General features: G+C 49.9%; 1 protein-coding gene across 3 annotated transcripts; it reads right to left on the reverse strand.

Annotated features, from left to right (window-relative positions):
• Window positions 1-12301: 12301 nt before the first annotated feature.
• CDKN1A (cyclin dependent kinase inhibitor 1A) lies at window positions 12302-21209 on the reverse strand. 3 transcript variants are annotated; one of them, XM_040644680.1, is made up of 4 exons: window positions 21051-21209; window positions 15556-16011; window positions 14192-14288; window positions 12302-13856 (listed from the first exon to the last, which is right to left on the reverse strand). In XM_040644680.1, coding segments are annotated over exons 2-4 (543 nt in total). In that variant the 5' UTR covers window positions 16001-16011; window positions 21051-21209; the 3' UTR covers window positions 12302-13855. The 3 variants fall into 3 exon arrangements, with proteins under 3 accessions (XP_040500614.1, XP_040500615.1, XP_040500616.1); XM_040644681.1 differs by having other exon boundaries at window positions 15556-16005; window positions 21051-21170; XM_040644682.1 differs by lacking the exon at window positions 14192-14288 and having other exon boundaries at window positions 21051-21208.
• Between the last annotated feature and the right edge of the window lie 30204 nt (window positions 21210-51413).

The raw sequence follows: 51413 nt of genomic DNA on the forward strand, positions 1-51413 counted from the left end.
AAATAAATAAATAAATAAATAAAAATTTTAGGAAAATATTTTTTTTTAAAGATTTTATTTATTTATTTGACAGAGAGAGACAGCCAGCAAGAGAGGGAACACAGCAGGGGGAGTAGGAGAGGAAGAAGCAGGCTCCCAGCGGAGGAGCCTGATGTGGGGCTCGATCCCAGGACTCTGGGATCACGCCCTGAGCCGAAGGCAGACGCTTAACGACTGAGCCACCCAGGCGCCCCTAGGAAAATATTTTTAAATTAGATAAGGTGGGGCACCTGGGTGGCTCAGTCAGGTGAGCTTCTGCCTTTGGCTCAGGTCTTAATCCCAGGATCCTGGGTTTGAGCCCCACGTAGGACTCTCTGCTCGGCGGGCAGCCTGCTTCTCCTTCTCCTTCTGCCGCTGTCCCTGCTTGTGTGCGTTCTCTCTCTCTGTCAGATAAATAAATAAAATATTTTTTAAAAAATTAAATAAGGAAATAAAGTCTTAAAAAACAATAAAATAAAATAATTCCAGATGGATCAGAAGTTTAAGCATTAAGGGGCGCCTGGGTGGCTCAGTCGTTAAGCGTCTGCCTTAGGCTCAGGGCGTGATCCCGGCGTTCTGGGGTCTAGCCCCACATCAGGCTCCCTGCATCAGGCTGGGAGCCTGCTTCTTCCTCTCCCACTCCCCCTGCTTGAATTCCCTCTCTTGCTGGCTATCTCTCTCTCTGTCAAATAAATAAATAAAATCTTTTAAAAAAAAGTTTAAGCATTAAAAACCTTTAAAAATAAAAAATAAATGAAAAGTAAATGACTGAATGGCAAAAAAAAAAAAAAAGTGCCACCATTGACAAGTCAAAAGGCAAATAAACTGTGAAAAAAATTCACATGTCCCAGGAAACAAGCTCATTTCCTCCATAGATCATGAGTTCCTATAGATGAGTATGTTTCGGATTTGTTTCACGGTAATGGTGAGGGGATGAAACAGGTGCAGCACACATGAAATAAGGCCCTGGCCCTGTTCTTATTACTGTTGAAGTTGGTAAGGTTACTGTTGGCTCATTCTAGTCTCTCTACTCATGTGTATGTTTGAATAAATGCTGTAAGAAGTCATGCGATAGGGGTGACTGGGTGGCTCGGGGAGATAAACTTGATTTTCCGCTCATTTGATTGAGACCTGCATCGGGCTGCCCGCTCAGCAAGGAGTCTGCTTTTCTCTTTCTCTTTCTCCCTCTGCCCCTCCCCCTTCCCTGCTCACATACATGTTCTCTCTCTCTCTTTCTCTCTCTCTCTCTAAAAAGAAATCAATCAATCTTAAAAAAAAAAAAAGAAAGAAATCACGGGATAGGAGTGGCTGGGTGGCTCAGCTGGTGGAGTTGCCACTCAGTTTCGGCATAGGTCGTGATCTCAGAGTGGTGAGATTGAGCCCTGGGTCCGGCTTCACACTCAGTGAGGAGTCTGCTGGAGATGCTCTCTCGTTCCCTCTCCCTCTGCTCCTCCCCCACTCTCTCCTTCTCTCTCTCTCTCTCTCTCTCTCTCAAAGTAAGTAAATCAGTCACACACACACACACGCACACACGCACAAAGAAATCATGGGATAATTTTTAAAATAATCTTGGAGCAGGTAAGCCATTCCAGGCTTATCACAAAGCATTAAAAGCCATAAAAGATGGACCCATTTGACTATATAGAAGTTTTTGAATAATGAGTAAACAACTGTGCCTGGGGGGTGTGGTTGGGTAAGCCTTCAACTCTTGGTTTCCGCTCAGGTTGTGATCTCATGGTCGTGGGATCGAGCCTCACGTCCGGCTCTGTGCTCGGTGCAGAGTCTGCTTGGGATTCTCTCCTTCTACTCTGCCCCTCCCACTGTTCTCTCCCCCCCCCTCTAATAAGTAAGTACATCTTTAAAAATAAAAAATAAATGAAAAATGAATAAATGAATGGCAAAAAAAAAAGTGTCACCATTGACAAGTCAAAAGGCAAATAAACTGTGAAAAAAATTCACATGTCCCAGGAAACAAGCTCATTTCCTCCATAGATCATGAGTTCTTATAGCTCAATGAAGAAGCGACAACGCGTTAGAGAAATTGGCACAATATAAATAGGCAGTTCACGGAAAAAAATATCAATGGCTTTTCAACATGTGAAAAATATCTTCACTTATAATAAAAGAAATAAAAAAGAAAACTACAGTGTGATATTTTAAGTTCTCCAACTGTCAAAACGAAGAATTATTGATAGCATGCAACATTGTAAAAGATGTGGGCAAACATTTTCACATGTTGTGTGTAAGAACGTAAACTGGTACAGCTTTCCTGAAAAGCAATGTGGTGATAGCTGTCAAAGTCGAAAAGGAAAGAGCTGTTTACTCAGCAATTTCACTTTTAGTCATTCGTCCTACAGGTGAAGCCCAAAACGACGATATAACAGGATATCATTACAGCATTGTCTGCGGCGGCGAAGGACTGGAAACAACCGAAATTTCCATCAGTGGGGACCTGGTTAGAGAAGCTCACGTAAGTCCATACAGGACCTACCATGAGGCTGTGAAGAAAATGAGAAGAAAGACACAGGTGGACTGGTGTGAAGCCTTCCAAATATACTGTTGAATAAAAAAAAGGCGAGGTGCAGGGGCTCCTGGCTGGCTCCGTCGGTTAAGTGTCAAGACTCTTGGTTTTGGGGCAGGTCACGATCTCATGGGTCATGGGATTTGGTCGTATTGGGCTCCGGGCTTGGCGGGGAGTCTGCCTGAGATTCTTTCCCTCTGCCCCTCCCCCCACTCGTTCTCTCTCTCAAATAAATAAATAAAATCTTAAAAAAAAAAAAGGCAAGGTGCAGAACAGCGAGTCCAGTATGCTTTGCATAAGGAAAAAAAAATGTGTGGATGAAATTTATGCTCTATAAATACACGTGCTTTCATATATGGCCGTAAATGCACCAAATACTTCTGACAGAATATACAAGAAACTGGTAGCAGCTGGGCTGGGGAGAAGTGGGACGGAGAAGAAGTTATGTTCCACTGTTTATTTTGTACCACCTTTATACGTTATCCGCTCAAAAGTAAATTTAAGAATAATTTGTACGTATCCGGAGAGAGAACGATGTGGGAAATCGTTCACATGTAGGCACTATTGGTGAAGGGTATATGGGAATTATTTTACTATTTTTGCAACTTTTCCGCGTGTCTGAAATTATTTCAAAACAAACAGTTTTGAAGTTTAATAAATTTAATTTCTGAATTAACATATATTCTCCCGACGAACCATCCTTTTTACCTCATTTTCACAGCTGAGGAAATTGATATTCAGAGAGTTTCTGTAGCTTTATCGAACTAAATAAGGCATTGATTTTTTTTATTCAAAAATATTTATTAAGCACCTGATATGTGCCAGACACTGTGCTAGGCACTGAGGATACAAAGCTGAGGGAAAAAAAATATGTCATATGATGTCTGGTAGCAGTACGTGCTATGAAGCAAAGTAAAGCAAAGTGAAAGGATAAATTGGTGGGAAGCATACTTTAGATGGGGTGCCTGGGGGAGGCCTGTCTGAGGAGCAGATATTGGAAGAGAACTTATGAGGAAGAAGATCTAAAAGAAGAGTGTTCAGGAAGAGGAAATAGTGAGTGTAAAGGCCCTGAGGCAGGAACATGCTTTGTGTTCCTGAGGAACAGTGAGGAGACCTGTGTAGCTGGAGCAGGTAATGGGGGGAAGAGGGAAGAGCAGAGAAGGTGAGGTCAGAGGTAACAGACAGGAGGACCTATAGGCCACGTGAAGACCTGGGTTCTTAGTGTGAGGTGGAAGCCACGTGGAGGGTGACATGATCCTTCATCGTGGAGAATAGACTGTACTAGGCGAGGGCAGAAGCAGGGAGACCAGTGAGGAGGCTGTTAGGAGAATTCAGACAAGAAGAGATGGTTCGGACCAGGAGGGCAGCGGTGGAGGTGATGGCGAGAGGACTCTGGGTATATTTTGAAAGTAAGGCCAACAGTGTTTGCTGTTGGATGGGGCAACTGCAACAAATCCCAGACCTTTTTCTCTGCAGTGAGGGGCTCTCTCCACTTCCCTGGGAAACAGAGTGAGGTTGGAGGCCCCAGGATCTCAAAGCATCCTCAGTTCATTTGTCCCCCATCCCCACGACCTGCCTCCCAACCCTTGATGTAAAAGGGGCACGGAGAAAGCAGGGGGCGTCCCTGCCTGGGGTGGAGCCCGAGTGGTCAGAGCTCAGCCTGGCCGCCCTCCGCAGCAGCCCGAGGCGAGAAGCTGCCCGGGAGCCAGCTGGCCGGAGGCCGCAGCCAAGTGCCGAGGAAAACGTTAGATCCAGGCCTTTTTGGAAACAGTGGAGCTAATTTTAAAATACAGTGTGGCTGGCCTTAAAAACACTGAGCTCAGAAACTACATTTTACAAGAACTGAGTGAATGACGAGGATCCGAGGCAGTGAGACTGCGTCATGAATGGGAAAGTTTCACGCTCACGGTTTTGCAATTCCCAAAAGATTCTTGAATTCACTTCACAGGTCAGGAAACCCTGAAGCGAAATACTCTCTGTCCTGAGGTGCGGTGTTGAGACCTGGGGCTCCCCTGCCTCCAGCTGCTGGCTCCAGACTAGCTCTAGAAGGAATGTGGCCAGCTGGCAGTTCCGCGCAGGGAACCGGGGCCAGGAGCTTGGTGCAAGGTTGCGTTTCTATAGCGCATTTCTGTATGATTGAGAAAACCTGAGTTACTTCAGAGACGGAGGAGGGGAGACAGGTGCCCACACGCCTCGGCAGAGAAGTCACCATGGTCGCAGCCCTGCCCCAGCTACTTCCCCTTTCTGGCTTAGGGAGCAGGCGATGTGACCTGGGTCATCAGCGTGAATACCCTGGCTCCCCACCGATTCCTAGAGCTGTGGCCTCGGGCGAGTGACTTGAGGGCTTATTGCCTCAGTGTCTCACCTGGAAAACACAGGCGACAGCAGTGCCCCCCCTCGCAGTTTTGTTGTCAGGATTAAACGCTGCAAACTGCGGAAAGCATTTGGAAACCGCGTTAGGCAGATATCATCCGTGGTGGCCGTTGTTATTTTTGTGGCTGTTGAAAGAAGGAGACCGAGTTAGAGAATCTCCAACTTGCCCAGCCTGCCAGTTAGCGGATGGCCCTCTTCATAAGCCAGACTGATGGTCAAGCGATGAGGGGCGGCGACCTGGGAGCGGGCACGGGCTGGGGCGGGGTGGAGGGTGGGAGCCAGGGTGGCGTTTGAGAGACGAATGCTGGGATCAGGCAGGAAATTCGAGCCACAGGGAATAAATAACTCATTCGTTCAACAGATAGTTACTGACCACCTGCTCTGCGTCGGGCACTTCCAGGTGCTGGGGTACAGCCCCAAACAAAACAGGCAAAGGCCTCCCCTCGTGGAGCTCACATTTCTGGGGGCTGGTGGGAGAGGGTAAAGCTGCAGTGATTTTTGCCAATGGGCTCCTCTGGGCATGAAGCTGGCGGAAGGGAAGTTCCAGAAGCCGCTGCAGGTGCGCCCCCCGTACTCCCCCCGCCCCCTCCCCCCACCCCCCCGGGCCCACATCTGTGTTCACCTGAAGCTTTGGTTCTGGCCGGTAATACAGCTGCTCACATCCTTCCAGTTTTCTCCGGCATCACGGGAGCCTGCCGCACCCGTGAGGGCCACCCAGGCTTGTCCCCAGAGGAAGCTACCTAGGCAAGGACCCCGAGGGACAAGTCTCCAGCACAGTCCACATGGCTCCTCCGACCTCCCTGGCGGGTCCAGTCCCCACTGCACACAGCAGAACCGGCTCACCAGCACCTTCAGGGCTTTTTCCTTCCCTTGCTCTCTCATTCTTTTCTCTCCTCCTCGTGCTTCCAGGGACCTCCTCCCAGATCACCCACCTGCACACGCATCCTTGTCTCCGGTTCCTTTGGAGGGCAGAAAGCAACTCTAAGATGGTTGGTACCAGAAATGACAGAAAACAGGATGGGCTTCTGACGACGGATCCCTCGCCAGGGCGATGACAAGGGGACCGTCCGGCTGGCAGTGCGCGGGGCGGTGACAAGCCGTGAGGGGCTGTGGCCGCGTGAGGACGGACACTGATCTGTGTGAGGTGGATTGGGGTGGGAACGGGTGGAACTCCAGGGCAACACTCGCTTCGGCGGTAGGTCTAACGCCGGAAAGCCGGGAGGCGGTGGTCACGGCGAGGAGTGTGCGCTTGGCTTTGGTGACTGCCCTAGAGGTCTTGAAGGAAGGGAGTGACCGCCTCAACTTAGAGCGCGTTGCGTGAGATGGGAGAACCCCAGCAGAACATTCTTTTTTTTTTTAAGATTTTATTTATTTATTTGAGAGGGGGAGCGAGCGAGCGAGAGCGCGCACGAGCAGGGTGGAAGGGCAGAGGGAGAGAGAGAAGCAGACTCACCGCTGAGCAGGGAGCCTGACGTGGGGCTCGATCCCAGGCTCCCAGGATCATGACCTGAGCTGAAGTCAGTCAACCGACAGAGCCACCCAGGCGCCCCGCATAAGGGCATTCTAAATGGCCCTCATCTCTGTGGCCCCCCCGCAGGCCATGTGGATAATCAGCTCCAGGATTTCATCATAGAAGTGATGGAGCTACAGGACGACCCCAGCCAGCAGGCAAAGCGGAGAGGGGCGTGCCCTGAGGCCTGGAATAGAGATATGTGGACGGATGCCCTCAGGAACCTGCACCCCACAGCCCCCCGAGCCCTCCAGGCCTGCAGAAGCACCCCCTCCCTTGCTAGCGGGGATGCTCTCCCTCCCTGCAGCCCACACAAAGGACTCCCCTGGGGTGATGTTTATCTCCCCCAAGATCCCTTCGACCTCCCCTCACGGCTTCTAGACCAGAGGCAGCAAATGTTTTCTTCAAGGACAGGAGGGTAAATATTTTAGGTCTGTGGGCCCCATGGCCTCTGTCGCAACCACTCAGTTCAGCTTTGGCACGCCTTAAAATAATAGCGCAAAACCGGCCACAGACAACAGGTTAGCAAACGGGCATGTCTGCTTTCCCATAAAACTTTATACAAAACAGGCAGTGGGTTCACAGAGCTGTGGTTTGCTCCCCCTTCTCTGGATGAATAATTAGAGACAGGTCTCAGCATTGCTCAACCAGGAAAGCACAGGCTCTATCACTGGAGGAAATCACTTGCTAAGAAAAGCTACAGTCTGGCTAATAGGTAAGTATCTTAGGGCCAGGGAAACACACAGGGGAGATCTCCAGGCTATGGGCCGGGGCTGGGAGAGATGAGGAATACGGGCTGGATAAAGAGAGCTTGTATGGAGGCCAATCTGGCTCAACTCAGGATTCAACATTCTGGCAAGGCCCCCTGGAGCTGGTCCTAACACACTGTGGAGTTGGCTGGCCCTTAAAGCTCAGGCAGAGTGACGGCCTGCTGTCAGTGAGGCTGCGATGCTGGAACGCCCTGGAAGAGAGTACGGAGGGGGTAGAAGGTGGGCAAGATAGAATGGATTTACTGCTTGAAGACGCCCCAGCTGACTGTCATCCCCCCAGGAGGGCCCAGAAGACCCTCCCTTCTCAAAGCAACAAAGGACACACCAGTGAGAGGAGCTCCGTGCTGGCTGGGAGATGCTGTCTTGGAATGCCAGGGCCATTGTCAAAGGACACGCTAAGATTCAGGAGGGGCAGAGGCCACATAGAGCCACGTAATCATCAGAGGCAGTGTAGACACAGGGCCTGAGGGGTAACCAGAGCCCTGTGGCAGGGGCGTTCCCGGGGTGAGAGAGGAGCATTTAATGGGACCTTGCTTTACTGAACACAACAGACTGGGGCGGGGGGGGGGGGGAGCATGAGCAGAAGCTGCTGTCGGCTACCACAATAGAAAATCACAACGTCTCTCCCAGTTGCCAGGTTTGAGCTGGTTCTCAGACCCAGACGCACTGATTAAAGAAAAAGATCCAGAAGGTCACTGTAAGTGTACTAAATACGTATTTCCTCAGTTCTTCCCTCCAGAGTGCCCTCTGGCTGTTTACCAGAATAGCTGTCCAGCATGGAAAAGCTCTTTTGAGGTCTATTTGATACAGAGTCTGAGCTTAGACCAGTACCGGGGGACCCAAAACGCCGTCATAGCCTCCTTTTAGAGGAGGGGGACATGCGAGGCTGGGTGATAACAGAGTCCTGGCCAGGCGCATCTCAGAGTCCAGTGGGCCTGGCCACCGACTCTGTGGTTCTCTCTTGGCCCCTGATTGCAAATTGGGGCGGCTATATTTAGCAGTTGGCAGAACCCTCGCTGATTGGTTCTTTTATCTGTGAGTAAGAGCCATTACGGAAAGAAGGACGGAGTGGAAGTCTCTAAAATTATCCTACTAGTCAGGACCGTAAATCAGAAGCAATCCCACATAGCGGGTAGAACTGCAGAGATTAGGGTCACTCTCAAAGACCTAGAAGTATGCAAAGTGGTCCCCGTCAGGTCACCATTCAGTCCACCCCAAACTGCGAATGAAGCAGGGCTATGGACGGCTATCCACGCCATCGCCCTAACTGCAGATATTATCTCAGACACGGTGTCTTTGCTAGAATAGTCTACACGGCCTCTGACTGTAAGAAGCTAATAATATGGCCAGTGCATTCTTTCCAATCCATTTCAGGAAAGGGGATAAAAAAAAATGGGTCGTGTTCACATGTCCTACAAAAATTCAGAGACCTGGTATGTTACGTTTTAAGTGGTCAAATGAACTGGGACATTCCCTCTAGGGGGAAGGACAAGTCCTTGTACTGTGGACATGCTCTCCCTAAAAAGAGGCATGGCACTGGTGAGCCTGTTTGGACTTGGGAGGCTATAGATTACTGCTCCGGCCAATTGACTGGATGCCATGGGGAGCTGCCATGTTTGAGTGGAGTCCAGAACAAACGAGGGTTCTGTAACAGGTCCGTGCGATAGGACAAGCACGTGGGACATACGAGCCAGTGTATCCCCTGGTACTAGAAACATCCATGGGAGACAAGTAGCCAGTGTGAAGTCTCGGAAAAGCCCCAGTGGGAGATACCTAACTCAGACCACTAGGGTTCGAGAACAAAGCCATGCCACATACAGCAGAGAATCATCCAACATTCGAAAAGTAGTTCTTGACCAACTTGCAGAATCAGAGGCAAATAAATGATTGTAGCTTTAAGCCACTAAGTCTTGGGGTGGCTAATTTATGAATAGATAATCAGAACATGCATGTAAAGTATTTCATTCTTTTTTTTAATTTTTTCAAATTTTTATTTAAATTCTAGTTGGTTAACATATAGTGTGATACTGGTTTCAGGAGTAGAATTTAGTGATTCATGACTTACATATAACACCCAGTTCGCATCACAACAAGTGCCCTCTTTAATGCCCATCACCCATTTAGCCCATACCCCCCACCTCCCCTCCAGCAACCCAGAGTTTATTCTCTTTTTTAAAAAGATTTATTTATTTATTTTAGAGAGAGAGAGAGCACCCATGGGGGGGGGCAGAGAGAGAGGGAGAGAATCTCCAGCAGACTCCCTACTGAGCTCAGAGCCTGACGCTGGGCTTGATCTCACAACCCTGAGATCATGACCTAAACCAAAATCAAGAGTCGGGCCCTGAACTGATGGTGCCACCCAGGCGCCCCTCAGTTTGTTCTCTCAATTAGAGCCTCTGATGGTTTGCCTCCCTCTCTGTTTTCATCTTTTTTTTTTTAAAGATTTTATTTATTCATTCGACAGAGAGAGAGACAGCCAGCGAGAGAGGGAACACAAGCAGGGGGAGTGGGAGAGGAAGAGGCAGGCTCCCAGCGGAAGAGCCTGACGTGGGGCTCGATCCCAGAATGCTGGGATCACGCCCTGAGCCGAAAACAGACGCCCAACGACTGAGCCACCCAGGCGCCCCTCTCTCTGTTTTCATCTTATTTTATTTTTCCTTCCCCTCCCCCAAGTTCATGTTTTGTTTCTTAAATTCCACATATGAGTGAAATCATATGGTATTTGTCTTTCTCTGACTTACTTCATTTAGCATAATACCCTTTAGTTCCATCCACATCATTGCAAATGGCAAGATTTCATTCTTTTTGGTGGCTGAGGAATATTCTATTGCATATAGATATATATACCACATCTTTTTATCCATGCATCAGTTGATGGACATTTGGGCTCCTTCCATAATTTGGCTATTGTTGATAATGTTCCTATAAACACTGGGGTACATGTGTGCCCTTGAATCACTATTTTTGTATGCTTTGGATAAATACCTAGTCATGCAATTGCTGGGTCATAGGGTAGCTCTATTTTTAACTTTTTGAGGAAACTCCTGTTTTCCAGAGTGGCTGCACCAGTTTGCATTCCCGCCAGCAGTGTGAGAGGGCTCCCCTTTCTCCGCATCCTTGCCAGCACCTGTTGTTTCTTGTGTTAATTTTAGCCATTCTGATGGTGTGAGGTGGCATTTCATCCTGGTTTTGATTTGCATTTCCCTGATGCTGAGTGATGTTGAGCGTCTTTTCGTGTGTCTGTTGGCCATCGGGGTGTCTTCTTTGGAAAAATGTTTATTCGTGTCTTCTGCTCCTTTCTTAACTAGATTATTTGGTTTTGGGGTGTTGAGTTTGACAAGTTCTTTATAGATCTTGGATACCAGGCCTTTTCGGATATGTCATTTGCAAATATAGTCTCCCATTCTATAGGCTGACTTTTAGTTTTGTTGATTGTTTCCTTTGCTGTGCAGAAGATTTTTATCTTGATGACGTCCCAAAAGTTCATTTTTTTAAATTTATTTTTTATTATAATCATATTTTTTATTATGTTAGTCACCATACAGTACATCCCTGGTTTTTGATGTAAAGTTCGATGATTCATTACTTGCGTATAACACCCAGTGCACCATGCAATACATGCCCTCCTTACTACCCATCACTGGTCTATCCCATTCCCCCGCCCCCCTCCCCTCTGAGGCCATCAGTTTGTTTCTCAGAGTCCATAGTCTCTCATGCTTCATTCCCCCTTCTGCTTACCCCCCCTTTCTTTATCCCTTTCTTCCCCTACCGATCTTCCTAGTTCTTATGTTCCATAGATGAGAGAAACCATATGATAATTGTCTTTCTCTGCTTGACTTATTTCACTTAGCATTATCTCTCAGCTATCGAAAAGAACGATTTCTCAACATTTGCTGCAACGTGGACGGCACTAGAGGAGATAATGCCAAAAGTTCATTTTTGCCTTTGTTTCCCTTGTCTCCAGAGATGTGTCTAGCAAGAAGTTGCTGCAGCCGAAGTCCCGGAGGTTGCTGCCCGTGTTCTCCTCCAGGATTTTGATGGATTCCTGTCTCACATCTGGCCTTTCATCCTTTTGGAGTTTATTTTTATGTATGGTGTAAGGAAGTGGCCCAGTTTCATTCGTCTGCATGTAGCTGTCCAGTTTTCCCAACACCATTTGTTGAAGAGACTGTGTTTTTTTTTCCCATTGGATATTCTGTCCTGCTTTGTCGAAGATTAGAGTGGTGGGTCACTTTGTTCTTTTTAATGTTGTGTAGTACTCCACTACAGAAAGCCACCATGACTTACATCTCTATTCTTTTTTAAATACTTTATTTATTTATTTGACAGAGAGGGAGCACGAGCAGGGGGAGCGGCAGCAGAGGGAGAAGCAGACTCCCCACTGAGTAGGGAGCCCTACTCGGGGCTCGATCCCAGGACCCTGGGATCCTGAGCTAGGCTGAAGGCAGAGGCTCAAACGACTGAGACAGCCAGGCGCCCCTACATATCTATTCTCGTATGGACGTTCGGGTTGTTTCCAGTTTGGGTCCATCAAGAATAACACTGCTGTGAACATGTCCTCTGGTGGAAATATGTACTGATTTCTCTTGAGAACACACTTAGTTAGGAATGGAATTCCTGTGTCGTGGGGTAGACGCGAGGGGGGCCATCTTTAGAAGGTATTGTCAAATGGTTTTCTAAAGTAGTTGAGCTATTTTATACTTCCGCCTGCAAGGTCTAAGAGTTCTGGTTGTTCCCTATCCTTGCCCACACTTGGCGATGTCAGTCTTTTTCATTTTAGTCATTCTGGTAGGTGTACTGTGTTATCTCATTGTGGTTTTAATGTGCATTTCCCCAATGAGTAATGATTTGCATTTCCCCGGTGACTAACAATATATTCTTTACTTAAAAAGGCCACACGATGAACCAAACTGTTGACCGTGGTGCTCTTTGCAGAGGTGTGATGTTTATTGTTTTTTGTTTTGTTGTCGTCTTTTGCCTCATGGTCTTTCTGTTTGTTAAGCTCTCTACCCTGTCTAACTTTAAATGCTTAATTGTTAGAATTGTAACAACGGCCAAAAAAACTTCCACCTACTCGTTCTTACAAATGATGAGGCATACTGATCACAATACAAGTCACTCAGAAATATTTATTGAGCACCTGCTGTATACCCAGCACTGTGGGAGGGGCTGTGAGGACACAGAGCAGTATAGGACTTGTTCCTGCCCTCCTGAGGCTTACAGTCTAGGTGGAGGCGGGAGAAAACAGTCCAGGCCAGGATGTTACAGGAGCTTAAGGTGTTTGCGGTCAGACCCACTAGGTGCTTCGGTACCTCCAGGGACTCAACGTTCAGTGCCAGGAAAGACAATAGCTCACAAGACAGGCCCACATTAGCCCACTTCGCATGCCCACCCCCACCGTCTTAAACATCTGACCACCCCCACCCCCACAGGTCCACCTCCACCGTCTTAAACATCTGACTCCTTGTTCAGTTGCTGTTCAAAGTGCAATGAAATGGGGGAAGGGGGGGCAGTGGGGAAAGTTCTTGGATGAGTTCCAGGGGCTGGGGTCACCCTCTCCCTCCTAGAAAAATCTGCTCCCCCCACAATACACCCCTGACTGAGAGATCCCCACTCAAGAAGGCCTGGCTGACCACCCAGGTCCTCTGCCCCAGGAGGTAAGAGGAGGAGGTGGTCGCCACTTGAGCTGCCTGAGGTAGAACTGGGGACCCTTACTTCTAGCACACCCCTTCCCCTCCCAGTCCACCGAGCTGGGGGGACAGGCACCCCAGAGCTGCCACCAAGGGCTGGGAGGGTACTAGAGGGAAAGGGTATGGGGGAGGGGAGGGGAGCAGAGAGGGACCTGAAAGCCCAGATGGAAAAGAGGGGTACCTGGGACTTGGAGAAAAGTGCAGGGGAGGCCAAACATTGAGACTGGCTCCCCTGTGGGTGGCAGAGGGGGTGAGGGGAGGTGGGGTGGTTTGCTACAGGACCCTACCTTCCCCCATGCCTTCACAGGACAGAGTGGGGCAACAAGGACCAGGAGGGTGCCCTGTCCCCAGCCATGTTCCAGGCTGTGCCCATTTCAAGGTCACCCTGCCCTACCTTACAGGTGAGGGGACTCCAAAGTTTTGATGATGCCCCCACCCTGCTGAGCCCCCTTCAAAGTGCTGTTTACTTCTCAAATTATAAAGAATCCGGGTTTGGGAATGCAGGGAAGGGGTGGAATTTCATAACACCTATGAGGCGGTGAGCAGAGGGAGCCAGGCTCCTCCAGAGAGCACCGCCCTGCAGGTGAGGGTCAGGCCAGCCCCACCTCATCTCTGGGACAGCGGAAATGGGGAGCACAGGATGAAGACATCTTAAATAATAGTTTGCATAATAAAAATATCTAGCACTCTAATAAGCCTATCATTCTGCTGTCTACTCGTTTTTTAAATAATTCTAAATGCCAGAGGCTGGGGAGGAGTGGGGGGAGGATGGTAGCAAGCAGGGTATATACATGAGGAGGAGTTTAAATTAAAACACAAATAATAATTAAGACTTACAAACTGAAGGACTAAAGGCAAAAGGTGTAGAAGGGGAGGGGGGGAGGGACCCTCATTTCTAAGAGCTTGAGGCTTCCAGGGGGCGCATCAGGGCTTCCTTTTGGAGAAGATCAGCCGGCGTTTGGAGTGATAGAAATCTGGAAAGAGAAAACAGAAGTCAGCCCAGCGGGAGGCGGAGGGCCCAGCAGAGCTAGCCATCTAAAGCACACTGCAGAGGGGCAGGGACCCCTCCCTAGGGCCAAGGGGACACATTGCCAGGTACAGGGGAAGACTCTGGCAACTTCCACTCTGCCTCCCAGCACAGCATTATAGCGAGCACCCCACCACGCTTCACAGACGCGACCGGACGATAGCCAGACCTACATCCGGGGGCCTGCTCCAAGCCAAGCCGCCCACTACAGTAGCCAGCAGCCCTATGCCGTGAAATGAACTAGAATCAAATAAAATGAGAAATTCGGTTTCTCAGTCACACCAGTCACATGTCAAACGCTCAGCGGCTACTCGTGGCCAGTGGGTCTGGACATCTGCATCACTGCGCGATTCCATTAAACAGCCCTGCTCCAGGAATGCTGTTAGATAGTCCACAACAAGAGTTCTGTACAATGACTCAGCCACATAAATGTGAGCTATTATTATTATTATCAGTATTCTTAGTTCCGACCCGGCTGCAAATTTACCATGGGATTCTTTTTTTTTTTTTTAAGTAGGCCCCATGCCCAGCATGGAGCCCAACACGGGCCTTGAACTCATGACCCTGAGATCAAGACCTGAGCCAAGACCAAGAGTCGCACGCTTAACCCACTGAGCCACCCAGGCGCCCCTGCCATGGGATTCTTGACTGCACCTCTCCGAGCCTGTTTCCTCACGTATAAAATGAGGCTGACACTGGTGCAGTGCTCTAAGGACTGAATGAAATGCCCTGTCTAAAGGCTTTGGTCTGGAGCCTGGCATAATACGGTCAGCATCGTTCATTCATTTTTTATCAAGCACCCACTACGGGCCAGACGCTGTCCTAGGTGCCTGAGATTCAGCAACGAACAAGACAGAGGCAGATCCCATTCCTGTGGAGATAATAACCCCACGGAGACCGACGGTCTCAAGATAAGGCAGCAGCTGCCGGAAGTAAAAACAAACAAACGAACAAAACGCCGAAGAGAAAACAACGAGGCAGGGAAGGCGGACGGGAGTGTGTGTGTGACCGGGAGCGGGGGGTTAGGTTTGGAGAGGGCAGCCGGGACATTGCTCTCATTCGTTTTCTCTGCACTGTAAATTCACCGTGGGACCTTAGGCAAACCACTCCACCTCTCAGAGCCGTATCTCCGCTCCTATAAGAGAGCGGCAAGAATGTCATACGGTACAGGACTGCTCTAAGCACTAGATGAAATCCACGTAGACACCACCTTAGGGGCGCCTGGGGGCTCAGTGGGCGAAGCGTCTGCCTTCGGCTCAGGTCATGATCTCGGGGCTCTGGGACTGAGCCCTGCTTCCAGATCCCTGCTCAGTGGGGAGTCTGCTTCTCCCTCTGCCCCTCCCCCCACTCGTGCTCTCTCTCTGTCTCATAAATAAATAAATCTAAAAAAAAAAAAGAAAGAGAAAGAAACCATTTTAGTAATTCACCGTAGCAAGGGGCCTGGCATATAATAAATGTTCCCAATAAATGCTAGCTAGCTGGCCTTGGCTGCAGACCTGCTGTGTGACCTCAGGCGAGTTGCCTCCTCTCTCTGGGCCCGTTTCCCCTTCGGCCTAATGAGCGAGCGAGCAGGACCAGACAGGCCAGGGCTTGCACCGGGAATTCTGAGAGTCCCCTGCAGTGTCCTTCCCCGCACCCATCCTCACCTGTCATGCTGGTCTGCCGCCGTCTCCGGCCCTGAGAGGTGCCAGGAGCCCCCGGGGACGCCTCGGGCCGCTCAGGGGCGTGAGGCATGAGGGTGCAGGACAGCGACAGGTCCAGGTGGTCCTCCTGAGCGGTCCCCTGCAGCAGGGCAGGCGAGGGGCTGGGCCGCTTGCCCCCTCCCAGGTCATCCCGGCCCCCCCAGGGCCCCGCAGGCAGGTAGAGCTTGGGCAGGCCCAGGCCCCACACGCGCTCCCAGGCAAAGTCGCCCTCCAGCGGTGTCTCGGTGACGAAGTCGAAGTTCCATCGCTCCCTGGCCTCCTGCACGCAGCCCGCCATCAGCGCGTCGCAGTCTCGGCGCAGCTGCTCGCTGTCCACGGGGCCGAAGAGGCGGCGGCAAGCCTTGCTGCCACGCGGGACCTGCTGGGCGTCCCCGGACGGCTCCGCCATGGCACCTGCGGCTGAGACACAAGGCCCGGTCAGTCGGGAAGTTGCGCCCTACCTCACCAGGCTGTGCTTTGCTGTGCGAACTCAGGTGACGTCTTCCCACTAGAACACGAGGTCCCTCTGGCTCCTTCCCACAGGCCGCCTCCAGCCCCCGAGTCAACAGCCACCGGGTGGGGACAGAACTCAGCCATCCTGGCATCCCAAGGTCACTGGGGGAGTGGGCAGCTGAAGGCCAAGTTATGTCAACAAAGACAAGTTTACTGCAATAGCAGAGATCAGAGTTCTGTTTGCCACCAGGTATTATCAGCTAAATTTGATTCGTTTTCCCCCGAGGTGTCCCTCATGGGCGTGAATGCCCCAAGTACGTGTGAATTGCCAGAGTCCAGTAGTTTCCCAACCCCAGCGCAGGCCAAAAGGTCAGGTCCCAAGTGAAAGGACAGGCTGACAGGTCCTCTGGCCTCCTGGATCCTTCTACCCAGATGCCCATGTGGGATAACTCTGTTCTGAAATCCAGAAGTACCCCGGACTTGGGGATAAAAAAAACCACCCAGGATCTAGGCCTAGCTCCGCTGCTTACAACATAAACTTTAAAAAGTCACTTAAAAAAATTTTTTTTAAAAAGATTTTATTTATTTATTTGACAGAGAGAGACAGCCAGCGAGAAAGGGAACACAAGCAGAGGGAGTGGGAGAGGAAGAAGCAGGCTGCCAGCAGAGGAGCCTGATGCGGGTCTCGATCCCAGAACACCAGGATCACGCCCTGAGCCGAAGGCAGACGCTTAACGACTGAGCCACCCAGGTGCCCCTAAAATTTTTTTTTAATTAAAAAAAATTAAAAGTCACTTAATGTCTCTGGGCCCCAGTTTCCTCATCTATAAAATGGGGCTCATGGTCAAGCAGTTGGTCAGGGAGCCCCTTCAGGCAAGGCAATAGAACAGAGGTGAGAGGCTGTATCTTGTGGTTAAGAGCCAGGGCTCTTCCAGGGTTGGAATCCAGGCTCTGCTGGGCGACTGTGGACAAGTAGATTAACTTCTCTGGGCTCTATTTTCCTCATCTGTAAAATGGAAACAGTAACAGCGCATGTCTCAGGGGACAGGCATGAGGATTCACCGAGTTACTGTAGGTAACATGCTTAGAGAGGCACCTGGCATATAGAAGTGCTTGGAAAACAGAAGTGTTATTATGTCTGTGTTCAGTTCTTCCTGAGCCTTCTCCACGTCGCTCCCCCCACCCCCGGCCACCACCTCCTCAGACAGCAGCTGACAGGTGCTGTGTGCTGAGGGCCTTTCCCAAGGATGTCATCAGGCAGGAGGCCTGGGGGTGAGGAGGGGCTGGGCAGGGCAGGGTGATGATTTCTCCCAGGCTGAGCCACATCCTGCCAGGCACATCAGGTGATCTGCAGTCTAGACAGCCTGGAAGCCCCTGCCCCATGTTAGCTGCATCCAAGGAACCCGTTTTGCAGGCAGAGAAAATTAGAGGTGGCCGGTCTACCCAGTTCTCCTCCCACTTCAGAAGAGGGAAAACCGAGGGTGCGTCTGCTCATGACGAGGGACGAGGCGCTGGCACCCACCTGCCCTGCTCTGGCCTGCCGCCAGGGCTGAGCGGCTGTGCAACCTTGGCAGGACTGGGTCTTCCTGAGGACAAGTCCTGCTTTGCAGGCTCGGAGGGTGAAAGCTCTGCTGAGTGACCTCCTGGGGCAGGAAGCCCCTGACCTTTGCCACAGCTACTCCTCCCCCCCGCCACCTCTCCCAGCTTAGGGGAGAGGGGGAGGCACTAAGCGACCTCAGACCAAGTTTAAAGGGCAAGAGTTTGGAGAGATATGAGGCTTGCCCCCAAATCGGAAAACTAAAAAGGCCAAGGGCCATTGCCCCATAGAGGGGTTACGCAGTGCCGGGGGCAGAACCCTCAAATAACCTTCACCCACTCGCTTCGGGGCAAGGGTTTGTATTTATTTATATATTTTTATGTGCCAGGGGCTGTTCTAAGAAGTTTGCAGATACTAATTTTGCTAAAGAGTGGGTATATTTGCTCTTTCTTTTACAGAAGTAACTAAGCCTCAGAGAAGATAAGTAACTTGCCCAAGGTCACACAGCTCACAAGTGGCACAGCCAGGATTTGACCCCAGGCCTGTCTGCCCTGAGTTCTGTGCTCTGGTGTTCATCTCCACTCCCTCTCTAGTTTTGTATTTCTTTTTTTTCTTTTTTTTAAGATTTTATTTATTTGACAGAGAGAGACATAACAAGAGAGGGAACACAAGCAGGGGGAGTGGGAGAGGCAGAAGCAAGCTTCCCGCTGAGCAGGGGCTCGATTCCAGGACCCTGGGATCATGACCTGAACCGAAGGCAGACGCTTAACGACTGAGCCACCCAGGCGTCCCTCTAGTTTTGTATTTCTAACCAGAGGCCCAGCAGAATCACTTAGGGAGCTTTTTAAAAATACAGATTGAGGGGCGCCTGGGTAGTGCAGTCGTTAGGCATCTGCCTTCGGCTCAGGGCGTGATCCCGGCGTTCCGGGATCGAGTCCCACATCGGGCTCCTCCGCTGGGAGCCTGCTTCTTCCTCTCCCACTCCCCCTGCTTGTGTTCCCTCTCTCGCTGGCTGTCTCTCTGTCACATAAATAAATAAAATCTTAAAAAAAAAACAATAAAAATACAGATTGATAGGTCCCTCTCTCCCCAGATGAACTTAATTCAAATTAAAGGGGATTTAAGCAGGTGTTTGGCAGTTCCCCAGATGGGCACTCTTAGGGTGCCATTCACGGGGTGGGGGTGGCGGGAGGAATACACAGGATGGCCAAAACGGAAGTTATGGGTCTCAGTGCCTCATTGGCACAAGGAGGAGGAGCCTGCCTAGGATTTTATCAGGAAGCTGGATATTCCCTGGCTTCTAGGAGCTGAAGATGGGACCAGAATTCAGGCAGGGATCCTCTCTCCTACCACCCCTGCCCTATGGCTTTCATAGGCTCCCCATCAAAATCTGATCTCACTCCCATTACCATAATAACTCCCAGTTCAGGAAAACTCAAAAACACAAACCCTTGTTTTACAAGCAAATAACTGAGAATAGCTTCCTTTGTTGGCCTTCGTGCCTTAGACTTCAACCAATTTGAATTCCGAAGTAAACAGTAAGCACTCAGTACACACTGTTGAACCAGCGGGGGTACTCTTTTTAAGGGGAGTCCGCAGATGTGGCTCAGCCCAGGAGAAGCGAGGCGGGAAGGAAAGGCGGGCGAAGCCGCATTCCGCGGGAAGGCGTGTTTGCTATTCGCGCCGGAGCCAGAAGGGGGCGCTGGTCTCCAGGAAATCGCGCGCAGGGTCGGAGGTGCGTGGGCAGAGCCTTGGACAGCAGCAGGGAGTTGTGATGAGTCAGTTTCCTGCAAAGTGCTCCCCGCCCGCCAAAACTTCGCTTCCACTCAGGCTGCAGCGTCACCCTCGAGTGGGGGGGAGGAGGAGGGGGAACGGGGGCCGCAAACACGTCACGCTGAGCCAGCCAGGCTTCCGAAAGCCCCGCCACTGTTGGGAAACCGCGCGCTCCTCTGTGACTGAGACACACACACACACACACACACACACACTCCGCACGCACAGGCGCGCAGAGGTTTGGTCCCTCCACCTTATCTCCACGCCCAAAGCACGGGATGAGTCAGATCCCTGGAAAATAAAAATAGACGAAAGCAAGGAAAACAAAACCGCTCGAAAGTTCTACTCGAAACGCGACGTGGAGGGAGGGAAGGGGGGGGGAGCTGCCTGCCTGGGTACCCTAAAGTGCCAAACCCAGTTCCCAGATTCTTTTTCGCACGAGGAGGGCGCCAGTGTCCCCCGAAGGCCCCCGACAGGGCGGATGCATTGTGGCCCGCAATGGGCGGCGGCGCCCGAAGGACAACTCGTCCTCCTGCTCCGCTCAGACCTGTCGCCCTCGGAGAGGGCAGTTTGGTGGGGGCGCCGAGAGCCCCCGGATGCGGCTGTCAGAGTTCCTGAGCAGCGTCGCGCCCCCCGAAGTCCCACCATCCAATGTGACCTCTCCGCGTCCCCCCGCCCCGGGCGTGGGCTGCACGCCCCGCTGCCGAGCAGTGCAGGGCTCCGCTCCCGCTGCGGAGCCGGGCGCCCCGACCCAAGGGCAGGCTGGGCGGGGGTTCTGCGGGCGCGATGGAGGAGAGGTGTGTCCGACTCCTGCTCTTCTCAAACTGACTGGCTGGCGAGAGCCCACCCCGCGCGGGGCCACCGCTCTCGGTCCCCGAGGGCGCGCTCCGAGGCGGGGACCGGACACCCAGTCCTGGACCTCCTGATTCCCGGCTTCCCTGAGAACACTGTGTACCAGCCGAATAGTCACTGTGCTGATGGGGGGGACCGAGACCGCCGTGGGCCGCGAAGCCGACTTCTGGGGGGCCACGGTCCCCCCAGCCCAGGCGGGGCTCTGACCTCACCCGGCCCGTTTCCCGGGGTCTCCTTGTCACCGTGAGTCACCTCCTCGATTGCCCTTAAAGGACGTGTCCCAACACGTTCCAAGGACCAGGGACACAGCCCGCGCTGACCTCAGCGCCCAGCCGGTGGCGGACACGGAGGCGTCGGGGACCCAGACCTCAGGGGTCTGGGCGGAGACGGCACCGACTGGATCGGAGAGCTGGCCGGGAGGGGATCGCGAGTGAACCTGCTCGGCTCGGCGTTCCCCGCCCCTCCCGGGGTTCGGCGCTCCGGAGCTTCACCCGCTCGCCGCCACGGCGAGCCGCGCCGGGGTCCGGGGCGCACGGGTCCACGCCGCCCCTCGCCGCAGCTTCGTTTGAAGGCACTGGGAGCGCGGCAGGAGATCCTCGCACTCCTGCCCTCTCTCTCCGCCCGAAATCTCCGACACAGCCCGACTCCGTCACAGGCGCACCGTACGGGGACACCCGTGGGAGCAAAACCCAGACCCACGCACGGACCCACGCACGTCGTTCACCTGTGAAGACGCCACACACACACACACGGACACGGACATGCACGGACACAGGCGGACACGCTCCGCTCTTCTCCGAGCTGCCCGCCCAGGGTTCGCTCTTGCCTGCCACGATTCCCTCACCTCCTCCGAGGGTCTCGGTGGCTCCGTGAATCAGCGTCTGGCTCCCGGCCTCCAAGCCACGGTCTCGGGCAGCAGCTCACACCTCCGCGGGCCCCGCTCCGCCCGCCCCTTATATAGGATTGACGTCGGCGGGCTCCGCCTACTGAGGGCCTGGGACCGCCCCTTCTGCCGCAGCAGGTCGCCCGCCGCAACCCTCCCGGCTCTGCTACCCTCCTCGCTCCGCTACCCTCCTGGCTCGGAAACCTCCGAACTCAGATGCCAGCGTCGCGTGCTGCAGGAGAGCGCTTCCGTCCTCCCCACACCCCGCGCCTGGGCCTCTGTGCTTGACACTTTTCCCCACTAACTGAGCCACAAATCTGCGTTGTTTGAATTGGGGTGTGAGTTGCACTCCCCACGAAGGGATGGCATTCTTAGGATGAGCTCCTTTTCTAGCCCCAAAACAGCACGAGGGGTGACATTAATAGATAAAACTCCATAAATGATAAAAAAAAAAAAAAAGGATGCACTTCGCTTTGCAATTCCCAGAAACGCCCACTATACCACCGCTTCCTCCCCATCCCTCACTGGACCACCTCTCCCTAAGCACTACCCGAAGCACTCAGACACCCCAACAAAGCATCTTGGAGACCAGAACGGGATTCGATCCCCTTTATTCCACAGACGAGGACATGAAGGTCCTCAGAACGAACGGGATGCAAAGTTGTCAAATGCCTCAAGGAAGGACGAATTGGGAATACTTCTCAAAAAGGCCAACCAGGTCTCCAGGGGAAACCAGGAAATGGGGGAAATTAGACATTGTACTAACCTCCCTACCCCCTCCTCCTCCCAGCCCACATCCGCCTCCTTCTCACCTCAACAGTAAAGATCTCTATGATGGCAACACATTTTTAAAAAGATTTTATTTATTTATTTGAGAAAGAGAGAGTGAGCAAGAGAAAAGAGAGAGAACAGGAGCAGGGGTGGGGGAAGAGGAGAGGGGGAAGGGGAGAGGGGGAAGGGGAGGGGGGAAGAGACGAGGGAGAAGCAGGCTCCCCACTGAGCAGGGAGTCCGATTTGGGGCTCAATCCCAGGACCCCTGGATCATAACCTGAATAGACGACAGATGGTTAACCCGCTGAGCCACCCAGACACCCTTGATTGCAACAGATTTGTTGACTAGGAAGGGGAGAAGGATTTGGTAAGCAAATTATCTCCTGGATTTCCTTCAAACAATTCACTTACACTGCTGGGGAAACTGAGGCTCAGAGAAGTTCAGTGACCTGACTCAGGTCACACAGCAAATAAATAGCTATGATTGGAGCATAGGCCTATTGCCTCCCCCCAGCACTCTGCACATTGCCCTCTCTATTTAAGTGGCTCTAGAAAGAGGGAAACACCCAGCACCCCTCATTTTCAGGCAGCGTACTGAGGTGACACTGATGAAAGACAATTCTGGAAATGTCCACTGGTGTTTCTCACTGGTCCAGAAGCAAGTGAGGTGACCATTTCCTCCCAGCACTAGCCCCTCTTGCACCCCATTTTTGCCTCCTTCTTTCATCTAAAACATTTGTAGTTTCTGCTTTTAAAAAATGGCAGAGAACAGGGGTGGGTGCCTGGCTGGCTCAGTCAGTAGAACATGTGACTCTTGATCTCGGGGTCTGAGTTCAAGGGCCATGTAGGCATAGAGCATACTTTTTTTTTTTTTAAGATTTTATTTATTTATTTGCCAGAGAGAGAGAGAGAGCGAGCAAGGGAACCACACAAGCAGGGGGAGCGGCAGGCAGAGGGAGAAGCAGATTTACTGCTGAGCAAGGAGCTCGATGCAGGACTCGATCTGAGGACCCTGGGATCATGACCTGAGCCTAAGGCAGACGCTTAACTGACTGAGCCACCCGGGCATCCCATAGTGCTTACTTTAAAAAATAAATAGAATATAGAATAGAATAGAATAGAATAGAATAGAATAGAATAGAATAGAATAGAACAAATTTTTAAATCTTAAAAAAAAAAAACTGCAGAGAACAGAAAGTTACTTTAAACAGAAATCCCACTAAAAAATAGAACCCAGGCTTGGAGCAGCTGCAACTCCTGACATCTAGGACTGTTCAGTGCCTGGAAATCTCTGCCCAGACATGCCCCGTCTTCTTCCTCTAACACAGCTGACCTCAGGGAGGACAGGTCTTCTCCACTGCTGGCATAGGAGCCCAGGTAGGGGTGGGAGGGCACAGCACCAGACTCCTTTGTCTCCCAATGTTGGACTCAGGCCAGGACTACAGCGGACCTCGGGAGGGCCTCACAAAGGCCGAGACCCCAGGACCAGTCCCCTCCTCCCTAGCCCTTTTCTCCACACTGCACCCGCCCCCGCCCCCAACATACACACACCCGAAGGCTGGGTTGTCAAATGTCCAGCAGAGGACAAGCATATCCTCCAACTGCCTTGAATCCCCTTGGCTTTCAGGCATTTCAAATAGTCTTGACATTGTCTGTCTGTTTACTTTGGGGAAAAAAAATTTTAATGAAGGCTCGTATTGAATTATTTAAAGTTTCACAATGAAATAATTCTTGTTGTTGTTGGGAAGTGAGTTTTGTGGGTTTTTTTTTTTTTTATACCTTTTAGCTCACCACCACCACCACCACCACAACAGAACTCAACAAATATTTATTAAGTACCTACTAAGTGTCTGATACCATTCAGGGCTTTAAAAAAAAGTTTCCAACCACACACTTGAGTGTGTAGCCAGGTACGCCCTTAAAGGAGGACTTCTGCCATGAAGAGGGCAAAAGATGAAGTGCTTAGGAGTCACGCGCAAGATCTGGTGCAAAAAACGCCCGTGTGCGTGCACACACACACACACACACACACACATCCAGGTCCCAGGCCAATCCCAAGGGATCTGCTGCAAACCACATATTTCTGTTCAGAGAAATTCAGACCAAAGTCTCCTTGGGGTCTCTGGGGGTCTCCTGCATCCTGCCACCACCCCTCTGCCCCAAAGCAGGCAGCCGGAAGGACAGAACAGCCACCAGCCCCTTCTATGCCAGTGCTCGACATGTTGGGACATGTTCCTGAGGGCTGGAGGGCTAGTCGGGGCTACAGCCTGCTGCCCGGGCATGCTCCCCAGGAAGGAGGTGGCTTAGGGATGGAGGGAGGCTCCGCGTGGGGAGCAAGAGGTTTCAGGTCAGACCCTACAAGGAGGGAGGTAATGACAGAAGGGAAAGCTGGAAAGCCCAAGTCTAAAGGAGGATGTAAGGGTGGCTGCAGGAGCTGCCCAGGAAGGGAGAGGAAGTACTAGGAACAATGTCACCATTTCTCAGAACATGTGTGGGGAGTCCCGAACAGGGGTACTAGGCTTTCAGAGGAATTCACCTCCACACAGTCTCCTAAGAAGTGAGACCCCAGAAAAAAGACAGAACAGAAATATTTATTACACTACTAAGTAGAAGTCCTTCTTCTTTATTTTATTTTATTTTATTTTTTTAGGAAGAATGAGTTTGAGAGCCCCACCCCTGACTTGCTGGGGGCTTTGCCCAGCCAGTCAGCCAGTACAAAAGATCAGGACTACTAAGCAGTGAGACAGAGAAACCCATGACAGAATGTGTACCACACAAACACTTCCAGTTGCCCTAAGCTGACAATTTCACCTTACCTAAGTCTGAAATTTCACCATTAGAAATTCATTCCTTTGGCATGAGTTCCTTCTGTTCTTTATTAAATAAGCTTATATAGGCAATGTGCTTAGCTTAGTGCCTAGCACATAGAAATCACTCTGTGATTATTAGTTATTATTACTGATTGCTATACAAACACCCCCAAGAAAGGCATCCCTTGAAGTTGAGTAATCATTTACACTTTAGTGAGTATCTTAGGCAGGTTTCCTAGAAAACACTCTGAAGAGGAGATACTCTTGAAGGAGATTTCTTGGGGGAGTACATCCCCACTCAATACCTATGAGGTTATAAAAGAAACAGGATCCGACAGAGAGATGAGTTGGGCTATGATGGAGGCCCGAGAGAGGCCCCAGCTGATCCCACAGGGAGCTCTGGAGTTGGGATGTCCTGCAAAGCCCCTTGAATTGGAGTGAGGGGGCTGGGCCTTTACACTCCTGCTTTGACCAGTCATTCGGATGTGGCTGCCCCTGGAGTAGGGAGGTGGGGATGCAAGTCCTTGGTCGAGAGCTCCCTCATCTGAGGCTGATTCCTGAAGAAGGACTCAGCTGTAAGCATCAGCAGCCAATGCTCCCAACAGCCGGTAAGGAGAATGAGTGCCTGGGTCCTGCAGAGGGTTCTGGGCGGCACAGCACAGGGTGAATGACTTGATCAGATCATTTAGGCACTAGAAGGTGGCAAGGAAATGCTGCGAACACAGGCCACCTGAGGAACGAAGGGCTCACAGTGCCTCGCATGTACTGTTCCCTGTTCCTAGAATGAGTATTCCTGACCAGCCTACCCCATGTCCACTCCTTTCTCTACCTGTTGAACTCCTACGGATCCTGCAAGACCCAACCCACATGGCCCCTCGGAGGGAGGCCTTCTCAGGGCTCCCTCTGGCTCCCAGAGCTCCTGGTGAGCGATCTACTCCACTGCGCCTTGCTGGCTTGCTGGGTCTGTGTGCCAGCTGCACTCCCTGAGCTGGGAACCTGGAGGAGTTGAGCCCATATTTTATTCATCTTTGTACCTTTGAGGCCTAGCAGCCTCAGCCAGAGCTCACTGAATATTTATGAAAGGGCCATTTTTGGCCTGCACTCCGAGATTAGGCTTCAGTGTCACTGCTTCTGAGTCCTTTCTTTTATTTATTTATTCATCTAGTCACTCATTCATTCATTTATATACATATATAAAATTCACACACACACACACACACACACACACACACACGCAATTAACACTCATTGCTCAACCCAAGAACTAGAACATTGCAAATCACTGACACCTTCCAGTGAGTCCCTCCCCTGTCCTGTAGTATCTTGAATTTTATGTGGAACTTTCCTTTGTTTTCAATAGTTTTATCACATGTGGCCAAGACAGTAATGCTCTGTTCTATGTGCTCCCGGCCCCTCCTCGCACGTGAGACAGGGTCATGTGACTAGCTCTGGCCAATGAAATGTGAGTATCAGTGACACGTGTCTCTTCAGGGCTGAGGCCGGGTGAAACTCTCCAGCTTTCTGCCCTCCCTGGCTGCGGCAAAGGTGAGGTCTCATGTCCTAGATGACGCCACCTCAACATGGTGGAGCCTCCGCCAGCCGGGGTGCCTGAGTGACTGTGTGGAACCGAGTGCCCCCCAACTTGTGTGGGATAGATATGGGAGAAAGAAGGAACCCTTTATTGTGTAAAGTCGCTGAGATGTGGGGGTTATTTGTCACTGCAGCATAACCTACCTAAGATGTATCCATGTGGGGGCGCCTGGGGGGCTCTCTTGGTTGTGCGTCTGCCTTTGGCTCAGGTCATGATCGTGGGGTCCTGGGATCCAGCCCAGCATCCAGGCTCCCTGCTCAGCGAGGAGACTGTTTCTCCCTCTCCCTCTGCACCTCCCCCCTGCTCATGCTCTCTCTCATTCTCTCAAATAAATAAATAAAATCTTAAAAAAAAAAAGATTTATCCATGTGGCTGTGGGTGGGTAGGAATACCTCTGTGTATTCACACTCTTTTGTAGTTGCTTCCCCTTCAACCTGTCTGGTTTGTGCTCTTTTGGCCAATAGAATGGGACAGAAATAACCCTGTACCTCTTCCAGGCCCGAGCCTTAAGAAGATCTAGCAACGTCTGCTTTTGCGTTCTTGGGGCCTTGAGATACATGTGAGACGTTTGATTACTCTGAGACCACCATGCTGTGTGAAGTCACGTGGAGAGGCCACGCGCAAGATCACCGAGCCCCCCCCCCCACACACACCCCAAATGGCCCCAGCGGATCTCCTAGCTGACAGCCAGCATTAATGTGCCAGCTCTGTGAGTTGGGACCATCCTGAAAGTTGATCTTGGGCCTCCCTAGTCAAAGCCACATGGAGTAGAGACAAGCCCTTCCCAGTGTGCCCCTGCCTAAATTATGGAATTGTGAGCAAATGAAGATTGTGCTTGTGACTATGTTTGAATATGCTTAGTTGTACAGCAATGCCTAATGAAAACAGGGTTCCATCATTTTCACATGTTATTTAACCTGTTATTTAACATCCAGTGGTCCCCATCTCCTGTCAGGGGGCACTTGGGTTATTTCCAACGTGCTGTTATTATGCACAGGGCTGCTCTAACTATTCTTTTTTTTTTTTTTTAAGCGGGCTCCATGCCCAGCGTGGAGCCCAACGCAGGGCTTGAACTCACAACCCTGAGATCGAGGCCTGAGCTGAGCTCAAGAGTCGGAGGCTTAACCGACAGAGCCACGCAGGCTCCCCTGCCGTGACTACTCTTAACCATTCTTCTGGGGTTACCTGTGCAAGAATTTCTCTTGGATATACACCTAGGAGTAGAACTGCCCACCATCTCCTGTCAGGGGAAGTGATTGAGAAACACCACCCCCAGTGTCCGGGCCTGTCTCTTTCAGGATTATTGGAACAAGTCTAAAACACGGAACAAATGTTGGGGATTATCATTGCTTGCATGTTTGTGGAGGAACAAACAGGAATCCAAAGTAATGAAACACTAATGGTGGCATTTCACATACTGGACCCCTGAGAGTAGGCTTCGCTGGCGAGGGGAACCGCCCAGTGACACTGAGTTCTGTCCTCTGAGCTGGACTTCAGAGCCCCAAGTCACCTGTCTCCCAGGCCCTTTAGCTTAGAATCGCCTTCTGGAAGATCCGCCGAAGAGGAGGAATGATGTCATCTTCCATTGTTTTCTTCCCGAACAACTGATCTTTAAGCACCTCCCAAGGGGCACGCCTTCATAAGTCAAAGTTCCAAGGGTCTCGGGTTTGGATCTTTTGATTACACAGCAGTGTGGAGTCTTAAAAAATGATTTCAGGATTTCAGATGTATTACCTCACTCCTCACCATCCCCACCCCCCTCGCTCCCCATCCGTGACTCATAGTACAGATGGGAAAAATGGGGCCCCCCCGAGGTACTGGCTTGGGCTGAGGTGACACGGGCAGAGAGTCAGGGCAGACCCCAGGCTCTGGCTGTGGCCCCACTCTCCCATCAGCTGCTTGTCCTTGTCTTTGCTTCCCTAGAATGCCTCTGAGTGTCATCCATGGTCATAACGCCACCAGAGCCATTGCAGAATGCCAACAGCTGCAACCCCCAGGCCCCAAATGCTGGAGGCCCCAGTCTCAGAGCTAAGGAGGAGACAACGTCTCCCTTTCCCCACGCTCCGTGGTTTCTAACAACCCTGCACTTGCTGTAAGAAATAATCGTCCATGTCTCTTTCTGGGTACATGGAAACCTCTCGGGGCTGGACTTAGGAAGAGAAGCGGGGTGTGTATTAGGATGACACTGGCCACCGTAACAGATAAGCTCGCAAATTGATTTTCTTTTTCTTTTTTTGTAAAGATCTTATTTATTTTGAGAGAGAGAACGCACACGTGTGAACGAGAGAGGGGCAAGGGCAGTGGGAGAGGGAGCCGCAGACTTCCCGCTGAGCAGGGAGTCCAGACAGCTGGATCCCAGGACCTTGGGATCATGACCTGAGCCAAAGGCAGATGCTTAACAGACTGAGCCACCCAGGTGCCCCTCAAATTGATTTGCAAGACCACCCAAACACGCTTCTTTCTCCCACACATAGGAACACAACTAAGGCGTTCTGGCTTGCAAGTAGCCGGCCTCCATGTGGTGATTCGGGGACTCGGGGGCTCTTTCCAGCCCGTGGCTCCACCATCCCCTAGGACATCAGGATCTCTGCTTCCAGCTGGAGGAAGGAGAAAAGCCAGGAAGGAGGCAGCTGCATTTCTTCACATCTGGCTCAGAAGTGACGTGCATCATTTCACTGGTGAGAACTTGTCACGAATCCCCACCTAGATGCAAGGGTCGATGTTGTCACAGATTTGTGATGACCTGCTGGCCTTCTCTGCCACAGCAGGGGACAGAGGCACATCAGAGCCCCTCGCTCTGTCTCCCGTCTTCCTAGAAGAGGGTCTTCTCCGGCTGAGTTTCTGGATCTCACCACAAGAAGAACAGTGCCACCTGAGAGCTGCATGAACTTGCACCTCAATACCTTCATCTGTAAAATGGGTGCTTTCATATCCATGATCTTACAACCTCCCCGACAGTATGAAAAAACATGAGGTAGGCCTGACGTACCTCAGCTCCCAAAGGAGGAAACCAGGACACAAAGAGACAGTGTGACTTGTCTAACCCACACAGCAGGACCCAGCTTCCCCTCTCTGGTACACAGGTTTGGTTTGTTTTGTTTTGTTTTTACTAGTCAACATCAAAGTCTGCTGAGAAGGCTGAACTGCAGGAAAACCCCTTACTCAGCAAATCCATCTGAAAACTGCCCGAGGGCCTAGGAGGATTACTAAGAAAGGGCCTTTTATTGCCTGAAATGCAGGTACAGAGACCCTGAGAGGTTCTTGATGGGGTTTGTGGGATCCCGCCTGCTCCTGACCTAGTGGGAGATGGGGGGGGGCTTGCTGTGGGGAGACCTGGGGGAGGAGCAAATCCTCCTTCATCACCGTGTAGATGCCTGACCCCCCCATTAGACCTTGCTACCCCCAGCTCAGTGCACCTCAACCTCTAGAGTGGGAAGGAAGGGAACCCCGTTCTGAAAAATGTTCAGATCCCACAAGCACATGGGCTTTCTCTGGAAGAAGACACTAGAAACAAGGACTGTGTCACCCACTCCAGGGGCTGTGTGGACAGTGCCCCCTGGAGTTGTGCTGTGTACAGCCTGCTTGGCCCCCTGGGCGGGGCAAGGTAGGTTTATTCCTCCTAATACATTTTTGTAATAGTATCATTTTTAATAATAACCAATATGATGAAAAAAAGTCAATTTCCGGCCCTATCTGAACCTCCTGAATTAAAATTGGACGAGGGGCAGCTAGCGACACAAGTTCACAGGTATTCTGAAACATCTCCCGGGTGACCGAATCATCCGCAACCCCCACCCTCACAGCTTTGGGAACCCGGATGTAGTCTAGCCAGGTTCAGGAACCCCTTCCTCAGCTCTAGAAGCTCCCAGCGGACCTTTCCACCCCGGTGAGAACTGAGACAAGTAGGGGTGGGGGGCAGGAGGGGTGCTCGAGGCCGGGTTGAACAAAAGGCCGCTTTCCCTCCGGGCGGTCAGCACTCCCGCCCCCTGCAGCCCTGACCCGCCCCCCCCCGGTGGCCCCCCCTGCCCCCCCCATTCCCTTCCCGCTTCCCTCGAGCGTCGCGTCATTATCTCCGGAGGCCCAGCTCCGCCTTGGCCTTGCCCGGGCTAGCCTTTTGTGACATCATCCCCCGGCCTTGCCGGTGCGCGGGGAGCGGGCCGCCCACTCTCCGCTGGATACAACCGGCTAATTATATCACCCAGAGACCGGGGCGGGAGCGTGTGGGCATTTTTCAGGTGACTCAGCCTGTTTCTACTTGCTTTGCATGATTGCTCTTGATTTTTCCAAATAATAATAACAACTACCAACCAGGAAAAAAATCGCCCGGGGCTGCGCAGCAGGCTCCCGGGGCCAGATCCCTGGGCCACCTGCTGCTCCCGGAGAGACCTACTCAGCACTCTCAGTTTCCAAAACGCAGAGCGAGCCTCTCGACTCCCAAACGCCGGCTCCGTCGACGACCAAGCGGCTCTGAGGACAGGATACGCTGGAATCAGCAGAATCAGAAAGACAAATACTGTGTTGACAGCACCCACAACGGTAGCACAGAGATTCCGTTTTTCGAAATCTTTAAAATTCTATTTGTAGTGTAGTCAAAAGTGCAGAGAGTTTTGCTTTTCCATAATTTCCTGTATTTATTTTTTTAGGAGACAATGCCTTCACAGGGTTCACAGTCAAAAGATGCGAAATGATACGCAGGGAAAATCTCTCTCTCTCTGCCCTGCAGCCACCCATTTCCTTCCCAGGCGCTCTGGCTGGCGGCGGTGTCTCCGGCCAGAGCTAGACCATCGACATCCAGGTCCACAGTCCTTCCTTCAAAACCCGTGGGGACAGATCGGTTTCAGAATCCAGAACTTTTCAGATTTCAGACAGATCGTAAGGCGCGTGTACATGTCCTCAGTAACCCCTCCCCCGCCTCTATAGGTTCTGTATGGGATGACTCACCCGCTCCGCTCCAGGAACCCTGTCATTCCCGGGGAAACAGTACGGTAATAGGAATAAGTAACAACTGCAAATGTCTTCACATCCTTTTAGCTCTGGTTTTGCTGCCACACAAATTTGCCACAAACCAAGGAAAAGACTTGGTTTTCAGAGATTTTTTTTTTGGATTGGGGGATTGTGGACGAGGGACTGTGGACCTGTAAGCAAGTATGTATATATTCCTATCACCCACTCAAATGGAAGCACAGTGCGGGGCACCTTGCTTTTTTTCCACTCAGTTTATCTTACCTCGGTACAGAGAAAGACCCCAATTCCCTGGACCACTGCATGGTACTCCGTCATGTGGATGAACATTTTTGGTTGTCTCCGGTCTTTTGTTATTACAAATGCATGTAGTTTTATTTTTTTTTTAGAGGAATATTTTCAATTTGTTTTTAAAGATGTTATTTATTGGGGCGCCTGGGTAGCACAGTCGTTAAGCGTCTGCCTTTGGCTCAGGGCGTGATCCCAGCATTCTGGGATCGAGCCCCGCATCAGGCTCCTCCGCTGGGAGCCTGCTTCTTCCTCTCCTACTCCCTCTGCTTGTGTTCCCTCTCTCAATGTCAAATAAACAAATAAATAAAGATCTTTAAAAAAAAAAGATTTTATTTATTTGTCAGAGTGCGCGAGCACACTACTCCCTCTGCTTGTGTTCCCTCTCTCAATGTCAAATAAACAAATAAATAAAGATCTTTAAAAAAAAAAAGATTTTATTTATTTGTCAGAGTGCGCGAGCACAAGCAAGGGGAGTGGCAGGCAGAGGGAGAAGCAGGCTCCCTGCAGAGCAAGGACCCTGGGATCAGGACCTGAGCCCAAGGCAGACGCTTAGCTGACTGAGCCACCCAGGCGTCCCGCGTACTTTTAGAGGTAGCTAACTCCATGGTGGGTAGCAGAGGAAGAATTGATCTTTACTTCTTTTTTTTTAATTAAAGATTTTTATTTATTTATTTGAGAGAGAGAGAAAATGAGCAGTGGTGAGAAGCAGAGGGAGAGTGAGAGAGAGAGAAGCAGACTCCCTGCTGAGAAGGAAGCCGGATGATGATGATGATGATGATGATGATGATGATGGTGGTGGTGATGCAGGGCTCGATCCCACGGACCCGGAGATCATGACCTCAGCCAAAGGCAGACGCTTAACTGACTGAGCCACCCAGGCGCCCCTTGGTCTTCATTTCTAATGCTTCTTTGTGACGGAAGGTTAAGTCCAAGTCTGCTCAAGAATCAGGTGAGAAAACGACTGAGGTCTCTCCGAACTCCTGCACCTGTCTAACCACTTAACATCACGAGAAGGCATTCAGAATGATTTTGTTCCAGGCAAGAAAACAACTATCTTCAGACCTACGGTACTAGGGTTCTCTAGAGAAACAGAACCAAATTTTATATACATTTAAAATATACATACCTCTTGTTTTTCAAAAGTTTGTGCTACCACCGTTTGTTTTTATGAAAGACCTACAGTCGTTGTTTTTTGCTAACCAAAAGAAATCTGAAGAGAACTGTTGTTTTTATGAAAAAGAGGCTAAAAGTGAAAACAGCGTTTGGTGTTACAGAGGCGGCTGGACGGAGCAGCGAGAGTGGCGCCACCAAGCTCCTTCCCTGGGAATTGCACTCAGCATCTCGGCTTCCCGCCCCCCCGCCCCGGGGTAGCTTTGAACTGTGAACATCCGTGCTTTATCTCAATTTATTTTGCGCATCCATTAGCAAGATGTGTCCTAACATGATAGAAAAGCCTAAGAGAGGTTTACTGGGGGGTCTGGGACCACTAAAAAAAATTTCCATATAAGTTCATGGCAATTGCTTCTCCTCTTTATGCCATTTCAGCTTCCAAAAGTTTTCATAGGAACTACTTTCTGTGTATATGTACAGAGACAGGCAGACAGACACAGCGAGCTTTATTGTAGGGGATTGGGGTATTGTGCTTTTGTGGGGCGGCTGTCTAGTCCGTACTGCAGGGCAAGCTGGCAATCTCAGCAAGAGTCCATGTTGCCGTCTTGAGTTGGAAGGCCCTCCAGAGGCGGAATTCCTTTCTTTCGTGGAGTAGGGTGGCAGCCTCTGTCTTTTCTCTTAGGCCTTCAGCTGACTGGTTGAAGTCCAACCACATTAAGGAGGGTAATCATCTTTACTCAAAGTCTATTGATTTAAATGTTAATCACATCTAAAGATTTTATTTATTTTGAGAGACAGAGAGAGGGCAAGCATGGAGCCAGACAGAGAGAGAGGAGAGGGAGAGAATTTCAAGCAGACGCCCCACTGAGCGCAGAGCCCTACTCGAGACTCGATCTCTCCACCCTGAGATCATGACCTGAGCTGAAATCAAGAGTCAGATGCTTCACCAACTGAGCCACCCAGGCACCCCGAATGTTAATCACATCTAAAAGATAACCTTCTCAGCAACGTCTAGACTGGTGCTTGACCAAACAACTGGGTATTGAGTTGATACAAAATTAAACATCATACCTGTTTATTACCCCAACTCTTCAGGTGTGAATGTTTGTCAGGGATGGGACGTGAAAGTCGCCACCTTCCCAGAGTTAACAGTCACAGAGGAGATGACGCTGGGGGACATGAAACAAATACAAGGAGTATGAAGCATTTAGCAAGGGATAAATTGCAAGGTTCTGAGCACGGCTTGGCAAAGTCCCCTCAAATACAGCCCAGAAAGCCAGAGATACACGGGAAGTTCATGCCTAATACTGAGACAAGCAAGCTTCCTCTCCTGTAGATTTTGCTCATTTTTAAATAACATAAATCTTTAGTAAAGTGAACCAGCAGAGCAGCATTAATAAAGCCTACATATAAGGAGAACACGAGCTCTCAATAAAGAACACGGGTATGATAGGAATCCCCTCTCCCTGACCTGTGACTATTCATCAATTTCAGCTTCTGGAAGTCTCCAGACTTAACACACTTTCCCAGCTAGACCTGTAGTCAAGTTCCTAAGCTGCCAACCACGCTGGGATTTCACAGGCTTCTTGTTCCACATAGATTCAAAAAACCTTCCAGCTTCTCTTGTCTGCCAAGGGCTTTGCTCCAAGAACGAAGTCATTTTTCTGCTGGTTTCCCTTGAGAACAAAACAGACCCAGAGTGTATTCATTCATTCATTCATTCATTCATTCATTCATGACATCACCACAGTAGAGGCTCTGGCTGTAGGAAGAGATATAAAGTACTATGCACCGGTAACAAAGGAAAACAGGTTCACATGGGCAAAAATCCCACCTGGACAGGTCTTAGTGACCAGGCCCAGTTAAAGAAAGGTGTTGGATTTTATCAGAAGTCTGAATTAGAAGCCCCCTTCCTAAAATTAAGGGAGGATCCAGGTGGGGCTGAAATTTATGTAATGATGGAAAGAAAAAGAATACACAATTATAAATATAATATTGCCAAGCCCTTCCCATGCAAATAAGTCCCAGAAGCCTCCCTTCATCAGCTTTACCATAAATCTACCATGTTTATAGCTAAGTAAAGCTCAGGGAGGTAGTGAGGTATGTGCAAGGACTGGCACCTTGGGGGCCACAGTTTTAAAACTTAAAGGACCATGGCGCCTGGGTGGCTCAGTCAGTGAAGTGTCTGCCTTTGGCTCAGGTCATGATCCCAGGGTCCTGGGATCGAGTTGCAAGTCCCGCATTGGGTCCCCTGCTCAGCCAGGAGTCTGCTTCTCGCTCTGCCCCTCCCCTGCTCATGCTCTCGCTCTCTCTTGCAAAAATAAATAAATAAATAAAATCTTTAATAAGAAAAAATAATTAAAAAAAAATAACACTTAAAGGACCAGAATAATGTGGCCTGGAGGAGAACACAAGAGAGGCCAGAGAGAGTGGTTGGGGCCATCCTGCAGTACTCAGCTCAGCCCGTCTCGTGTATCCTGGAGCCCCCCCAGGTGGCTCTACCTGGGGCACTCTGGCAGGTGGTACCCCAATCCCTGCCTCCCCCAATGGTAACAACAACAACAACAACAACAACAATTAGTATTATAGCAGCTGACACTTACTAAGCACTTTCTATGTTCCAGGCACTGTTCTAAGTAACCATAGCTACTCAGTGAATTTTCCTAACAACTCTATGAAGCACCATTACTTTCATCCCGACTTTAAAGACTAGGAAACTGAGGAACTGAGGTAGAAACAGAGATGAAATCATTTGCCCAAGCCAGACAGAGACAGAACAAGGATTTGAACCCAGACAGGCTGGCTCCAGAGGCAAGGCTCTTACCCAGTAATGGCAATAACAGCTCACAGTTACGTGGCGATTACCCTGTGCCGGCTGTTCTTCTAAGTGTTCACGTGGATTGGTTCAACCAACTCTTATAGGTATTATTATTACTCCGTTTTACAGATAAAGGCAACCAACGCACAGAAAGATCGAGGCTCTTGCCCAGGTCACACAGCTAGGAATTGCAGAACAGGGACTTGAACCCAGGCAGTCTGGTTCCAGAGGCCACATTTTTGTGCACAGAGCTGAACCCCTGTGCCATGACTGGACTGAAGGGTAATCCGAGAGCAGCGGTCATGGCTTACATTTCTCCGCATTATGTGGGGTGCCCACACTGTAAAATTTAATAAGCACTCTATAAGTGTTCAATGAGTCTGCATCTAAAATAACTCTGATAGGGACAACAATCATATTCTAAGTTCATTGTAGAAAATCTGGAAAATACAGAAAGGCTCCAAAAGGAAATGCAAAGTCATCCTCCCTACAGCAGGGATAACCATAGCGAATATTTTGATATCTTTCCAGCCAGCATTCCAAAACAGGAATTCCATGCTACCTCCTGTCTTGAAACCTCCTTTTTTCTCACTTATCAATATATTGCAAACATTTTCCCGTGACCTTACATTTTCTTCTGCAACTTCTACAGAGGAATAATCTGCGATTGCTCAAGAGTCCTGATCGGGGTGCTGCCAGCGATGAGCCAGAGTGACCCCCACAAACAGCTCCCAACCTCCCCATCCCCCACACATGCCCACCATATACATTCAACCCTCTTGTACCTCCCGGCGTCTCCGGAAAGCTCGTGGCATTCCCTCTGTCTTACTCTTGGACTCAGGGTCTCCTCCACTCCTACCAAGGGTGAATCCCCGTCCTTCCCAGTCCTGTCCCCATACCTCTCACCTACGATCCTGTTTTCCCCTCTCACTCTGCACCTTTCTCACACTTCCCTCAGCCGCGATCCAACTTCCCCATGCTGTGCCCCATTCCCACAGGACTTGCTAGAAACAATCCAATCCCATCAGCAAGCTGGCATTAGGCAATGTCTGTTGCAACGCCCAGAGTGACAGGAAAGACAGCCGCAGCCAGGCGGTCCTGGAGGCTGCCGCGTGGGAGTCTGAGACAGGGACACAGGTGCTTGGAGCAGGGGCCTTCGAAGCACAATGCCTTTACCTAAAAGAGATCTCTCATGGTGTGATTTCAAGCTACCCGACAGGGCCTGTGGGAGCTATTTTGGTTCAGGGAGCTCTTTTGATGTATCTTAAACCCCAACAGGGAGGCGGAGGCCTAATCCACCCTAAGGGTGGGGCGGCCTGGGCGCCTTGCCCCATTAGGACGGAATGAAAGGCTTTTGAAGGTGGTGGCTCAAGACAGGTGGCTTCTTGATTGTAGCCACAGTGTCTCAGCCAGGATGGGGGGGGTGCAGACAGCTGGCAGGAGGGGGAAGCCTGGGTGGGGTGAGCCAGGAGATGGGGCTGCTTCCAGACTTGCTCTGCCTGACCTATGCTCTGTGACTTCAGGCAGGTGCCTGTGCTAGTCCAGCGTCACAGTCATAATCGCACCTACGCTACCTACCTCACTGGTTCTGTAAGATGAGATAACTTCGGTAAAAGTGTTTTGCCAAGGGTAAAACCCCACAGTCGGGTATGGCTAGACTTCTCTTTTTCTTTCTTTTTCTTCCTTCCTTTTCCTTTCCTTTCTTTCCTCCTTTCTTTCTTTCTTCTCTCCGTCTTTCTTTCTCTTTCTCTCTTTTCTTTCTTTCTTTTTTTTTTTTGAAGGTGCAGAGAGCAACTTTACTTATTTATTTTGAGAGCAATTTCATTTTTAAGGCATTTTCCCCCTAGCCACATTTCCCTTACAGACAAGTCAAAGGATGGGAGTCACACCTGAGTCCCCTTAGCTCTGGGCTTCTGCAGCCCCCTATCTCTCTGCTTCCAAAGAGTGTGTGTGATTATTCATGTTCGTGCAGCGGGTGTAGCGTGGATTTATTGGTACATTTGGGTGTTGCGTGTTGGGTGCATGTTGCTGAGTGTGTGATGCGCTGTATGTGTTTGTAAGATGCGTGCGTATGTTTAGGGCTTGTGTAATGTGTTGTATTTAGTGTGGTGTGGGTAATGAAATGCATGCATGTCATTTGTGTGTAATAATGTGTTTTTTTTTCATCAGAGGTTTAGGTGTATATTTTGTGTTTGGTGTAGCGTGGAATGTATGCATGTCATCTGTGTGAGGAGGGAATGTGCGTTGTGGTGTGTGGATGGGAAGGACTCGTGTAATCTTTGCAAAATACATGGTGTTCGTAGCGTGTGTTTGTGTAAGCAGTGCGCTAATGTGTGTGTTGCGTGTGCTGTGTTGCAGGACTTATGTCTCCCGCGAGCTGAGAGACTGCTGTGATCGGTGTCGGGGATTGACAGGCGCCAGTGGTGTGCAGAGGCCCCGTGTTGCGGTTTGCGCATGCCCCGACCGCCGTGATGCGTGCACTTGGGCGTGCGGGAGAGGTGTGGCACCCGTGGGCCGAAAGCAGAGCGTGTTGTCGTGTGCGGAGGTGCGTACTAGTGTTATCCGTGCCGGGAGTGTGTGGTAGGAAGTGGGGACCTCCGCGGTGAGCGCGGGGGCGGGGTCCCACTGACAGGACGCCCCGACATACTTCACGCCGAGCCGACCTGCGGGGCATTCTGGGAAGCGGGGCGGCGCCCACCGCAGGGGCGGCTGGGAAGCGACAAAGGCGGGAGCGCTGGGAAGGCTCGAGCCGCTCGGCGCTGTCTCCTGACCGGCTTGGGGTGGGGGCCTGGGCGCTGTAACAGCACCTCGGTGTCTGTATTGTCCTACTTCATGACAGCTGGCGGTCGAGCGCGGTGCCCCCTACCTCTGTTTCCCCCGTTGGTCCTCACGGCCAGCTATTGAGGGGAGTTCTTGTCCCCACCGCACAGGGGAGTGACCTGAAGCCCCGGAGCTGAAGGACCCCAGGCACTCGGGTGCCTCGTGCCCCAACTCGCTGCAAGTGAACTTAAAGCGAGACGAACGCCATTGGGAAGTGGAACTCTGGAAAGAGTGAACCTCAGTTTCCCCAAAAATCTGTCGCAAGGTGCCTGCCAAAATCTCTCCTGAGACTATGAATTTCTAGCCCATGATGGAAAGGAAGGCTAGGTTTAGGACCATAAAACAAAGTGGGAAGAATGAAGACGTTGGATAAGCTTGTAGGGTAAAATATGATACTTCTCAGTGTGTATAGTTCAATGATAAAGCTGATTGTCCAAAATTATGTTTAATACCCGTTGTGGAGTGAAGGACTAACTCTTTTTAAACTCCACATGGTCATAGTTCACATTTGCTTTTGGTGGGATCTACCTTCTCCTCCACTTTCTCCTCCTCCTCCTTCCTTCCTTCGTTCGTTCCCCATCCTTGCTCTTTTGCAGCATTTTCCTGTGTATTTGATCTATTAAGTGGAATCATATGAAATTGCCCCTTATGTAGATCAAAACTGGTTAAATATTGGCAATTTCATACGTTCAACCTAATACATTTTGGGAAGTTCTTTTCCGTTTCATAACATGCCAGGGAATTGTTTGCGTTTGATTAGAGTTGCGGAAATTCTGAGATTCTGACAGGTTGGAGCAGCTTGAATTTACGTAGTAGGGCTACAGCGGTGGCTTGTGGTGGACTGGAGCCAACTAGTACTGGCGCCCCAGATGATTGTTAAATATTCAAGAATTTTGCAAGCCAATTGTTACACAGTCAGTAGCTTGAAATTGACTATGTAGGGAGTATTTACACCATGGAAATTGCCTTCCCTCCCCACCCTTCTGGGATCCAGTTTACCAACACACTACTGGCTGTTTGGCTCATCTTGGGCCAAGTGAATTCGTGGTGAAATCAGCTTCCCCAGGACCCAATAGATCCTCAAATAGAAATTGAGACTGTGGGAAGAGTGGAGTGGATGCTGGGGAGGCAACCAACAAGCTCAGTGGTTGTGGGAGAAAACACTGAAAACTTGGGGATGAGCTATCCACAGTTCATAATTATAGTTCACTTTAGTTAATATTTACCAAGCATTTACCATGTGCCAAGCACTGTTTAAAGCACTTTATATGTGTCAACTCATTTGATCCCCATGATGACTTTATGAAGTGAATGTCATTAATATCCCTATTTTACAAATGGAGAAGCTGAGGCTCAGAGAGGCTAAGCAACTTGGCCAGGGTTATACAGATAGCAGTAGAGCTTGGCTTCAACCCTAGGCTGTTTAACTCCAGGACAGATGTTCTTAACTACTATGTTACACTGCCTGTATTATATCTGTTAAGTTATGCTGCAGTAAAACCCCCAAATCTCACTGTCTTCCAGTAATAAAGGTTTATTCTTGCTCATGGTACCTGTTGGCTGTGTGTCAGCTGTGATTCTTCATATGTCTTGTTCTGGAACCCGACTGAAGGAGCAACTTGGCCTTTTCCCAGGGAAAAGAGCAACTTTAGTAACACGTGATGATTTTTAAGATTCAAGCAACATGTAGCATCCATTACTTCTCATCACATTCCATTGGCTAGAGCACATCCTATGGCCAATCCTGACTCAATGGGGACTGAAAAATAGATTACCCTCCCCCTAGGCATTGCAAGTCACATGGCGGCATTCTTGGCAGTGAATAATTGGGAGCTATTTTAGGTTAGGTTCCCCAGAAGTAGACTCTGAGTCAAGGATTTGTGGGTAAGTGATTTACTACGGAGTGTTCCTAGAAGAATCCAGAAAAGGAGTAGTGAACAGAACAGGGAGTGAGACAAAGCTAAGTAAGGGTATAATAGCAGGCAACATCCTGGGCTGAGCCTCACCCTGCAGGGGATTCTGGAGTGTAGATTATACCTCAGAGTCTAGCCCAACTCAAGGCAGGGGGGGCAAGGCTTTCCTATTTGCACAGCTGTCAGGCATTGGCTAAGGGCTGCTCCAGGGGGACATAAGCAATGGAGCAGTTTTGGCTTTCCGAACCGGGGTAAAGCAGCTCCAGTAGCCCGGGAGCAGTAGTTTAAAAAGAGCCACAGGTGTGTGGCTTTTAGAAACAAGGTCACACAGAAATCAGGAGAAGGACCAGAATCTGAAAAGAGATCTGAACACCAATAAAGTCCACTAAAGAAACATTAATGCCATCTGCCACACTGCGTCTGCCTTACTCTTTCCTATTTCTACATCAAAGGCATGACATAGTTTCTCCTGTAGTGAACGGCATGCCTTTGATGCCAGGCAGAGAGAGAGTCCACCGTTTGCTCTGATTAGAACAATAGGCATTGGGTAGTCATTACTGGTTTTTCATAAGCCAGTGTAGTATTTGATGACCACAGGCGTCTAACACTGAAATCTTTCCAGAGTGGAGAAAGATGTGTGTAATACTGCAAAGCTATTCTGGCAGTAATCACTCACAGTTAGCACAGCCTCCGTAAGGTAAGAGCACAGTGTCCAAATAAGATTGCCCTGCTCAGACCCCAGCTGCCAGTTCAAGGGGTCCCCAAACATCCTCACTTCTGACCAATTGACTACAAATTCAGAGGTTCCCATGAGGTTCCCTCAGGGTCCATAATTTGCTACGATGATTTATAGAACTCAAGAAAGGGCTATGCTTAATCACAGTTTTGTTATAAAGGATGCAAATCAGAACCAGCTAAATGGAGAGACACATAGGCAAAGTCTGGGAGAGTCCCAAACAGAGACTTTTCATGCCCCCTTCCCTGTGGAATCAGGACATGCCACATTCCCAGCACATCAATGCATTTACCAGCCAGGAGGCTCACCCAGGCATTGGGTGTCCACAGTTTTTGTTGGAGTTTCATTATATACACGTGACTGATTGAACTGACTCTCCAGCCCCCTCCCCTCCCGAGAGGAAGTTGGGCTGATATCATGTGGCTCAAATACCCAACCCTCTAATCATATGGTTAGTCTTTCTGGTGTAAGCAGCCCCCATCCTGAGTCACTCATTAACATAAACTCAGATGTGGTCTAAGGGCCCCACCATGATTAACAAAGATACTCCACTGGGAAAATTGGGAAGTGTTTAGAAGCTCCTTTCCAGGAACCCAGGACAAAGACCAAATTTTTTATTATATAACATATAATCAGATTAAAGACTCCTATTAAACCCTGAGCAGAATTTTTTTTAAGTTTTTTTGTTTTGTTTTGTTTTTTTTGTTTTGTTTTTTTTTTTTTTTTTTTTTTTTTTTTTTTTAGTAATCTCTACACATAATGTGGGGCTTGAACTCACAACTCTGAGATCAATTGAGCCTGCCAGGTCCCCGAGCAGAACTTTTTTTTTTTTTTTTTTTTTTTTTAATTTCACAGGTAGATATATATGTAAGAGCAAATGCAGTCCACCAAAATCAAAGGAAAAAAATCTTAAATGCAGCCAGGGAAATAAGACACATAACTTAAAAAGGAACCAAAACAGATTTTCAGCAGACTTATCTTCAACAGCAATGGAGGCTGGAAGATAATGGAATGATATCTCCAAGAGAATTCTGAGGTAAGTTGCTCTTATTGAAAGGCAGAACATAAAATCATTGTAAAATACTGTAGTAATATTTATATATCATCATGAGGGGAAGTTAATGTGTTATTGAAGTTATCATCCATTTAAAAACCAAACTGGGCACCTGGGGGGCTCAGTCAGTTGAGCATCTGACTCTTGGTTTCAGCTCAGGTCATGATCTCATGGGTCATGAGGTCAAGCCGCATGGGGCTCTGTGCTCAGAGGGGAGTCTGCTTAAAGATTCTCTCCCTCTGCTCCTTTCCCCACTCACACACTCCCTCTTTCTTTCTGAAATAAATAAATCTTTAAAAAAATAATTAAAACCAAAACAGGGGCTTCTGTCTGGCTCAGTTCGTGGAACATGTGACTCTTGATCTCAGGGTTGTGAGTTCAAGCCCCATGTTGGGCATAGAGATTGCTTAAAAATAAAATCTTGAGAAAAAATTTAAAATTATAAATAAAAACCAAAACATTATTTTAATGATTTCCGATGGCACTCATTCCAAAGTATATCACCCCATCCTTCACTTTTTTTTTTTTTTAAGATTTTATTTGTTTATTTGACAGAGAGAGAGCACTCACAAGCAGGGGGAGATGCAGAGGGAGGGAGAGAAGCAGGCTCCCTGCTGAGCAAGGAGCCCGAAATGGGACGCGATCCCAGGATCCTGGGATCATGATCTGAGCTGAAAGCAGATGCTCAACTGACTGAGCCACCCTGATGCCCCCATCATTCACTTCTTAACAGAAGGCTCAGATTCAACATTAGTGTGCTCTTAGATAGATCCCTAGGAGTTAGTGAGGTCACAGCTAGGCTGTTCGCATCTGCATTAAATGGTCCCACACTGGGGCGCCTGGGTGGCTCACTCAGCGAAGTGTCTGCTTTCGAATTAGGTCATGATCTCAGGGTCCTGGGATCAAGCCCTGCATCGGGCTCCCTGCTGAGCAGAGAGTCTGCTTCTCCCTCTCCTTCTGCCCTCCCCAAGCCCCTCCCCTGCTTGTGCTCTCTCTCTTTCTCTCAAATAAATAAAATAAAATCTCTTTAAAAAAAAAGTCCCATACTATTGTGCTTTATACCTCTGTATTTTTATAATTCCATCTCACTCAGCAGTTTTGTTGAGGCTTTTTATCTGTTGCTGCATTTAATATGCATTTGTTTGACTATGGGTCAGGGGCTCTCTCTAGCTTCCTAAGTCTATAGCTCACTGTACGGCACCGTGTGGCAGAGTATCCCAAAGGGGACAGCACAGCATGTCACATCCAACATGCTCTCCATACGATGTAGTATTGACATCCCACCCATCGTGTATGCTCTCTCCCCTTGAATCTGAGTGCGTCCCTGGTGCTTTGTGACTTACAAGTTCATGAAAGATGACGCAGCTTCCACTCAGGCCTCTAGGAATGCTTATTCTGGGAACCTAATCCCCACGCCACAAGGAAGGGGCAAACGCACGTGGAGAGGCCGCATATGGGTGTGTGGCAGACAGCAGCGGCCCCATTCACCAGCCAGCACCGATCTCCAACCATCTGAGCGAGTGAGTGAGCGAGCCTTAGGTGATTCCAGGCCCAGCCTGCGAGCCACCCTAGCTGATGCCAAATGGAGCAGAAACTAGTTGTCCCTGCCGACCCCTGCCCAAGTTATGGATTTATGAGCCAAATAAATAATGGTTGTTTCAAGCGTCTAAGTTTGGGGTGGTATTCACAGCAATAGATAACGGGAAAACCGTGTGACTCCTCTTGAGTCCCTGCTTAAAAGCTGCTGCAGGTGTTGGCTGGAGCAATCTTTGGGAGCCTTAACCCAAAGCTGTCCTTTGCCAATTGACAGGAAGTTCCGACGTTATAAGTTACTTCCTCCTGCTCGAGACAAACTTCTTTGGTTTCAAGAAAGAAGAAACCCATTCAGTTTGCCTCAGGAAAAGGGGGCATTAATTAAAGTCTACCGCAGGCTCATGGGAATCCAAGAACATCACCTGCCAATCAGCTCGGCCTCATGGCAACTGCCATATACAGGTATCTGTGGTTTTCCCGCCACTTGCATGCACGCGTTACTCTTTTCACGTTCTCGAAGCTTCGCTTACTTACTCATCAATTCAGAAGTGGTTCATCACCTTTTCCCACTTCCTAGTCCCTATCTACATCACAACCTTTGTAATTGAAGTGCCCCTACTGATTCAGTGGCCATTCTTGGAATTCCCAGTTCCCAATTCTCGAAAAGGCGTCCAGTTGAAACAGCTCCTCTTTACGAAGCAAGGTCCCACAACGCACGAACTAATGACTGCCGAATGGTCCTTGGTCAGGTATGTGTCTTGGAGCAATCCGCTGGGACCCTGGAGGGTGGTTTTCAGGGACAATATACCCCAGAAGGGGTGTGGGTGGGGCATGCAGGGGAGGACTTCGGCTCAGACATGATCCCAGGGTCCTGGGATTGAGCATCGCATGGGGCTCCCTGCTCAGCGGGGAGTCTGCTTGTCCCTCTCTCTCTGCCCCTCCCCTGCTTGTGCTCTGTCTCACTCGCTCACTCTCTCTCTCAAATAAACAAAATCCTTAAAAAAAAAAAAAAGAAAGAAATTATAACTGTTAAAAAAAAAAAGGGAACTGCCCAGGGGAGATCAGGAACGGGGGAGGAGGAAGAGGAACCACGTCTAGGAGCAGATAATGGGACCTGCCAGCCTCGGTAAAGCTTGCAGGTGGCATTTCCTCCTTGAAGCTTCCATGGTCTCCTCTATACAGAGTCTCTGGAGTCCGCAGACTTCATTCAAATTCCAGGTCAGCTCATTTAAAACCTGTCAGACTTCAGGCAAATTACCCTCCTCCTCTGTAAGCCTTGATTTCTTCATCTGTAAAATGGGGATAATAGTACCAGCCTTGCAGGGCGAGGGTGGGAATTAAATTAAATAACTCTGTTAAGTATTTAACGCAGGGTCTGGCTCATCACAGCTGCTCACTAAACGTGTTCTTCCTTTCTTCCTCCGCCTTGGAGTTGGAGTTCCCCTCTTCCAGGTTGTGAAATGGGTGTGAAATGGGCTGGGACAAAGATCTTGTGACTGGAGGTCAAAAGGCTTCTCACCTCCATTACTCACCCCCTCAAAGGAGTTGCCTGCCTCGGGGCTTTGCACCTTGCAAAGATGGAACCAGCCTGCATGGCTCCAGAGATGGCCCGATGGGGCCACCAGCCTCCCTCTGTTTCTGCCTCCTAAAAGTCTGCAAAACAATGAGGCTGCGGACAGTTCGGAGTCCTAACCAAAACACACGCACAGTAGAAATCAGTGACTAGAAATTTATGGTGCCACAACACTGAAGCAGGGCTTTTGGCTGGGCCCCTCTCCTTTTAAGACCTCAGTGAAATTATGAAACCAGGGGGGCAGGTCTCAGTCCCCTGAAGACTCGCTGTCCGGTCCTCGGGCAGTGCGGCCGCAGCCCTGGTCGGCAGCGGGTACCGAATGTCGAACATCACACATCAGATTCCAGCACTGAGCTGCGGGGAGGAGCCCTGGATCCAAAATCCGGGGCCTGGGGTCCATTCCCAGCCCTGCTGCTGACCAGCTGTGTGTCCTTGGACAAGTCACTCGCTCCCCAAGCCTGGGTCTCCACACCTATAAAATACAAAGGTTGGACTAGGTGATTTCTAAGAGGCCTCAAACTCAGGTAGGGGAGGGGTACCTTAGCCATTAAAAGAACCCTTACAATTACCCAGACATCAGTTCAGATCCTTGGCTTCCACTGTGTGACCCCCGGCAAGTTGTTTAACCTCTATGTGCCTCAGTTTCCCGATCTGTAAACTGAGGACAGTCCTAGTGTAAGGTTGCTGTGAAGATAAAAAAGAGAATCCACGAGTGCTTGTAACACAATATCTTGCCCATAATAAGTTCTCAATAAATGTTAGATACTGTTATTGTTCATGAATGAGGATTTAAAAAAAATAGTTTTGAAAGCACAGCTGCATTAATCATGTTGACTTCTGGGGCCCTCCAGGTCAGAATCCACGGGTTTCTGGAATGGCAAGAGAGGAGCAGGTACCAGTTCCTACAACAGAGGCATCGCTTTCCTTCAACTCACAAGTTCCCTTTTTCAACGGGGTTGGGGCAGGGCGGGGGGAGGTGCTCCTTTCAAGACAATAATCATGAAAGCCAGGCTTAGGAGAAGAAAATGATTTTATAAATGTTTTTAGCCCGAAGGACTTGAGCTTTAACCTTACAGTAAGCCAGGCTAGAGAGAACTCAAGGTAAGGCACAGAGCAGTAGTCCTCTAACCTCGCCAGGAGAGAAGGAAAGAAGAATTCCTGGGTGTCCCCCCCCCCTACAATGGACTTGACCAGACTCTCCGGTGTAGAAGCCTCAGAATGGGCATTTTATTTTAAGTTTTGTTTTTTTTTTTAAGATTTTATTTATTTGTCAGAGAGAGTACAGCGGGGGGCGGGGGGGCAGACAGAGGCAGAGGGAGAAGCAGACTCCCCGCTGAGCAGGGAGCCCAATGCGGGACTCGATCCCAGGACTCTGGGATCATGACCTGAGCCGAAGGCAGAAGCTTAACCAACCGAGCCACCCAGGCGCCCCTGAACGGGCATGTTAAACCAGCGTCCAAGTAACTGCTTCTTGTCAGGGAAGCTTAGGAACCCCTGGCAGAGAGGCTGTGTCTGCCCCTCGTGCCCTGGTGCATTGTGGGGAGGAGAAGGAAAGGGGTGGGGGTGGGCAGGAGGGGAGAAGGGCCCCTATTAATGAGGTGACTGAATACTGATCTGTTAGGAGCAGTTTAATGGGAAAAGACCAAGATGCCTAACTGGCAAGCTGTCCCCTAACTTTCTGGCTCCCACTCCCTGAGGTGGGGCGCACCAGGTAGGTTAAATCAGTAACAGGAAAAGAAAGAACACATCTGAGTGCTTACACACCTTCTTTGCACCTGAGTGTCCCGTCAGGGAATCCTCGCTCTTGTTACAACTCATCACCATCATCAAAATGTCTCATCATTGTCATCCAGAAGTTTTCACCCATCGTCAGTGTCTCAGGCTTTGAAGCCTATGGGTCTGGGGTCACTCGGAAACTAAGCCAGGTTTGGGCCCCCTTATGTCTGGGAAGCTGCCCTTGGCCCTCAGGGCAGGAACCAGAATGTACTGCTCCAGTCTGGCTGGGAGACAGTGTGGGGTGCAGGCGGCTGGGAATGAAATCTTCAAGCCACCAAACGGAGGGGTGAGGCCGTGCAGATGAATTCTGAAATTCCCAGATAATCGCGCTTCCCCGGCCTTGGCATTCTGGGTTTCCCCCTGGTCCTACTGCTCCTGGACTGCGTGGTGCGAGTCCCTGGGGCTCCACACTAGTTGAGGGGGATTTCCTTTGTTTCTTTTTGCTTTTTCTAGTCATTTCTCACTCTGCCCTGGTTCAGATGCAAAACTCTGAAATTCTGGACATCCACTCTGTTTGCGTGCTTATTATGGAAATAAGAACTATAAGAAATTCAGATTTGAATCATCATTGATACCGTTTTTAAGTTTAAAAAAATCGTGGGAAAATAAACGTAACGTAAAATTGACCGTTTGAAGCCCTTGAGTGTACAATTCAGTGGCATTTAGTGCATTCACGGTGTTTCGCAAGCATCACCTCTGCCTAGTTCCAGAACATTTTCATCACCTCAGAGGGAAACCCCGTCCCCATTAAGCAGGCACTTTCCACTTCTCCCTCGCCTGGCCCCGGGCAACCACTAAGCTTTCTCTCTCCGTAGATTTGCCTATTGTGGACGTGTCACGTAAATGCAACGATAGAATATATGGCCTTTAGTGTCTGGCTTCTTTCACTGAGGATGATGTGGTTGCTCTTGTTTTTGTTTTTTAAGATTGATTTATTTGAGAGAGCGCGGGGGAGTGCAAGTGCTCCTGCGGCATGAGTGGGGGGAGGGGTAGGAGAGAATCTTCCAGCAGACTCCCTGCTGAGCACAGACCCTGAGATCCCGACCTGAGCGGAAACCAAGAGTCAGACGCTCCCCTGACTGAGCCCCCAGGTGCCCGGAGCATAACGTTTTTGAGGTTCATGCACGTTGTCACGTATCAGTACTTTGTTCCTTCCCGAGACTGAACAGCAAGCACTCCGTGATATTGATAAGCCCCGTTTTGCGTATCCATTCATCGGCGGACATCCTTCATACCTTTGAAGTGCTCTTATGTACATTACGTCACCTGATCCTCACGAGGACTCTGGGCCGTGGTCAGGGCAGGTACTATTCAGCATTATTACGATCCTCCCCATTTTGCAGATAAGGAGACTGAGGCTCATAAAGGTGGAATTACTTGCCCAAGATCCCATAGCTGGTTAATGGCAGACCCAGAATCAGAACTCAGGTCTTGGGCCCTGGGTGGCTCCGTCGCTTAAGCGACTGCCTTTGGCTCAGGTCAGGATCCCAGGGTCCTGGCATCGAGCCCCGCATCGCCCCTAACCCTGCTCAGCGGGGGAGCCTGCTTCTCCCTCTGCCTGCTGCTCGCCCTGCTTGTGCTCTTTCTCGCCCTGTCTCTCATGAATAAATTTAATGAAATTAAAAAAAAAAAAAAAGAACTCAGGTCTCTTGAGTTTGGATGACCACAGTCTTTGCTGGGCAGTGTGCTTTATAATCTCTAGTAGTGTCCTTCCACCAAGATTCCGAGGGACAGGTGCTCACTATGGCAAGGCAGTTTAGGGCCAGTGAAGGGCCACCCTTTGGACAGGCCTCATTTTAGACCTAATTTTGTCCATTGTCAAAGTCCGTCACTGCCTACAAGGCCTGATCTTGCCAGGCCTCTGCTCAGAGGAGGTCCTCCTTGAAGACCCCTGTTCTATCTCTGCCTGAAACATCCTGGATGCCACTGGAGCCTACAGCCCAGGGAGGGCAGGGACTGGGTCTCGGTGCACTATACGCCCAGCACCAAGCCTAGCAGTCGAGGCTCCCTAAACACTGGCCAACTAACATATGTGAAGGGTCCAAAGGTGCCTCGATTTGTGCTCTCTCTGCCCCCAGCAACAGGTCATCGGGAGCAATCTCCCACCATCCAGAGCAACCCCTGGGGCCTTGTGACTTGGAATGAATAATAAGCAAGCAGGGAGCTTCAGCTTCTTAGCACAAATCAGCAGGACTTTGGGGAGTGGACTCCCACTCCGCAGCAGTGAGGGTTCCATTCCGGCTAGAATAACAACAAAACCGCAAATGAAGAGTTTGGAAAACTGAACAAAACAACAAAAATGACTCATAATCTTACTACCCTATCGCAACTGTTATTTTGAAGAACTCCCTTCCACGAGATCCCTCCTTCCCTCCCTGCCTCCCTCCCTCCCCCTCCCTTCCTTCATTCCTTCCTTCCGTCACGACAGTAATACAAAATATCATACTGTTTTAAAAATTACCTAATATCTCAGGACAACCACTGTAAACATTTTGCATATTTCCTTCCAGTCTTTTTCAACCTTGTTTTCGTCATTGAGATTACACAGAATATACATTTCTCTTAGTATATATGTATTTTCTTCTGTCACAGGTTTTTTTTCTAATAATAAAAGCAATGTGTGTTTATTATAGAACGTTGTGGGGGAAATTACAAAAAAGGAAGGAAATAAAAATTGCCCAGACTGTTCCTTCCACAGATAGAAATTTTAACATGCATTTATTTTACATATTTATAACCCTACTGAATGCAGGGGGTTTTTTAGCTTTTTTCCCACCTATCCTATAACCATTTTTCCATGTTGCCTCATAGTCTTTATAATTAATGTTATTTTATTTTAATTTTTAACAGATCACATATTTACGTGGTACAATATTCAAAAGATTCAAAGGCAGGGGCACCTGGGGGGCTCAGTTGGTTGAGCAACCGACTGTTGGTTTCGGCTCAGGTCATGATCTCGGGGTCCTGAGATCAAGCCCCACGTGGGGTGCTCAGCGCAGAGTCTGTTGAGGTTCTCTCCCTCCCTCTCCCCCTCTGCCTCTCCCCCCACTAGTGCGCATGTGCGCACAAGTGTTTTCTCTCTCTCGCTCTCTTTCCCTCTAAAATAAATAAATAAAGCGGCATCTGGATGGCGCAGTTAAGTGTCTGCCTTTGGCTCGGGTCATGATCCCAGGGTCCTGGCATCTAGCCCCACATCGGGCTCAGGGAGCCTGCTTCTCCCTCTCCTTTTGCCCCTCCCCCAACTTGTGCACTCTCTCTCTCAAATAAATACAAATAAAATATTAAAAAAAAAAGATTCAAAGGCTAGTCAGTGGAAAGCTCTCTCTCCGCCTTGTTCCCCACTTGCCCATTTTCCCTCCCATGGTGCTCAGTGTTACCTGTTTCCTGTGACTCCTCCCTGAGGCCCGTGTATGGAAACAAATATGCGTATATTTAGATGCATGCCTTCCCCATCACTCCAGCTCTTACGCTAAATGAACTACTACACTCTTTCTTAACTTCCTTTTTAAGGCAACAGTATGTCTTAGAGGTCTTCCTATTTATATCCAGAGAGAGCTGCTTCAGGGCGCCTGGCTGGCTCAGTCTGCAGAGCCTCACTCTCCATCTCGGGGTTGTGAGTCTGGGCCCCACACTGGGTGCGGAGCTTACTTAGATAAAGAGAGCTGCTTTAGTCTTTGTTTCCCGCGCTGCACAGCACTCTGCTGTGGGTGCAGCAGAGTGCATCGAAGAGGCGCCAGAGATGGACAGTTAAGCTGTTGCCCTTCCGGTGCAAGCAATCCTACAGCAATGGACACATTTACACACACACACACACGCACACACATAATTTCACGTGTGCGAGCATCCATCTGTCCAATACACTCGGAGCAGTGGACCTGCTGGGCCCGAAAGAGAATGCACGTGTAATTTCGAGAGCTGTGGCCAAAATGCGCCCTGTAGGCAGCAGCAACACAGGACTTAACCCGGGGTCTAGCCTTAATTACTTTCCCTATCCTCTGTTATCCCTAAATAACAGAGTTAGGACCAACTTCAGGCAGAAACCAACTTCCCTTCAGGGCCCTCAAAGGTAATCTGCAGCACACTGAGGTCCTGCTAGATGTCCGGCACTTGCGGTGCTGAGCTAGACAGGGTGTGGGCGGGGGAGCAGGTCTGGGAGGGAGTGGGGCTGGGCGGGGGTGGGGTGGGGGAAGGAGGAAGGGCTATGTAAGAAGAGCCCCTGGCCCTACCCGGACGACCCTAAACTCCCACAGCGGGGAGCTGGGGCCTGTTTTGCTCTCCTTATCCCAGTGCTCCGCTGAGCGCAGGGTAGGTAGCCGGCGCCCAGCACACAGCGAGTGGATAAACGTTCAAGTAATTGAAGGTCTGGTGTGGAGGAAGTGGGGGGAGGCATGGGAACCGGGGTGGTGGTCAGAGCAGCTTTCACAGAGGAGGAACATTCAAGGGCCACGTTTTTGAGAATTAATTTCACCAAGTGAAAGTCCAAGCCCGAGGGGCTGAATAGCTGTTGGTCTCCTGACTCACAAAGGACAGCTGGGCAGGTGGCACGACAGGGCGTGCATGTGTGTG

Source organism: Ursus maritimus, unplaced genomic scaffold (genome assembly GCF_017311325.1).
Source record: "Ursus maritimus isolate PB19 unplaced genomic scaffold, ASM1731132v1 scaffold_30, whole genome shotgun sequence".
In the NCBI taxonomy this organism is placed as follows: domain Eukaryota; kingdom Metazoa; phylum Chordata; class Mammalia; order Carnivora; family Ursidae; genus Ursus; species Ursus maritimus.

Coding starts and splice junctions, on each gene's coding strand:
- CDKN1A (XM_040644680.1), bottom strand. CDS start 16,000: ATGGCGGAGCCGTCCGGGGACGCCCAGCAGGTCCCGCGTGGCAGCAAG. Junction 14,289..15,555: donor GCGGCAGACCAGCATGACAG/GTGAGGATGGGT, acceptor ACTATCTAACAG/CATTCCTGGAGCAGGGCTGT.